The sequence below is a fragment of the Nomascus leucogenys genome, chromosome 5 (genome assembly GCF_006542625.1).
Source record: "Nomascus leucogenys isolate Asia chromosome 5, Asia_NLE_v1, whole genome shotgun sequence".
NCBI lineage: Eukaryota > Metazoa > Chordata > Mammalia > Primates > Hylobatidae > Nomascus > Nomascus leucogenys.
Window position 1 is genome coordinate 111417619 of NC_044385.1, and position 72089 is coordinate 111489707.

The following is a 72089-nucleotide window of genomic DNA, read 5'->3' on the forward strand; positions in this document are numbered from 1 at the left end:
AAGAGAAAAACTGTTCCTGGAGTTATTTATAAACAGAACTTGTCTCTAATCCTTTTGTTAACAGAAATGTAGATGATGACCGGTATTTAATTTTTTTTTCCATGTGGTAAGTTTCAAAGCGAGGAACAACATAAAACAGAACATCACATGCTGCACAAAAATATTGCATTTCTCTCCGATCTTCTTGCCATCCTTGTCGTTGTGTGGGCAGAAAACTTTGCAGGGACCAATTGGATTCCGCTTCCCTGACTTTGGTGGTGTGCTCTCAGAGAAATGTCTTCCAAAGAGGCGAAGAGCTGTGACATTGTCAGAGCATGGATGACCTCGAAGACATCGATGTCCTGGCTTGTGATGCTTTCCCAGCATACTTTCAGTCAACATCAGTCTGAATTTTACTTGGCTCATTGTGTGCTCAGGATTGTCCTATTTGAACAGGATGTAGGAGTTCAGCACTGTCATATTTAGAAGGTGGCAAAATAATTTCTTATATCAAATCTTGTGTGTTATCTCAGGGTAAACGCTGCCACTGCAAGTGCTACTGGTGACTGTTCTCTAGGCAAATGAAAATGGATTGAAAAGTTAACAGAGTTTAACTTAGACCCATTCCTAGATACATACCCAGGAGAAATAAAGAACAACACACGATACTTTGTGCACGAATGCTCATAGCAGCATTATTCCTTATAACCAAAGCGTGGAAGCAACTCAAATGCCCATCAACAGATAAATACATTTAAAAAATGTGGTATATTATTCAGCCACACACACATGAATAAAATATTGATATATGCTACAATATGGATGAACTTTCAAAATATTATGGGAAGTGGAAAAAATTGACACAAGAGGAAAAATATTGTATGATCCAATTTATATAAAGTGTCCAGAGTAGGCAAATTCCTGGAGAAGGTAGTAGACAGAAGTAGACAGGAGTTGTAGCCAGGGGCTGGACGTTGACAGAATGGGGAATGATTCCTAAAAGATATAGGGTTTCTTTTGGGACTGCTGAAAATGTCCCAGAACTAGGTAATGGTGATGGCTGCACAAATTTGTGAATTATCCAAAGCCGCTGAATTTTATACAATAGAAAGTTGAATTTTATAGGATGTGAATTATATCATAAGAATGATTAAAATGCAATAAAAATGAAATAAAATATTTGTGTAATTATTTAAACCAACCTAGGTATAGGCTTATATAATTTTGTACCTTCTTCTGAAATTGTTTAAGTTCATTTATTTCACTAGTACAGTTTTTCTCTGGAGCTGAAACACAATGTCTGTGCAGGTCCAGATTCCCCAAGGCAGCACAGTGGAGCCCAGTTAATAAAGCTACTTAAAGAACAGGGAAGACTGTTTGGAATAATTTAGAACATTTCACGTTTCTGGATTATTGAAACCAGTATTACATATTGTCAATTCTTTTGAAATTAATATATGATTTACATGTAAATATGAATAGGGGAATTGATAATGACATCTAACTAGAGGTGTAACATGCTAGATTGGCAAATAAATTTGCAAAAAAAAAAAAAGGAAAAGGAGAAGGGGAAGGGCTAAGCTTACAGATATAAAAATTAAGTGTTTGAACACATGAAAAAAACAGAACTAAAAGCTGGGAATAAATAAATATATGTGAATCTAGAAATAAAAATACCTAATTTTTTAATTTAACGTACCAGAGACTATCTTATATATTTTTATATATTAACTAAATTATATAAATAGCACTGACAAGAGTTATTTCTTGTACTTTTAATATTTTGATGAGGAAAGAGAAGCACAGAAAAGCTAAATAACCAACCAAATTGACTTAGCATATATGTACCAACGTTTGAGCCTAGGGAACCTGGCTTCAGAATTTGAGCCTATAACCATTGCACTCTATCATCTAGATATAGTGTGTATATATATACATAGTGTGTTAATATATGTATACGTATATATGTACAATGAAGATTACATTTTTTATTGTTAGGAAAATAACAGAATACTTAACAAATGGTTTGGAAGTACTGTTTAGTCAGTTTTACTAAACCAGAAATAAAAATTGTTAACAAAATGAAATTAAAAACAGGCTACATTTCTGCTTCAATCATTACCTAATAAAATTTATATGAACTAAAAAGATCAATGTAAAAGCCATTAGAAATTTATTCAGCAAAATAATTTCATAACTTTATAATCTTAAAATTTTAAATTGGGTAAGGAATGTTCTATGCAAAGCATAACATTTAAAGCTTTAAGTGACTTAAATTCCTAGGACATAGTAGGTAGTTAATGCTAATTTGTTCAATGACAGTATAATGAATGAATGAATGGATGAATGAATGAATGAAATAGGATGCTTGCTATGTGACTTTCTACATATGTTCCTATGGCAGGATGTATTATCTTTTTCTTCATATATGTTCTAATCCTGTTCTAAATGAGGTCACTAGTAACTAAATCTTTCTCTGCACATAATCCTGGGGATAAAATAGGAGAGAGATATTATTTGTTCACAGGATTAGACATTATATTTTGGCTAAGCAAGATAGAGCAGGTGATATTCTTAAGTCATAATGTCAGTAGATTAGAAGGGCATCCTACATGTTCAATATGGCTAGGAAAAACAAGATTTTGATATGGAGAGTCGATTTTCTTCTCAGAATGATTCCAAGTGTAAAGGAGACTCTGAGACTCTTCATAGGGCTTATAAGTATGGTGGCATCCATTTAGGATATGATTTTGTTGGTAACTAAATTGTAAATTCTTGTGAGGAGAATTATAGTTTAAACTTATGCCATCTATTGACCTACAGTGTATACAAAGGCTGTCAAGGCAGATGCATTAAGGAGAATATATGAGGAACTGTTTATTCTGAAGGAATTGTTTAGAATACTCTGAAGATTAGAGGCTGCCTATTAACTTTACATAAATTCTTCACCTATTATAAGTACCTATAAGTGCATTTCAGTGAATCCTTTAAGTGTATTCCATAGGCCAAATGACAAAATACTAGGCACAGATCTTTGCAATAATTAAAAAAAATCTTTGACTTAGTTGTAATTTTTCACACACACACACACACACTCACACACACACACCTCTAAACTCTGAGACATAGAAGGTTTTATCTCAATTGATCATATTTTAACATTGTACAAGAAAAATACCATAATGAATATGGGAAAATAAAAGCAGGATCAATATAAGTAGTCCACTTGAAATAATTTCCTTTATATCATAACATTATATAACCTAAAAAGTCTCTACAAAATAATCTTTAAAATAAATTTCCAGTGACATTCTTATTTTGTTTTTTCTTATTGTAAAAACTACAAATAGAATATTTTTCTAATATAGTCATCTAGTTTTTCAACAAATGCTGATGTTGAAACACCCCTCAATTATACAATTAGTGAGATTTTACAATTAGTTATTATTTTGGAAGAACAGATACTCAGAATCCTATAACTTCCTTTTCTTCTTTTCACCTTGTGCTAGTTGTCAGGAGAGGAGCATCATTTTATTATTCTACATTGCTTTTTTACTAATTGTTCACCAGCAGCTTTTATAAACCCAGTTCTTTAGGTATATAATTTACTGTCATGTGTTTAAGAATATACTACTGTCTCTCCCCATGGCACTTATGTCTAGATGATTTAAAATACTGTCTTCAGGATTTTCAAATCATATTAAGCATTATAAAACAAGCTCCTAATCTTTACTTCACATCTTTTTCTGTGTTCAACATTATAATCTCTAAAACAAAAAGCCTTTCAGCTATTCTTGCCTTAAGGAGACTCTCTTAGATGGAATACTTGTGAAATAGAGGAAATTATAGATATCATAAAAAAGGCAAAAAGCAAAATTAAAGTGTGAATAGAATTCAGTTTTACTTTATCTGGCATATTTCTTTTTATAACCACTAGAAATTTTGGATATCCATAATGTGTAATATATTTCCATAAAGAAAAGTGGTAGATATATTCCCCATTAAGACTGCTACCTCAAAGGATTGGTAAAACTGTTTGTTTTTGGCAGAAAAACAAAAATAATTAAATATTACCATTGACTTTAAGAAGCTTTCTTTCTCTTTTCAGTCCAACTTTCTTGCTGTTGGTTCTTGAAATTTCAGTAAAAGCAACAATGAGGCTATAAGCAAGTATCATTATAAACAATGACATAAACACATATATTGACTAAATAAAACATTGCTGAATTATTTCAATGAATATTTCAATGGAAATATTTTTAAATTACTAAGTTAAAATGAAGACAGTCTGTAGAAGATATAAAATAAGTATTAGCTTTGATGCTTTTTTCTGCAACTTATCTGCAGACTAGTTAGATTACTCCTCTTTCATGAATCTAAAACTAAAAGCAAATAGTTATCTAAAGCATTCTCAAAAATAAAATACACAAGTATGTCTTTAGCACCTTAGTATCCTCACAGTATCTCTGACCCTGTCTGATAAGCTTCAGTTTCTTAGAGACATGCTTTATATGAAATACTGCAGTCATTACTGTCTTTCAAAAACCCATAATATCACTGCACTTTTATTGTGCAGAAGACATTGACATTTTCTTTCACAATGACACTAGAATTACTGACTAATATCACTCCAGGGCTGTCTGAAACTACTTTTCAAAGCAGGTGCTTACCCTTTTCTTATTTTATGTCCTTTACACACTGTCTTCAGTTTAAAAGTTAGTAATTCAAAAATAATTCCATTGAAATATTTATTGGAATAATTCAGCAGTATTTTCAGGATCTAAGACGTCAAGAGTAACATAAGAAAAGCTGTTGGAAGTTTTTGGGTTTTTTTTAAGATGTTACTAAAAGTGACTAATTTTTTTAATGCTAAGTACAGAGGAAACTCTGTTAGATTAAATATATGCCATCAAGTAATATGTGAATCTTAGTACACATATATTTAAAATAATTACAATAAGCATGCATCAAATCTTATCTTCAGCAATTTTATAACATTCTGATATTTTCTTATAGGGAAATTTATCCAAGAAGAGAAAAAATACAACAAATTGGGAAAACACACAGATCTGATATATGACCATATTTCTAGAGTTCAGACTGGATACATGGAATGTGTGTAAATCTAGAAAACTGTGATATGATTTGAAACATACTTGAAAGAGTTATTAGGATTCAGTTAAGCTCTGTTTCTTCAGAATTCAAATAATCTAATTATTCTTGCTCTGGTGAAGGACAGTGTAAAAAGACACTTTCAAATACTTTTTGCCAACGTTATTTCTTCATTTAGTTGGTGAATACTTGTCATTTGTCTGTAGGCTACAGATAAAATGCGCCTCAAAATAAATAAAGTTCTCTTCTCAAAGCTCATAGTACAATGGAGGTAATATTTTTTAAAAAATTCATAAGGTAGAAGAAAAACATCCATTTTTTCAGATTAGCAAAAAGAGAATAAGCTCCGTATTGTGAAATAACCTATTCCAATAGCAAACAATTTCAGCTTCTTGTTTCTTTTAAATGAATATAAATTACGTTGTTCATAAATACCTTTTGCAGTATTATTGTTGGGAAATAATGTGAAGCGTATAGTATAGTGCACATACTTTACACATAGGCCCATCAGATCCCAAGGTCCAAGATTTCAGTTACAATAAACTGATGCAGGTTTGCTAAATTTTAAATCCAATTTACAAGGGATGTGAAGGACCTCTTCAAGGAGAACTATGAACCATTGTTCAATGAAATAAAAGAGGACACAAACAAATGGAAGAACATTACATGTTCATGGATAGGAAGAACAAATATCGTGAATATGGCCATACTGCCCAAGGTAATTTATAGATTCGATGCTATCCCCATCAAGCTACCAATGACTTTCTTCACAGAATTGGAAAAAACTACTTTAAATTTCATATGGAACCAAAAAAGAGCCTGCATTGCCAAGTCAATCCTAAGCTAAAAGAACAAAGCTGGAGGCATCACGCTACCTGACTTCAATCTATACTACAAGGCTACAGTAACCAAAACAGCATGGTACTGGTACCAAAACAGAGATATAGACCAATGGAACAGAACAGAGCCCTCAGAAATAATGCTGCGTATCTGCAACCATCTGATCTTTGGCAAACCTGACAAAAACAAGAAATGGGGAAAGGATTCCCTATTTAATAAACGGTCCTGGGAAAACTGGCTAGCCATATGTAGAAAGCTGAAACTGGATCCCTTCCTTACAAGTTATACAAAAATTTACTCAAGATGGATTAAAGACTTAAATGTTAGATCTAAAACCATAAAAACCCTAGAAGAAAACCTAGGCAATACCATTCAGGACATAGGCGTGGGCAAGGACTTCATGTCTAAAACACCAAAAGCAATGGCAACAAAAGCCAAAATTGACAAATGGGATCTAATTAAACTAAAGAGCTTCTGCACAGCAAAAGAAACTACCATCAGAGTGAACAGGCAACCTACAAAATCGGAGAAAATTTTCGCAATCTACTCATCTGACAAAGGGCCAATATCCAGAATCTACAAAGAACTCAAATTTACAAGAAAAAAACAACCCCATCAACAAGTGGGCAAAGGATATGAACAGACAATTCTCAAAAGAAGAGGTTTATGCAGCCAACAGACACATGAAAAAATGCTCATCATCACTGGCCATCAGAGACATGCAAATCAAAACCACAATGAGATACCATCTCACACCAGTTAGAATGGCGATCCTTAAAAAGTCAGGAAACAACAGGTGCTGGAGAGGATGTGGAGAAATAGGAACACTTTTACACTGTTGGTGGGACTGTAAACTAGTTCAACCATTGTGGAAGTCAGTGTGGCCATTCCTCAGGGATCTAGAACTAGAAATGCCATTTGACCCAGCCATCCCATTACCGGGTATATACCCAAAGGATTATAAATCATGCCGCTATAAAGACACATGCACACATATGTTTATAGCTGCACTATTCACAATAGCAAAGACTTGGAACCAACCCAAATGTCCATCAGTGACAGACTGGATTAAGAAAATGTGGCACATGTACACCATGGAATACTGTGCAGCCAAAAAAATGATGAATTCATATCCTTTGTAGGGACATGGATGAAGCTGGAAACCATCATTCTCAGCAAACTATCACAAGGACTAAAAACCAAACACCGCATGTTCTCACTCATAGCTGGGAAATGAACAATGAGAACACTTGGACGCAGGAAGGGGAACATCATACACCGGGGCCTGTTGTGGGGTGCGAGGAGGGGGGTAGGGATAGCATTAAGAGACATACCTAATGTAAATGACAAGTTAATGGGTGCAGCACACCAACATGGCACATGTATAGATATGTAACAAACCTGCATGTTGTGCACATGTACCCTAGTAGAATTTACAGTATAATAATAAAAAATAATAATAATGGTAAAAAGTGGAACCTTTTTTTTCATTATGTCCCTTCTGGAGGACCCCAGAAGTGTTCTTACTTGTTCATTGCTGACTGATGCTCTTCCATTTGTTCTGGTTATTGCTTTAAATAGAGCAGAGTCACTTAAAATATGCATAAAAATCAAAACCAATATTTATGGAGTTCCTTATAAATACCAGATATTGTGTCAACAATGCTCAATAGATTTTCTACAAGAAAGGTTAATGCTAATTACAGGCTCAGACAGAGGCAGTGGACAACTTTGTTTCATATAAGACAATCGTCAACTTTTTTATTCCCTACTCTAATTTGACTTTCAATTTGTTCTAATCATCTGATTAGGCAGCATTTTCTGGAATAGGTTTTTGGAAGTTTCAAAAAGGCAGTCATAGACACATAAAATTTAGATGGAAGGGATTATTTCAAAGTCACCTGTTTTTAGTACTCTTTTGCTTATCAAAAGACAGCATTTGCTTTGAATAAATATAATTTCAAAAGAATAAAAAGAATGAATTATATCAGTATTCAGAAAATAAAATAAAGCATTTATTAATTCATCAAAGTGTCAGCGAGGCAGATATCTAAATATATTACCATGGCATGTCTGGGAAACAATAGAAATATTAATAGATAAACTGTGTCTCTCTTATCCACATTTCTTTTTTTTTTTTTTTTTGAGACAGAGTCTTGCTGTGTCACCCAGGCTGGAGTGCAGTGGCGCGATCTTGGCTCACTGCAAGCTTCGCTTCCCTGGTTCACACCATTCTCCTGCCTCAGCCTCCCAAGTAGCTGGGACTACAGGAGCCCGCCACCATGCCCAGCTAATTTTTTGTATTTAGTAGAGATGGGGTTTCACCATGTTAGCCAGGGTGGTCTCGATCTCCTGACCTTGTGATCCGCCCGCCTCGGCCTCCCAAAGTGCTGGGATTACAGGCATGAGCCACTGCGCCCGGCTCTTATCCACATTTCTCTTTAACTTCCTCTCCTTTGTAGAGTTTCTTTATAGATGTTTCTTTACCTGGCGTTGATTCATTACCACCAAGTGATTTTACCACATAGTTCAACCTCTATACTTTTCACTGTTACCCAAATTTTTTTCTAAATGTTATTTCCTTCAGTAAAAATTAAATTATGTGAATCTAATTTCCTTTGAACTTGACTATATTCTAGGAATTCAGAAATTTTACTATACTAAGTGGAATAAGAATATTAATGGGTTTATATATTTTCCTACCTTTACTCTTTCTCACTCTTATATTAGAAATTAAGTGACTTCATTTAAATACTTTATTTAAAATAAACTGTACTAATCTAAATTGTTCAGACGATGAGTTTTGGCAAATGTCTGCATCTGGGTATCTACCTGTATTTGCAGATAATGTGTTTGCATCTATGCTGCTTGGGGTTTCCTGAGCTCTCAATTTTGTAGTGGAAGTCCTTCATCACTTTTTGAAGACATTCAGCAATTATCTCTTTATTTCTCCTGTCTAATTTTCTCTCTCCTCTCTTTTATTGCCACACAATAACATAGGAGCTAAGTCATTTAATTTGTTTCTTTTTTCTTTTCTTTCCTTTTTTTTTTTGAGATGAGGTCTCACTCTGTTGTCCAGGCTGGAGTGCAGTGGCTAATTGTGCCTCTTCAGGCACAATTATAGCGTGCCACAGCCTCAAACATTTGTGCTCAAGTGATTCTCCTGCCTCAGCCACCAGAGTAGCTGAGACTGCAGGTGCACCCAGAGTAGCTGAAACTGCAGGTGCACCCAGAGTAGCTGAGACTGCAGGTGCCTGGCTTAGGCCATTTCATTTTTTAAAAATGTTTTGTTTTTTGGTCTTTTTTCACTGTTTTTCAGTATAAATATTTTCTATTGACATCAAGTTCATTGTCTTTTTTTTTTTTTTTTTTTTTTTTGAGATGGAGTCTCGCTCTGTCGCCCAGGCTGGAGTGCAGTGGCGCAATCTCGGCTCACTGCAAGCTCCGCCTCCCGGGTTCACGCCATTCTCCTGCCTCAGCCTCTCCGAGTAGCTGGGACTACAGGCGCCCACCACCACGCCCGGCTAATTTTTTGTATTTTTAGTAGAGACGGGGTTTCACCGTGGTCTCGATCTCCTGACCTCATGATCCGCCCGCCTCGGCCTCCCAAAGTGCTGGGATTTACAAGCGTGAGCCACTGCTCCCGGCCCATTGTCTTTTTTTTTCATTGTTGAGTCCAATCTATTTGGTTTTTTATCAGTGAATTCTTTATGTATGATCTTATGTTTTTAACATTCTGTTCTATTTTATTTTTAAAAAATTGGTTTCTATGTCTCTAGTGGAACTCCTTATATTTTCATACATATTGTTCACAATTTTCAGAAGATATTTACATAGCATTTTTATTGTACTTACTTGAAATTCACTTTCTGATAATTTTAGTATCAGAGACATATTTGTCTGCTTCTATTGATGGTTCTTCTTATGATCATGTGTTATATTTTCTTGCTTATTTATGTGTCTTTTTAAACTGAAGTAATATTGTTAAACTTTTTAAAGAACATGCTCTGTCTTGTGCCAGGTTACTTGAGTGGGAAGCTGAATCAATCTTATCTGTATTTCAGTAGAATCTAGGCATTTTTGAAAGTTTAATTTGATTGTGTTTACCATTGGGTTCAAATGTTTTCACAAATAAGATAAAAAAAATTCTCTTCTGTGAGACTTTGATTCTGAAGAAAGCTGAGACTCCAAAGATCTTTCTGTTCTTTACAGCTGAGCCTTCCCTTTCCAGACTGTAGATCTCTCTGCGCCCTATATCCCACCGTTAGCTTTGTGTTCAGTGGGAAAATATTTTTTTCTCTTTAGTCTTGACCTATGCTTTCTATGCCTATAGAGAGTTATTTGATGGAATATGTAAGAGGTATTTCTCTCAGCACTTCTGTCATCTCCCTTTACCTCCTTCTATGGTGGGTTTGCCTCCTCTCAACAATGCCAGAAATAAGAACAAAACTATCTACTCTTGTCTGAAAAGCTGATGACTTTCTGTAAATGAGTCCACTTCTGTGTCTTTGCATATTGGTTCTCTGACAGTTTCAGAGAAGCTATGATATTTTAGTGGGTCTGTCTTATTATGTGGTTAGTATGAAAGTAACATGTTGCAACTATCTCCAACACAACAGGAACAGAAGTCTCTCTCTCTGTCTTATGAGCAATATATTTTTGCTGGCTTTTTGTTGTTGTTGTTAACTTAAGAAGTTAATTTAACAGCAAGACCTTCCATCTAGTTAACCAAGATGCTTTGAAGCATGATGGCTGACTCACTGTGTATATATAGCTCTTATTGATTCTTTTTAGGCCTGCTTGTTTTGAAATAACCTAGTTTTAATATTTTCAGAAAAAAAATCCATGTTATGATACAGTTATTCAATATTCAATTATCATTGAAATCTGGGCGTTTCTCCTTATGTGACTTTTATTCAGTTAAAGTGTGTTTATTTGTACTTAACTTTTTTCCATATCCTCAAATACCTTTATCAGAATTCTCTTAATCATATCCTATTTAAAATATGCTCAAGAGAAAATTTATAATGGTATTTACATTTCATGTGATTTACTATTCTTTTTAGGTACTTTATATAAAATATTTCTAATTTTTATCCACCACATTTTAAACTTTGATAGAATTTTTCAGGGTTGCAATGAAACCCATTTTCTGTTTGCTATCCAACAAGAAGGAAAACGGGAAGAAAAAGTAAGCTATCAAAGTTCAGAAAAAATCTGATGTCTGGTTATCTGTTATTTTTCTTTTGAGAGTTTCTGTTTTTAAATTATAGAAACAATAATCATTGCGCTTTAAATGCCTGTCAGGTGTACAATCTAGAATCCGTTAACAAACACAACAGGTTTGAACATGTGCACTTATGAGAATAATTTAAAAAATGTTATATAGTTTACAACCATCTCCTCTAAAACCACCAAAATAACCAAAAATTATTTTACCTATTTATGAAAAATAATATAATCATTTTATCCATCATCATTCACACAATTGTATTATCATAATAACTCTTCATTAAGGAAAGTACTTGCTGCTGATTCACATCAGTTTAGAAAATCTTATACTTGCTACTTTTTTCCTTGACATGGTTTAAATAGCACTTAGCTTGGTACTCTGCAATATACTCAGGAGGAATTGCTAAAGTACTAAAATATTCATGTTTTGATGCATTGCACTTATTCCCCAGTGCCTTCTCAGTTTTGTAAGAACAAACCTAAAAGTAGCTATAGAAGTATCAGCAGTATCAGGCCTGTCAAAATAAACTTTATAAATGGAGTATTTAGGAACATTCTGATGAGTTTGCCAAAAAATACACTACTGAAACTAACAAACTTGGTAAATGTCTTAGACTTACAGAACACATAGAAAAATAAAAGGTTATGATTTTAATAGTTGCAGCCACATAGTAATATATATATATTGGGGTACAACATTTGGAAAATTATTTCTACTTATAAGGTTATTGAAATGTAAGTTATTATACTGTATTCAAGCACCATGTCCTTACAACTCTGAAAAACAATATAAATTAACATGAAAATTAATGGGATTTGGATTACATTGTTATTTCTTCAATTAGTATACAGGTTGATAAAACTTCTTAGATGTTTGGTAATTAAATGTATTTTATATCAATATGTTAAAAATTTACAGCCAAAAACATATAGAAATTGTTTAAGTCGTGAGGATACAAATACAATAGTTCTCTATAATTATAACGGTTTAGATAATATTAACCATAAGCTACTATACCTAAATTTCACCTAATCATAGAAAACTTCAAATAGTAGTGTCTTGGAAACTTTTTCAACACAGAAGGGTGATGTTTAAAATTGTTCTAGGAAGTTCTGCTTTAATTCACCTTTTGTAACATAATTGTCAAAAACTTTCAGTATTTTAGCTACTTTGAGAGTATTTATATTTTTAATTAAATACAACACATTCACCCCCACCACACATACAAACACAATTACTCACTGAGCATATTTTAAGTAGGTATAATTTTTCTTTTACCTCATGGTCAGTCACTGAATCTTATAAACATGTGTATTAGTCTGTTCTCAAGCTGCTAATAAAAACATACCTGAGACTGGGTCATTTATAAAAGAAAGAGGTTTAATTGACTCACAGTTCCACATGGCTGGGGAGACCATGCAATCATGGCAGAAGACAAATGAAGAGCAAAGTCACATCTTACATGAAGGCAGGCAAGAGAGAGTGTGCAGGGGAACTCCCCTTATAAAACCATCAGATCCCAGGAGACTTATTCACTTTCACGAGGATAGCCCCTATGAGTCATTACCTCCTACACGGTCCTTCCCATGACATTTGGGAATCATGGGAGCTACAAATCAAAATGAGATTTGTGTGGGGACACAGCCAAACCACATCATTCTTCCCATGGCCCCTCCCAAGTCTCATGTCTTGACATTTCAAAGCAAATCATGCCTTCCCAACATTCCCCCAAAGTCTTAACTAATTTCAGCATTAATTCAAAAGTCCACAGTCCAAAGTTTCATCTGAGAAAAGGCAAATCCCTTCAACCTATGAGCCTATAAAATCAGAAGCAAGTTTGTTACTTCCTAGATACAATGGAGGTACAGGCATTGGGTAGATAAACCTGTTCTAAGTGGGAGAAATTGACCAAAATGAAGGGACTACAGGACCCATGCAATTCCAAAATCCAGTGGGGCAGTCAAATCTTAAAGCTCCAAGATGATCTCCTTTGACTCCATGTCTCTCATCCAGGAACCTGGGTGGAAAGGGGTGGGTCCCTCGTGAAATCCAACCTTCAAGACAGGGATGGCCTGAAGCCCAGGGGCCAGGCTGCCAGCTCTGGGTGGAGCCTGCAGCTGGGAGTGAGAACTTTTGGTGCTTTTTAGGGGCCCACCCATGGGCCAATCAGCATGCATTTCCTCCCTCTGAGCCCATCGAATGGATACAGCCAGACTCAGAAAGATGTCAGGACTACCAGCTGAGGGTGGAACTACCCACTTCTAGTCTCCTTGACTTGTGGGGTGACTTGCCTATGAAAAGGACACCACTGGTCTCCTCTCCATTGAGAGCTGTACACTCATTGGGATGACCTGCCTGCAGAATGGAGCTACCTAAAAAGGAGCTACCCACTTTGGGTCTCCTGAGAGCTGTTCTGTCACTCAATGAAAGCTCCTCTCCACCTTACTCACCTTCCAGTCACCTGCATACCTCATTCTTCCTGGACATGAGACAAGAACTGGGAGACCCCTGAATGGCAGGACTGAAAGAGGCATAACACAAACAGAGCTGAAACACTTCCCCCACTTGTCATGTTGTGGGTGATGAGGAGAGAAGAGCTGTGGCCCTTAGAGAAGCCCAGACCTAGGGAACCTCCAAACCAGGGCTGTGACACCCTCTTTAGGGCTCTGCAGTTCCTGGCCTCTCCAAGCTTCTGGGCACCACCATGTTTCCTCATGCCCACAGTGGAAGACACTTGCGGTACGCCTGGTCCAGCCGCAGCCTCGCACAGGGCTGGCATCTGTATTGGTGCTTGGAGCTGCCTGCCTTGTGGCAGATGGCACGCCTGGCTGTGCACAGTGGCCAGACCCTGTGCTCATTCACACTCGCCTTGCTGCTCTGTGCCTGGCTTGCCCTTCGTAGATGTAGAATCTCTGCAGGTAGCGCGAGCCGAGCACAGCCTGTGGGGCTGAGTGGGTGGAATGAGCCCAGCAAGCCCCAACAAAAGCACCCCTGGCCACAGTTTTCCAGCCAGAAAAGTGACACCCTAAGGATCCTGTGACATCATTGTGAGAGAAAAGTTGTTAAAATATAGTAATTTTGTGTTTTTTTTTTCTCATAAAACAAACCACCACAATAAAAACAGGGCCCCAAATGCAAGAGGAAACTCAAAAACATATTAGTAAACACACTCGTAACTCATGCTGCTGCAGCGGTGGATGAAGAAGGAGATTTGCTTCTCTAGGGACTATATAGATGAGATTTTAACACCTGTGCAATGTCAGGAGATGCAGCTCTCTCCTTATGTAAGTCCTAGAACTGGAAAATACTTCCCTATATAAAAGCAGGGCCACCTTCAAGCTTAGTATACAAACAATAAAAATAGTAAAAGAATATACTGGAAAAAATTAATAATGTCCATGAGAGTTGAGAAAAAGAATTTAAAATTTGTCTGAAAGGGATTTTTAAGAAAAGAGAATATAGAATACACAGAGGTACTGTTTTTCAACCCTTTCCAGAAGTTGATCATGACTGTTTAGTTAATTGGAATGCCATCTTCTCATTGTTGAAGTGAAGAATTTGTAGTCATTTTTAACTTCTCCCTTCCACTCGAATACCTCATCTAATAAGTCAGTAAATCCAGTATGTCAGTATAAAGACTTTACTTTTAAAATATATCCAAGATCTCACCACATTTTACTGCTTCCAACTCTAACACCCCAGAATTAGCTCGTATCATTTGTCACCAGGCAAATAACCTTCATGCTTCTATCCGATCTCCCTGCACTCTCTCCTCAACAAGGTAGTCAAAATCTTACTCCTCTGTTTAAAATACAGTCATATGTCAATTAACAAAGGGACACTTCCTAAGAAATGCATATTTAAGTAATCACCTGAATTCTATAATCATTGTTTGTATGAATATCATAGAGTGTACTGACAGAAAGCTAGATGGGCTAGCCTACTCCATCCCTAGGCTATACTGTATAGCCTATTGCTTCTAGGCTACAAACCTGTACAGAATTTTACTGTACTGAATACAGTGGGAATTATAACACAATGATAAGTATTTGTGTATTTAAACACACATTAGCATAGAATAGGTATAGTAAAAATCTGTTTAAAAAGATTTAAAAATGGTACGCTTACCATGAGTAAAGCTTGCAGAAAATGGAAGTTGCTCATTATGAGTTGGTGAGTGAGTGTCTACGAGTGTGAAGGCTTAGGATATTACGGTGCACTACTGTAGAGTTTATAAACCCTATACCATTCGCTACCCTGAATTTATTTAAAAAGACCTTTCTTTCTTCAATAATCAATTAGCCTTAGCTTATTATAACTTTTTTACTTTATAAGTTAGAAATAAAAAAATTTGACTCTTTGGTAATAATGCAAAACACAAACACATTGTACAGCTGTACAAAATATTTCTTTCTGCATGCCCGTATTCTATAAACATTTTCCTCTTTAGTACAAAGTATTTTAATTAAAAACAAAGACACGAACACAGACATTAGCCTAGGCCTACAAGATCATTAATGCATTGTCTACATTTCCACATCTTGTCTCACTTAAAGGTCTTCAGGGGCAATAACATACATGGTGCTGTCATTTCCATGATAACAGTGCCTTCTCCTGGAATATATCCTGAAGGACCTGCCTGTGGCCGTTTTACAGTTAACATTTTTTTTAATAAGTAGAAGGAATACAATCTAAAATAATGATAAATGGTATAGTAAGTGCATAAACTAGTGACAGTCATTTATTATCATTACCAAGCATTATGTACTGTACAGAATTGTATGTACTATACTTTTCTATGATTGGCAGTGTGATATGTTTGTTTATACCAGTATCACCACAAACATGTGAGTAATGCATTGGGCTACAATGTTAAGACAGCTACGACATCAATAGGCCCTAGGAATTTTTTAGCTTCATGTTAATCTTAAGGGACCACCATCATATGTGCAGTCTCTCTTTTGCCAAAACATTGTATGCAGCATGTTACTGTAATGCAAAGGATCCCCATGGGTCCTCTAAAATTATTTACAATTGCCAGGAAAAGTCCTGACTTGGCTGTTTGTTATTCTGTCTCCATCCTCAGTTGTCCTCCTCCTCATTCAACTCACTTCCTCTGCAATAGATTCTTTTCTCTTTCTATAACACGCAGATATCCTTCTGCCTCAGGGCCTTTGCACCCATTGATACATTAGCATGAGAAAGCTTTTCCTCCAGATGTCCATCTTGCTTTCTTTTTCATGGTTTAATCAGCTTTCTCAAATTTGGCCTTTTCAGGCTACCTGAATGAAAACTTTATTATCTCGACTCCAGGACTCATTATTCTAATTCTCTTTCTCATCTTTTGGCATCTAAATACTTCATCTAAATATGTGAAGTATTTAATTATTTTCTTTATTTCTTGTTTTCCCTCCCTATTAAATGAAATTCTTGTGGGAAAGAGTTTTTGATTTTTCACTAATTTGTGTGCATATGTGTATTTTAAAAACTGCTTGCAGCTCAGACCGGAGCCTGACACAGAGTAGATGCTCAATGAATTGTTGTGAACAATTAGTAATCAGGCATTTTAGAAGTATCTTTACTCTTCTATAAAAAAATTAGGAACCTGGTCAAAAGTAACAGGATAAAATACAGAACAAAATTTCAAAATTTACAGCTCTTCCATTCCTAAATTGAAAGCAAAATTTAGAAATCAATAAAATGTCTTCCACTTCACACTTAGTTTTAAAAATAGCTAAATTGGTATAACTAGACAAATTGGTAAAATATTATAAAACTTTTTCTTTTAGTATATAAAAAATTTACTTTTCAAATAAATAATTGGTATACTTCCCCAAACACTTTAATACTAAAATGCAGCTTAAAATATTGAATCCTTTTGAAAAATAGATCTCATTGCATTTTTATAAACCATGAAAATTTGCTTCAGTGCCTGAGTACAATCTACATACATCACCTATTTTGAAGTTAATGAATTTATTAATCACATATAAGAGTGCAGTATTAGAGAAATACATAATCTCATTTTCTTTCATCTATGGGCAAAATGGTTGCCTTATATATTAGCGTAAGTGGGCACTCAATAAAGTGTCTATATGGATAAATCTTTGTACACAGAAGTTCAGATGACTCCATTTACACATTCCCAAAGTACCATGTTAGCAAGACTAGCAGCATTTGGAGACTTTATTTTTAAAGAGTCTCGTGCATATCCAAGTGCGTTTGACTCTTGGCATGGCAGACAGGGGTCCTCTCTCTGCAGGAAATGAAAACTTTCTGAAATCTTTGTGCTCAGTTGGAATCCTTCTGAGGAGTAATTCAACACATCTTAGAAAATGAGTTAGGTGAACAATCATGATCCCCAAACATATGAGTCACAAAAAGTAATATGAAATATTTAGAAAATATTTTTAAAATATTTGAATCCACAAAATTTCTAACTTTCAGAAATCAGTGAAAAGAACATTTGGAGCCTTCAAATTTGTTGTTACTATAATATTAATTACAATTGGGAGAAATACATCTAATATAGTAGGATAAAATAATTTAAAATTTGACCAACAGAATGAGAAGTAAAATACAGAATGTTACGGTAAGCTTACCAAGAACTTCTATTCTTTAAATCTGGTGTATTTTAATAACATTAAAAATTTGGCATATATTCATTCCATTGCACCAAAAGAATATATTTTGTAGCAGCAATATTATTATTTTTTATAAAGGATATATTTTAACCAGTAATTTGGAAGTTTAAAATTTTGATTCAAGGCCTATGCTCCCTCCCACCCCACAAATGGAGGAAAACAAAAATAGTAATATATATTACAATTTTTTAAAGTTTTGCGATAATTATATATTTTCATAAGTATAATTTAACAAGGTATGTTACAATGATTATTTTTATTCTTTCAACAAATATTGATTGCATACCTACCATTGGAAATAGAATAATGAGCACAATATTTGCTTGAACATAAGATAATAGTCTAATAGGGAGAGAGACTGCTCAAATGTGATACATGCCTATGTAGCCTTATAACCTAAAATACATATATGTTATAAAAGATAGAAATATGATGCTATGAGAGAATACTGTATAACAGAGAAACTTACCTATAGGATGAAATACAAACTTTTATGACTATATTACAACAGGAATCAGATTTGTAGGTTTATACATTAATTTGGATAGGAAGGAGCCAATAGAATTAATAATCTTTCTTGAGATATAATGTGATGCATTGTTTGTTGCAAGAAACAGAAATTCAGCCAGTATGGCTGGAAATCAGAGGTTAAGGGAGAGCATACAAAGAGTCTGAAGGAATTAGAAAACCAAACAGGAACTTCTGGGTCATATTTAAGAATATAGTCTTCTCCTTAATTAAAAGGGAAGAGTCATCAAATCTATAAATTATAATGACAAGGCTACATTAGCGTTTTAAAGTGACCATTCATGATGTGGTTTGGGAAACATGTTGGAGCAGATCAGAGTGGCGTAATAAGTTAGGATGCTTTTGCTGCCTTTGGGTTGATAGTTAACGTTACTTTGGATGACAAGAATGGCAATAAATATATAGATATGTGGTCATATATCAAAATATGTAAGATGTAAATTAATGACATAGTAATCAATTGTATATGGGTTGGGAGAAGCAGGATTGTATCATTAATTTATTCAATTAACAAATACTAATTTGCTACTTCAGTTATTGCTAATGAGAATAAGTGAATAAGACAAAGTCCATTTCCTCCTGCAAGTTACATTATTTAATGATCATTTTTCTGACCTTTGTAACTATAAGCATAAAGATGCCATTCACCCAAAAAGTAATATGGATCTTCTAGGTAAATCTAGGTAAATGTAAATATTTAGTTGAGTTTAGTAGGGAAAATCATGGATCAATTGTGAATTAGAATTGAATTTGAGTTGCCTTTAGAATACTCAAATACATGGGAAGTTTGATACTTCAGGCTATAATGCATAGGAGGCACATTTGCAAGGAGAAACACAATTTTTGGTCAGTGTTATGTAGAAGGCAATTAAAACTGAGGTTGTAAATGACATTTTCTAGAAAGAGTTATAAAAGACAAGAGAAATGAGACAAGGATGTAATCATGAAGTCCCGGAATATATCATTGTCAAATAAATAAAGATACTTTTCTGAAAGGAACTGGGAAATTTCAGATTAGATAAAAGCTCAATGATTGAGACCTCAGAGATGCTTAGTTTGGTGAATATTATTAAGAAAGAGAAAGTTGTCTAGTGGAATGTTAGGCAAGGTGAAGACTGAAAATAAAAATTCTTCGCTGGATTTTTGAACATGGAGATCATTGGATTTATTGGTAAGTACTGTTTTGTTGAACTAATGAACATAAAAGTCAGATTGGAATAAGATAAGAATAGTGGGAGCTGAGAAATGGAGGTTTGTATGAATAGATCTAAGGCACACAGCTCCATACATAGGGTATTCACATTTCACCAGTGAGGAAGTTGAACCACAGAGTTGTTAGATACCTTACACATGACACAAAGAATTGCCAATAATCAGATTGGAGCCTTATGTTCTTTGTAATACATAATGAAAGAAGACGTGTACATAATTTCAATTATTTCCAAATCATGACATCTACTTACTAATTTCTAAAAAATATGTGGCTGATTTATTTCATATTCTATCTCTGGGATAAATAGTAGAACATAATAATTATATATATATGCATATACATATTACGTGTGTGTGTATATGTGTAGGGGTGTGTATGTGTGTGCAAGGTATGTGTATAAGAAATGCGTGTGCCTGTGTGGGTAAGGTAAATGTTTAGAGATGGTAAATCCAAAATAAATCATTTCAGCTTGCATGAGGGGTTGTCAATATTACTAGCAGCAGATGCGAGGGAACTTTGCTGTGTTCTTTTTCCCTACAAGGTAACTACTGTATTCTATTTCCTCGGGCAGAGTATGTCCCCTTTGTCCCATTGATAAAAGTCTTGACCATGTGACTTATATCCATCACTGATGCATAAAACATTGATAGTGGTGTGGAAAGAGACACACTGGGCAAAAGGGAAATAGACCTTCATATTTATTTCCTTTCTTTTCCCCTCCTACCATGTGTTTCTTCCGTTCTTCCTCACTTTCATCTAATTTCTATTGTGTCAAAATTCTTTCCCATATCATGTAACTGCATTATATTAGCATCTTGGAAAAAAACATTGAATAGGATTTATTCTCACCCTTTATGTGAAGAGAAGGAGAAAGTAGTTTTGGAGATAAATAAGAGAAAGCTTCTAATGAATGCATTACCTTCTAATGTAAAGGACAGAGATGAACAAAAGATCATTCAAAATAAAACATTTACTTTCATTTTGAGCAACCAAGAAAAGTGGTGATATTCTAGGAGATTTTTATTATCATCTTCCCCAGGTTCATCATAATTTCAATAACATTAGTATCAGGAAATGCACATATATTTATTTTTATGCTTCAAATAATTATTCACATTAACTATACATTTTATACCAGATACAAATGTCCACCCTACAACAATAGAATAGAAAATTGAAAGAAAGGCCACTAAGATTTTTATCTCACCCATTGTGCTAGTCCCATTTATTCTCTCATCATGTAGGACTGTCTATAAATATGTTCATGGTTGTTAATTCTATTATCCTTGAAGGTAACTTTAGAGTATGAAGGGGAAATTAATTACTTGTAATGTTTATAAGGATGACAGTGAAGTATTCAGTTTATGTCAGTAACAGTTCTTTTGATCCATTAGCTACTTACAAAAAAGGTTTTATAATTTATTAGTGTCATAATAAACAATTTATTCTTTCTAATTTGCAAAAACTAAACAAATGTTAATAACTGATATTTACTGGCACAATTACTTAATAAAACAAAACAAGTGCAGATTTAAAAATTTAAAGGAATTAGATATTTTATCAGCTTAACTGGTTACTTTATCAGTTTAAGTTTTATGATAAATTCACTGATCATGTTGAAAGCTTACCTGGCTACTGTAGAAATATGTTAATCCCATTATTTGCTCTCTAAAGGGCAGCAGGTACAATCCAGTAAATTACTGGGAGTCTGGTAACATCTTCTGACCTTTCAATATATGTCTAATAAGATACAAACTGGTGCAATCAAGTACACTCATGTTTAATGGGAGAGCATTGACTTATACTTCATGGTATTTCTTTTCAATGGTTCTTGTTGTAATTGTGCCCATTTTACATTATATTATGGAGAAAAATACCTTTTTTAAAAGCTTTATGTTTAATCTTTTAAATTTTTCTGTATTTTAAAATTATTAAAAATCTGAAAAGTAAATTTTTATTTGGCTAAAGTATTTTACTACGGATTTTAAAATATTTTTTCGATTGCTCTTAAATTGTATTCCCTCTGTTTACGTGGCTTTGCAAATATAAATCTGAACTTCACAAAATTAATTGATCTCTTGAATAGAATTAATTTTTATTTTGAGTAAAAACAAGTCTTTGTTGTTTCCTTAACCCCTACCACATTCAATCTAATCCCAAAGTCAATTTTGTCTGTTGCCAAAGTATGTTCCAAATCCATCTTTACTATCCTCTATCAACAGCCACCACCTTAGTCCAAATCTCCTAAACTATAAGAGCCTTCATTTGGTCTTCTTGCTTCCAAGTCCGAGCTTCAAAAACACCATTCTCCAAAGCATCAGCCAAGGTGATCTTTCAAAAAATTTGTTGTACTAACCCTCTCCTGCACATTTCCCAATAACTTTTTACTGTAATTAGGATAATAAGAAAGCATTTCATGGCCTTCAAGACCATTTAGCTTTTGCAATTTTTCTCTACTACTACTACATTATACTGTTTTCCTTCTTTTCTCTACACTCTAGACCTTGTAGCTTCTACTTTGTCCTTGAACGTTTTAAGATTAGTTGTATTTTGAGGATTTGGATTTAGAATTTTCTCCCATTGTATATTTACATGCCTATATTATACTCATTCTGTTGCCTACTTGAGTTTCTCTAAAGAGCCTTCCTCTGACGTTCCTGACTATAATAACGATCTCATAACTCTTCTTAGCTCATTGATTTCATAACAGTTATCGCAATTTATCTTAATATATTTGCTAGTTTTTAAATTCTCTTCAAGAGATAAGATCTTTTATATAGCGTTACTGGCTAAAATCTCAGTTACTAGGACAATTCCTGGTATACATTGGGCATTCAAATGATTTTTGACTTTTGATCTTTTAAATTTAAGGAATTAAATCATATGGTATTCAGTTATTAAGCTATTAAATTGTGTAGTATTATTGCAATGTGTGTTGTTTTGTATAGCATCTGTGGAAGTTAGTGTTTATTTTACCGGATATAATTAAATTCTAAGACAGTGACGCCCACACTCCAGCTCCCAAATGGCCCATGCCATTGGATACTCAACTACCCAAGAGAAAGGGCAGGACATGTCTTTATGACAGGATATGACATCCTTGATTAGGTTAGGTGATATGATATGGTAGTGATATGGGGATATTGCAGATGTAAATAAAACTCTAATCTGTTGACTTTTAGTTAATAAAAAGAGCAGACTATCTTGCTGGACCAAATCTAATCAAATGAGTCTTTTTTTAAAAAATTATACTTTAAGTTTTAGGGTACATGTGCACAACCTGCAGGTTAGTTACTTATGTATACATGTGCCATGTTGGTGTGCTGCACCCATTAACTCGTCATTTAACATTAGGTATATCTCCTAATGCTATCCCTCCCCCCTCCCCCCACCCCACAACAGGCCCTAGTGTGTGATGTTCCCCTTCCTGTGTCCATGTGTTCTCATTGATCAATTCCCACCTATGAGTGAGAACATGTGGTGTTTGGTTTTTTGTCCTTGCGATATTTACTGAGAATGATGGTTTCCAGCTTCATCCATGTCCCTACAAAGGACATGAACTCATCATTTTTTATGGCTGCATAGTATTCCATCCTGTATATGTGCCACATTTTCTTAATCCAGTCAATCATTGTTGGACATTTGGCTTGGTTCCAAGTCTTTGCTATTGTGAATAGTGCTGCAATAAACATATGTATGCATGTGTCTTTATAGCAGCATGATTTGTAATCCTTTGGATATAAATCCAAGTAATGGGATGGCTGGGTCAAATGGTATTTCTAGTTCTAGATCCCTGAGGAATGGCCACACTGACTTCAACAATGGTTGAACTAGTTTACAGTCCCACCAACAATGTAAAAGTGTTCCTACTTCTCCACATCCTCTCCAGCACCTGTTGTTTCCTGACATTTTAATGATCGCCATTCTAACTGCTGTGAGATGGTATCTCATTGTGGTTTTGATTTGCATTTCTCTGATGGCCAGTGATGATGAGCATTTTTTCATGTGTCTGTTGGCTGCAGAAATGTCTTCTTTTGAGAAGTGTCTGTTCATATCCTTTGCCCACTTTTTGATGGGGTTGTTTTTTTTTTCTTGTAAATTTGTTTGAGTTCTTTGTAGATTCTGGATATTAGCCCTTTGTCAGATGGGTAGATTGCAAAAATTTTCTCCCGTTCTGTAGGTTGCCTGTTCACTCTGATGATAGTTTCTTTTTCTGTGCAGAAGGTCTTTAGTTTAATTAGATCCCATTTGTCAATTTTGGCTTTTGTTGCCATTGCTTTTGGTGTTTTAGACATGAAGTCCTTGCCCATGCCTATGTCCTGAATGGTATTGCCTAGGTTTTCTTCTAGGGTTTTTATGGTTTTAGGTCTAACATTTAAGTCTTTAATCCATCTTGAATTAATTTTTGTATAAGGTGTAAGGAAGGGATCCAGTTTCAGCTTTTTACATATGGCTAGCCCGTTTTCCCAGCACCATTTATTAAATAGGGAATTGTTACCCCATTTCTTGTTTTTGTCAGGTTTGTCAAAGATCAGATGGTTGTAGATATGCGGCATTAATTCTGAGGCCTCTGTTCTGTTCCATTGGTCTATATCTCTGTTTTGGTACCAGTACCATGCTGTTTTGGTTACTGTAGCTTGTAGTATAGTTTGAAGTCAGGTAGTGTGATGCCTTCAGCTTTGTTCTTTTGGCTTAGGATTGACTTGGCAATGTGGGCTCTTTTTTGGTTCCATATGAACTTTCAAGTAGTTTTTTCCAATTCTGTGAAGAAAGTCATTGGTAGCTTGATGGGGATGGCATTGAATCTATAAATTACCTTGGGCAGTATGGCCATTTTCACGATATTGATTCTTCCTACCCATGAGCATGGGATGTCCTTCCATTTGTTTGTATCCTCTTTTATTTCATTGAGCAGCAATTTTTAGCTCTCCTTGAAGAGGTCCTTCACGTCCCTTGTAAGTTGGATTCCTAGCTGTTTTATTCTCTTTGAAGCAATTGTGAATGGGAGTTCACTCATGATTTGGCTCTCTGTTTGTCTGTTATTGGTGTGTAAGAATGCTTGTGATTTTTGCACATTGATTTTGTATCTTTAAAGAAGACTGAATGCCGTAGTCAAAGAAACTCTCCTGTTGGCCTCATAGAAGCAAGCTGCCCTCTTGTGGAGAGAACTGTGTTGCAGGAAAGGGCTTGTATTCAGGATGTGGACAACTCTGAACCCTCATATGCAGCTGATGGGAATATAAAATGGTTTCGGTCACTTTGAAAGACAGGCTGGCAGTTCTTCATTAGGTTAAGCATTGAGTTACTATATGAGCCAGAACTTCCATTCTGAGTTATATACTGAAGATAATTGAAAACACAAATCCACACAAAAACTTGCACAGAAATGTTCATGGTAGTGTTACTCATAATTTTAAAAAGTGAAAACAACTCAAATGTGTTTCAACTTATAAACGAATAAATAAAACATGTCATATCCTACAATGGAATATTATTTGAAAAGTAAAGGAAATGAAGTAGTGACAAATGCTACAACGTGGAAGAACCTTAAAAACATAAGTGAATGGGCAGGGTCCTTTCCCCATTGTTTGTTTTTATGGATTGTGTTGAAGATCACATGTTGTAGTGGTGCAGCATTGCTGCTGGGATCTCTATTCTGTTCCATTGGATCTATGTGTCTGTTTTGGTACCACTACTATGCTTTGTTGTTGTTGTTACTGTAGCCCTGTGATAGAGTTTGAAGTCGGGTAATGTGATGTTTCTCTAGTTTTGTTCTTTCTGCTTAGGACTGCCTTGACTATTTGAGCTCCATTTTGGTTCTATATGAATAAAACCTACCTATTGCGTAATATGCTCATTACCTGATGATTAAATAATTTGTACACCAAACACCTGCATCAAACAATTTACCTATACTGCAAACCTGCATATATACCCCTGATCCTAAACATTAAAAAAAAAAAGTGAAAGGGTCTAATCACAAAATGCCACAAATTTTAAGATTCTATTTATATGATACAGACAGAAGAGGCTACTCTGTAGAGCCAACGGGTAGAATAGTGTTTTCCTATGGCTAGAGGTGGGGGAAATGTGTGGTGACTGCTAGCAGGTATGAGGTTTCTTTTTGATATGATGAAAATATTTTAAATTTATTGTGGTGATGGTTGCATGAATCTGTGAATATTCTAAAATCATTGAAATATACAGTATAAAGGGATGAATTGTATGGTATACCAATTATCACAATCCATTAAAATAATAAGCCACCAACCAAAATATAGTGGTTTAAAGTGTATTATACCCTATTTCTCTCATGTGAAGTACACGTCTGAGTTTGTGGGGCGGATCTGCTCCACATAGACCTGCTCTGCTGCTCCTTCCAGGACACAGGTTTCTTCTACCTTGTTATTTTACCATCCTCAAGGAAATCGTTATAAGTGTTCAAATTTCATTTATTGCTATAAGAAGTCACTGTTTAAAATAAATGACTTATCTTTTAATATGAAGATGATACAGAAAAAAGAGCAAATAGTAGAAATTATCACATAATCCAGCACCTTTATATACTCAATTAATAAGCTTTAAATGGATAACAAAGTTAATTTCATATAAAGAAATTTTATTCCCTAAGCCGTGTATCACTGTAAATAGCTATGAATACAGAGTATGCATTTAACAAATAAAGCCATATGTTTTTTTGCAAGATGGGAATTTGAGATGAATAAAAAGGCTTACATTTGGGTATAACAACTTTTATTACATTAAACTGTTCTGTTTAGCTATTTGAGTGAAAATCATCTTATTTTAAAGTACTACTTCTTCAAGTCAGTGTTGAATTTAATATTATTTTTTTCTAGACAATGAGTATTAAGGATGTTAAATGTCAGTTATATTACTTAGGATTTTTACTGCACTTTTAATTGTGACATTTTTCAGAGTTTATACAGAGCAGAAATCTTTTTAACCTTAGAAAATTTGAGCAATCACCTAATTAAAGATTGCCAAACATGTCTTATAATTTTACAACCCAACTTCTATTTCAGGAATGTTTAAAAGTTCATTTTTCTTACAAGTTTTAATCCACAGAACAAAATCATTATACTTACCCATAAAATATTTAATTTCCAATACAATAAAAGCTCTTTTCATTTTTCTGTCTTTGGGGAAGCAATATTCTTCCTGATCAGTAGAAATAAGGATAAAAGGGTATAAAATTTGTGTCTGAGTCTTTGGGATAGCAGATTTTTTCCATTCTTCTGTTTTTTGGTGGAATAGGTCTATATGAAATTGTATCTCAATTAATACCAGATTATAAAAATTAGTAACAGATTATAAAATACCAGGTTATAAATTAATACCAGATTATAAAAACAATATATATATATATATATATTTTCTTTTTTAGAGGATGTGACCTTCTTTTTTTTTTTTATTATACTTTAGGTTTTAGGGTACATGTGCACAATGTGCAGGTTTGTTACATATGTATCCATGTGCCATGTTGATTTCCTGCACCCATTAACTCGTCATTTAGCATTAGGTATATCTCCTAATGCTGTCCCTCCCCCCTCCCCCCACCCCACAGCAGTCCCTGGAGTGTGATGTTCCCCTTCCTGTGTCCATGAGTTCTCATTGTTCAATTCCCACCTGTGAGTGAGAACATGCGGTGTTTGGTTTTTTGTCCTTGTGATAGTTTACTGAGAATGATGTTTTCCAGTTTCATCCATGTCCCTACAAAGGACACGAACTCATCATTTTTTATGGCTGCATAGTATTCCATGGTGTATATGTGCCACATTTTCTTAATCCAGTCTGTTGTTGTTGGACATTTGGGTTGGTTCCAAGTCTTTGCTATTGTGAATAGTGCCGCAATAAACATACGTGTGCATGTGTCTTTATAGCAGCATGATTTATAGTCCTTTGGGTATATACCCAGTAATGGGATGGCTGGGTCAAATGGTATTTCTAGTTCTAGATCCCTGAGGAATCGCCACACTGACTTCCACAATGGTTGAACTAGTTTACAGTCCCACCAACAGTATAAAAGTGTTCCTATTTCTCCACATCCTCTCCAGCACCAAAGGGACTTAAACTCCCACACAATAATAATGGGAGATTTTAACACTCCACTGTCAACAGTAGACAGATCAACGAGACAGAAAATTAACAAGGATATCCAGGAATTGAACTCAGCTCTACATAAAGTGGACCTAATAGACATCTACATTACTCTCCACCCCAAATCAACAGAATATACATTTTTTTCAGCACCACACCACACCTATTCCAAAATTGACCACATAGTTGGAAGTAAAGCTCTCCTCAGCAAATGTAAAAGAACAGAAATTATAACAAACTGTCTCTCAGACCACAGTGCAATCAAACTAGAACTCAGGATTAAGAAACTCACTCAAAACCACTCAACTACATGGAAACTGAACAACCTGCTCCTGAATGACTACTGGGTACATAATGAAATGAAGGCAGAAATAAAGATGTTCTTTGAAACCAACGAGAACAAAGACACAACATACCAGAATCTCTGGGACACGTTCAAAGCAGTGTCTAGAGGGAAATTTATAGCACTAAATGCCCACAAGAGAAAGCAGGAAAGATCCAAAATTGACACCCTAACATCACAATTAAAAGAACTAGAAAAGCAAGAGCAAACACATTCAAAAGCTAGCAGAAGGCTAGAAATAACTAAAAACAATATGTTTTTAAGTTAAATATGCATTAGAGCAGAGTCTAGACAATAAAAATGGAAGTAGGAGTTAAAGTAAATTTGGCATTGGGTACAATGTAACTAAACCTTTTCCCTGGATTTTCAGAAGTTTTGTTTTATAATTGGAAAAATGTGAAAATTTGAGACAATATACTCTGTTTCTTTTCTATTTATACTTTAAGAATGTAGTTTTAAATTAAAGTACTTCAACATTAAGTATAATATTCTAAAGCATTGCATGATTTTAGCAATATTTGGCCCACACAATATACCTCTGTCTACACCCCACATCACCTAAGAATTGGTCATTTGAAGGACTTTTCAGATTATGTTCCTTACCAACCCATTGGACTGAGATTTAAATGCTAAATATAAATTATAAATATAATTGCCTCCTACTCAAACATACTAGTGTTTATATCACAAACTTTAGTTTTGTAGTTTGGGGCCCTTTCTAGATAGCTTAGTAAGAAGCTGATTGTTATAAAGAGAATACATTTTGGATGGATCTCACAATATGAATAAGCTTTTTATTTCCTTTACTGTATTATAGTTATTACATAAAACTTATGGGATTCAGCATTATTTTTTCATCGCTAAGTTAAATAGTAGAAAATTAAACCCCAAAGGTATTATTTGCAGTTTCTCATAGCCTTATACCAAGCAAGTAGCAGAATTTTAATTCAAACTCAAATTTTCTGTTATCAAGTTCTATTTCAATAATTGGACTGATATAACTACGGCTCATTATACAACCACAGAAACCTCTTGTAAGAAAGAGTAGAGGAACACAGGCAATACATCTTCCAAAACATTTGCAGATAGGTAGGCTGTGCCAAAAAGCCTTTACAACAAGAGGAATAACTAAAATATTCTGCTTACCTATACAAGGACAGAGAATAAAGATTCTTCACAAGGAATATTAGCTTTAGAAACTTGGCCTTTCAAATCTCTTAAAAAGAGTTGCTTAGGGAGAGGATCTTTAAACTATGTGGATTGTGCTTGACATAGCCAGTTTCTTCTCTCCGCAAAAGCCCTTTTCTCACTACCTCATATATCCCCCTTTGAGTATGGCACCATGTTTGAAAATGGAGCGTACACACATAGTCATTGGATTTACTGGGATTCTCTTTGTGACAAGTAGGAGCCAAGGGATCATGCAGAGAAGGGAACATGCCGGATAAGGATTTCCTTGTTGCCAGAGTGTTTAGCAGCTGAGAAGTATGAAGCTGTTTTGTGAAATTTGCATGTGACTAAGGGAACTCAGAGTTTCTGGTCATAAGAGCTTTATGAAACTTAGAGAGGACTGATGTAGACACAAAGTCACTTTTGGAGCCTGAGGTTTTAAGAGGAACCTCACTTGCACCTGGGTGATCTGGGGCTGAGTATTAGCTCTGGGTGTGTCCACTGTGAATTCATGAGAAACAGCTGTGTCTCTCAATACAGCTAGAAATCACAAACGCCTGGTGCTACTGAGGATCTACCCAGGCATATCACTGGATCTCATGTACCATCAATAACAGTTTCACATAACACCATACCATTAACTTTCTTTCTTTTATTCTTTTTTTTTTTAAGACGGAGTCTCGCTCTGTAGTCAAGGCTGGAGTGCAGTGGCGCGATCTTGGCAGTGGCGCGATCTTGGCTCACTGCAAGCTCTGCCTCCCGGGTTCACGCCATTCTCCTGCCTCAGCCTCCTGAGTAGCTGGGACTACAGGCACCAGCCCCAAGCCCGGCTAATTTTTTGTTTTCGTATTTCTAGTAGAGACGGGGTTTCACAGTGTTAGCCAGGATGGTCTCGATCTCCTGACCTTGTGATCCCCCCACCTCGGCCTCCCAAAGTGCTGGGATTACAGGCGTGAGCCACTACGCCCAGCTACCCTGCTGTTAACTTTCATACATCTCCTCAAATAATTTTCACAAGAATAATCATAGAACTTTTAAAAATATAATAAAACTATTCTGAGATACATGGATAAATCGAAGTTTTTGTTTTGTTTTTTGTTTTGTTTTTTTTTGAGATAGGATTTTACTCTATCACCCAGACTGGAGTGCAGAGACATAGTCATGGGTCATTGCAACCTCAACCGCTCCAGGCTCAAGTAATCCTCACACCTTAGCTTCCCAAGTAGCCGGGACTGCAGGTGTGCACCACTATGCCTGGCTAATTTTGTAGAGATGGAGTTTCACTATGTTGCCCAGGCTGATCTGGAATGCCTGGGCTCGAGTGATCATCCTGCATCAGCCTCCCAAAGTGCTGGGATTATAGGAATGGGCCACTGCCCCTGGCTTCAAGTTCTTAAATACAGAAATTCAGTTTTGTAAACTGTCAATTTAGAAATTAATTTATAATATTAAATTTCATTAAAAATCCGTTATATTGGGAAGATAATTACCTAGTTAATTACAAAATGTTAAAATTCAGCATAGCATCAAAGTTTTGAAAATAAATACAATGCCTGGATAAGTGTACTACTACACACACACACACACACACACTTATACACACATAAACAAACACACACACATACACACACGTATGCACACAAAGGGCTAAAAAAGCAACATTACAAGCCTAAATGCCACTAAACTTTTTGTGGGGCTGGTCATATGAAACATAAATAAAGTCAATCGGAAAGCTTAATATGAAAACAAAATAATGAAAAACTTACAAAATATGAAGCAGTAGTGGGGAGATTACATTACTAGCAGCCATGACATATTTTAAAGCTGCCAGAATAGCATTTCTACTTATAGGAATCATGATGTAGTCTGTTTCAGACAACAATCCCTGCTGTTTGAGACTAGCTGCACTATCATCTATCTTTCTATCTATCTATCTCTCTATCATCTTTCTTTCTTTCTTTCTTTCTTTCTTTCTTTCTTTCTTTCTTTCTTTCTTTCTTTCTTTCCTTCTTTCTTTCTATCATCTATCCACCCATCCTTCTGTCTTTCGATCTATTTATCCAAATCTTTATTTCATCTTTCCCTTTAAGGAATTGCTGACAAAGAAAGGGGTGCTTAAAGAGAAGATGGAAATCTCTGAGATGTAAATTTTAATGAGATTTCAATAATATTATGAGGGGAAATTGCAATTGGAGTTCAGAGCTAGTAAGAAAGAGAAATCTTGGTAAAAACAACCAGTTTCCAGTGAAGTCTGTAGAATAGCAAAATGGTAGAAGTCCCAGTTACTTAGAATACTCTAACAAAATGCTGAAACGAAGCCTCAAAATAGATCACTACCTGACTGGATTTAAGTGATCTGCTCCTAATTACATTGCATGCTGGAAAGCAAATGTAAATATTTTCTAGAGACTTGATTTATTTCCTAAGTTACTCATATTTAAATTTTAGTATGAAAACAAAATATCTGTGCACACCAGGAGAAGATGAAATGTTCAAAGGGGAAAAAAAAAGAGATAATAGACATTAGAAACAGACCCAAATGTGACCCAGATACTGAAATTATGGAATGAATGTTTTTGTATATTTTAGAAAGTCAATGACAACAGGAAAAAGTGGAAATACTAGAGCTAAAAAATATTAAAAATAATTTAATAAATTAGTAGATAGGCTATTAGCATATTAGTCTCTTGAGAAGATGAGGGGATTGAGCTGAAGTATGGGTCAATATTAAAATATAGAAAATATACTACTAATGCAAGTGAAATAAGTATTGAAATACATAAAATTAGAGTTACAGAAAGAGAATGGAGCAAATATTTGAAGACATAATATCAGAGTTTTGAAATTGGTAATGATCATAATGTCAATGACTTAAGATGTTCTATGATCACCAATCTTGTTTCAACCCTTTATATATGAATATTTCCTCTCTGCCATGGCTCAAGGAATCTCAGTCCCTACGTATTGGCAGCCCAGGAGTTGGCAAAATATTCAAGAGGAAATTCCACATAGACTTCTAGGCTTCTGCCACCAATTTCATAGCATCTTTGTAAGTTCTAAACACGGATCTTCTTCCTTCTTTCAGATAGATCTCCTCATGCTTGGGCTTAGCCTCATTGTGCTGAAATTATATCCTACAAAACTAAGCCCAAAGGGAAGTGAGACAGTCCTCACATATCTCCCTTTCTAAAAAATTTCAATCCTGCAGTGGTTCTATCTGCAATTACCATTTTATACATTTTCTTCAGATTTTATATTGTTCTTACCAATTTCTCCATCATGAATGGAATTAGAAAATTAACGCACGTTAAAAAATATTGCTATAGATGTTGTATATGGTATTCCCTGTTTCGGGGAAGACTGAAAGCAGAGAAGACAGCTGGTTCATGTATTTTTCATGCTTTAGATTTAAGTGTCCACAGATAAGATATTACTGTTCATGAACAGTATTTTTCTATGAAGTTTCTTTTCACAGATTTTCTCTTGTGACTCACCTACTAAACTCCATCTGGCTCTTACAAATGCCCTTTCCTGACCATTCTTACACTCTTAACCAACTGCTGAATGTCATTTATTTAGAAAAAAAGTTTATTTCTCAAACTTTTCCCTTCATTTTCTGTCTGTAACCAAAGTTTAAATATCTCCTAAAGGCATTCTCCCTGCATGTTGTTCCAATACAGGATGCTCTTCTAGTCTGCCCCTCTTGTTAGTGGCTGAAATGTGGCAGAGCAAACCTCCATGTTCCTCACTGCCGCTCTTAAATAAATCTCCATTTCTCCTCTCTAAAAATCCCTATCTTTGAAACTCACATCCTTAGACTCTTCTATCCACTAAATTTTTGTTGGAATTATCAGCTGAAAATCATATTAAGACTCATTTTTGAAGACATTCTTTCTTACTTATTATTGTCATTTGTCTCCAACACTGCTCCTCTTGTCATCACTGGTGATTTCAGTATCTACTAATTGACCCTTTCAATAGCCTGGCCTAAATTCCATGATCTCCTCTCTTTAATGATTTCATCTTTCGCCTTACTTCAACTTTGTATTTATGTGTCCTTAAAAAAAGAAGGTATCACCACAATAGTCGCAATGTTATGTATCTTACTCTCCATCTACAAACACTTAATATTTACAGTTTGTTTCCCCCAGTGATACTGAAAATTCTCACACCCCACCAGGACTGATATATCATACATCCTACTACTCTAGTCCACCACTCACATATACACTAACTTATAATCATCATCATTTGTATACATCTTTAACTTATTAAACTCACTCTCTTTTCGATATTCATTTTGTATTACTACAAATCTAGCTAATGAGCTCTCCACCGTGGCACCTATGAGTAGTGTCTACTCCTGTGTAGTTGAAGGGAGTTGGAGGAAAAACATGCTGACCCGTTTCAATCTTCATTTATTAACTAACTTTAAACGAGATTCTTATGGTGTCTAGCAAGCATATTATTCTGTTCTTATCTATTCATTTTCTCACTGCCCTCTATGATTCTTTCAAGCATTCTCATCTCTCTTTAAAGTTTCAAAACCTTCTTCTATTTTCATTCTTGGCTGTAGACATTGACTTGACTTTTTTTTTTCCGCATTGTTGTTAAAATATTTCACCATCCTAAACATTTTTAAATGCACAGTTCATTAGCGTTAAGTATGTTTACATTGTTGTGTAACAGGTCTGCAGAGCTTTTGACATAGACTTTTATATTATCCAGGCAAGAGAAGTAAGTCGAAGTGAACACTCACCAGCACCACAGTACAACCAGCAAATATTCTCAGATACCTGCATCTTGACCATATACTTAGTTTGTTCACTATGCATGGGCTACTCAAACTCATGCAACTAGCTAACACTCTCACTTGTATATTATTGTTCCCTACTCTCTTATTCAAGAGCATTAGATCAGCAGTTGTCCTCTCTTGCTCCCTCTGCACTTGATCTTTCGCATCAACATATAGACTTTTTTTTTCACATGTTAGATATGACTTTCTTGATCATACTTTCTCTCTCTAACTACTCTATTACTCTTCTCCTAGAAGGACTGTACATTTTCTTCCTCCAGTCTTTTCCTTCCTACTCTCTCATGGATTACTAGCAGCGTTTCATGCTAACACTATGCAGGAACTATTTTTGCAATATCACCGATGTTGCTGAATTAAAAACGTGTATCTCAGTACTTACTTCTGTTAACCTTTCTGGAGCATTTGCTACAGTTCATGAATCTCTCCTCCTAGACTTACGTCGTTTATTGGTTTCCAGAACCCTATGCCTTCTAAAGTTCTTTCTTATTGATTTCCCTTGTCAGTCTATATTGCTAGTTACTCCTAATCTTCCAAATTACTTCAAACTGAGTGCCTTTGGACTCAGTTCTGATTATCACCTATGAACTCAAGACATTATTTATCTACCTAATTGATCTTTATATTTTTGGATATCTAATAGGTATTTTAAAATTTATATGACTAAAGACAAATTTATAACCTAAAGACAAATTTATAACCTAATGCCCTATCCTCAATCTGTTCCTCTATTGTCTTCCCAATTTCAGTTTATAGCAACTCCATTCTCCCTTTACCTTAAGCCAAAACTTGGAGTTTTGCTTGACAACCATCTCGTCTCATGCCTATAAACAATGCGTCACATATTCTGTATTCAGATTATATTTTGAATCTCATCACTAGCTCACTTCACCATTGTCCCCTTGGTCTCTCTAATAGCACTAGCTAATAAAAGTTCCATCAGTCATGAAAATGTCCTGTATTTGTATCGCCTATAGCATAGCCTCTAGCCACATATGGCTATTGAACACTTGAAATGTGCTAATGTCATTGAGAAAACTAATTAATTGTATTTAATTTAAATAGTAACATGACTAAAGGGCACTATATTATACAAGGCAGTTCTATACCTCTATGCTAGATAATCCTCAGTCTTTTTATTTTATATTTTTTGAGATGGAGTTTCACTGTTGTCGCCCAGGCTGGTGTGCAGTGGTGAGATCTCTGTTCACTGCAACCTCCTTCTCCCAGGTTCAAGTGATTCTCCCGCCTCAGCCTTCCTAGTAGCTGGGATTACAGGCATGTGCCACCACGTCTGGCTAATTTTTGTATTTTTAATAGAGACCATGTTGGCCAGGCTGGTCTTGAACTCCTGACCTCAGGTGATCTGCCCCCAAAGTGCTGGGATTACAGGCGTGAGCCACCACGCCTGGACCTCAGGCTTTTTTAAAACACAACTTCCCTGATATACTTTATATATAATGAAATTCATTTGTTTCAAGTGTGCAGTTCACTTTTTCTAAATGGTAACTCTATCATCGTAAATGACTTTTAGAACATTTTCATTTTCTAATAAGATACCCGCAATGAGTATCCCTCATTCCCATTGAGAATTACTCCCTATTCCCAACCCAGCCCCAGGAAACCACTAATCTACTTTCTGTGTCTGTAATTTTGCCTTTTCTGGGCATTTCATTTAAAATAAGATTGCACCATACCGACTTTTGTGCCTTACTTTTTTCACTTTGCATACGATTTTTGAGGTTCTTCCATGAAATATTATTCATCGGTAGCTCATCCCTTTTCCTAAACAGTACTCCATTGTATGCATATATCACACTTTTTCTGTTAATTCAACAATTGGTGAACAGTAAGTTTCTTTCCACGTTTTGGCTACTATAAATACTACTCCTATGAACATCCATGTACACATTGTGTGGACATATGCTTTTTTTTCCTCTTAGCTTCACACCTAGAATTGGAACTGCTGGGTTGTATAGTAGTTTTATGTTTAACTCTTTAAGAAACTGAATGTTACAGAAAGTGGCTGCATCGTTTTACATTCCTATCAGCAATGGATGAGGATTCCTTTTTCTTTATATCCATACAATGTTTTTTCTGTGTGTCTTATAGCCATTCTAGAGTGTGTAAAATGGCGTCTTACTGTCGTTTTGATTTCTAGTTCCCTGTTGACTAATGATATTGGGTATCTTTTCATGTCATTATTATTTGTATAAGTTCATTTGTGAGATGTCCCTTTATGTCATTTGCCTATATTTGATTGTACTGTTTATCTTCTTACTGAGGTGTAAGAGGTTTCTATAAGATATGTTTTATAAATATTTTCTCATGATCTTTTTTTTTTTTTTTTTGCGTGTTTGATTTTCATTTTATCTTCTAAGTGAGGCTTTCCTTGGCTATGTTATTTAAAATTGCAGTCACCCTTGTAGTGGCTGTTACCATCTGCTTTTACAATTTTCATTCATACCTTATGTCATCATCTAACATAATACAGGTCTTAATTAGTTTAATGTTTTCGTCTCCCCACCGGCATGTAAAGTCTATGAGAAAACAGTTTTCACGTGTGTGTGTTTTTTTATCTCTCTTATTTACATTCTAGACCTTATAGACAAACATAATTATTTGTCATTTGAATGAAGGGATACTTTAATATATTAATGTGAACTAAATCTCATTATTATCACTAGCTATTCACTTTTATCTATTGTGAAATAATATTATCAGTTCTTCATTATTCATTGGAGGTTTTTAAAACTCTTTCCACTGAGTATTCTAATTAAAATATATAATGTCAAATTTTAAATAAGTATGATGGATTTATAGAAATTTGAAATTTAAAACAATCCATAAGGTCATATTGTTTATCTGGAAAATGATTTCAGTAGTCCAAGTAATGTTAATACATTGCTGCTTTTTAAATTGTCTTTTCACAAATAGATAAAAATTGATCAGTATTCAGGAATGTACAAAAGTCCTATGACCTTTTGCTAAGCTTTAGAAAAATTAGTATTATTTTCTTGTTTTTATCTTGCAGTTAGTTCTACAGCTGAATCAATCTTGAGTTTGTTTTTAGCTTTCTGCCTGCTTACATTTAGAACCAATCTATTACGAGCTGTCTGAGGTTCTTTTTTTTTTTATCTTAAAGTCATCTCATCCCTAACACTTTCATACAGTATCTGCTTATTCTTCACAGATTGGAAAGAATAACCGTACTTTACTTTTCTAATAATGTTTCTTAGATAAGGATTTTAATTAAGACAGAAATTGGACTATATCATTCAGGTATACCAGAAGTACAACTAAAGAGTTTGGCTTGTATAAAAATTAAATATTTTTTGAATTGCTAATTTTATTTAATGGATAAAAACATATATTCCAAAATATGCTTGTAACAAAAATATGAGAGAAATAACTCATTATTTTCTCTGGGGAGAAGTTAAAGAAAGTAAATGGGATTTTCTTTTCTAAATATATATTTTTAACATCTGATAAATGTGAATATGTCACTGAGACTTGTGTATTAGTCTTTGCACCTAAAAAAATGAGGATATTGGGAAACATATTATTGGAGAAATAAAATGAGTAATGTATGCTAGGTTTGTTATAAGTTGTAAAGTGTTGAGCAAATGTATGTTGTATATTGATCCATATTTATATACAAATGTACATTACAGCATATATTTTGCATACTACACACAGGTTAAAACGTATGCTGTCATATGTATTTAGTCATACTAAATCATACTAAATTAGTAAAATATTCAATATATATGTTTATAATAGATTAGCGAAATTGTCTAAATTTATTATTTTATTGACCTATTATAAATATTAATTTAAAATGATGGTTTTATGTTATAAATATTTTTCGAACACAAATATCTATTTCAATTCTGAAAAGCATAATTTAAAAATATCTAATTTTTTTCTCTGTTTTTGTTTGTGTTTATTTATTCATTTCTAGAAAAGAATAGCTAGCATGATGTATTTCAAGTTTCTGGCATGTCATTTTCACTGAGACGTCTGAAGACCAGAAGGACTTTGTAGAATTTCAAAACACTTATTAGATGGTTTTGAGACTAGCAGATTAATACACATTTGGTTTTTCAATGTACAGCCGTAAATGGACATGGAATGATCAAAAAAGCTGCATTAAGCTTCATGGAGACCATTCAGTTTTCCAACAGTAGTGTTTGGTGTATACAGTAAAGAAGACAGAAGGAGAGGAAGCTAGTGAGAGGGAGGGGGAGAAAAGAGGGACTTTACTGGGTTGCATAATGATAGTCAAAATAGTTAAAGGAAAGCAACATTTTATAATAAATTAATACATTTACCCTTTTTTATTTCTCTTAAGATTTTTGTTTGGACCCAGAATAAATTTTGTATTGTATAAATACAAATTTATACAATACCTTTATTTATTGTATAAATAAAAATTGTATTTCTCAATGTTGACATAAGGTACAAATTCATTAAATTTTTACCTTTGCCAGAGTTACTCTTTTTACCTTTATACACCAATAAAAGGATGATAAAATTTAAGTTTAAAGAGTTTACATTTAGGCCAGGCACACTGGCTCATGCCTGTAATCCCAGCACTTTGGGAGGCTGAGGCGGGCAGATTACTTGAGGACAAGAGTTCAAGATCAGCCTGGCCAACATGGCGAAACCTGTCTCTACTAAAAATTAGCTGGTGTTGGTGCACTTGCCTTTCATCCCAGCTACTCGGGAGGCTGAGGCATGAGAATGGCTTGAACTCGGGAGCCAGAGGTTACTGTGTGCTTAGATCGCGCCACTGTATTCCAGCCTGGGCAACAGTGACACTGTCTGATAAACAAACAAAAAGTTTACATTTAAATTTGTATATATTTATACCTGTTTCTCTTTATTTTACCAACTTCTAAATATAATTTCTCTAATTTATTTGGGTAGATAAGATTAATAATTCAAGACTTGATTCTAGAAAACAAAATCAAATTTGTTAAGTAGCCTGAATGCGGATTTTTGTCACTCAAATCTCTTTTCCTTAATGTGTGTCGTAAATGCTTAACATGACATTATTACTAACAAATGTAAAATACTCCACATATCATGAAGCTGAACACACAATTCATTGAATTAGTAAAAAATCCATGTTAATTTTATAAATGTTCATATAGACAACACACATTTCACTATAGATCTGCAAGTACATTATCTTATATTTTTTGCTGGCTAATTAATTAATATTATTTTTTCTATAATATTATAGAAGAGGCTGATGGCAATAATCAACCAGTCTCCTAAATCTATGATTTCCTTTTTATACTTTGTGGATAAAATTTATTGAATAATTGATATCTCTCATAATCAGTTTAAAGGATGGTAAAATGCTTTTTCACAATATTTATTCAAAAGTTGCAAAGTGATCAAATTAAGTTTCTTGAAGTTGAAACTATATATTAACATTAAAAAGTTATCTTAATCAAAATGATCCAAAATTAAACCTAGACCTTAAAAGAGTAATTTATAACTGAATTAAATATGCTACTATATAATTAAATTAAGTATTGTTCTATAAGTTGGCATTTTAAAAGGCATAAAATGAAATTATTTACCCTTAAATACTTCATAGCTTACTGGAATAAAATCCTTTTGTGAAATTAGCTCATTTGGTTTTTACTCAATACTGTGTCCCTCAAGCCTTTGGACCAATATATGTTCATTTTAAACAATGAACATATAATATATATTTACTCTGATGCCAAAAGTATTTAAATAATTTTATATGTTTTCCAAAAACTTTGTCAGAAAATATATCAAGGTATAATTTTAATAATTTACATACATAACATATCTAGCTTATATAATAAAAACTCCATATTAATTTCTATATATCACACTATTAATGATTCACTCAATTCATTCTGATTTTTTCTCAAAAAAGACCTTTGTTTAATGTCTTATATTAAATAAAAGAAAATATTTTAGTTTGCTAATAACAAAATCATTAGAAAAACATTTAAAGTAATAAATTGATTTGTATTCATATAGAATTTAAAAAAATTAAAGTTCTGTTTATAATTATGAGACTATGTTCAAAGTAGAAAATTATCTGTTGTATATAGAAACACAAACATGTTTTTTAAAACTGATTTCTAGTGAAAATGTTTTGAGATCATCTTTAGAGGGCAGCATCTAACTAGGGAAAGAGGTATTTCAGGCTAATATGTTTGAGTATACATTACAATGGTTATATCTGGTTGTTGGAAGTTGATAGCCTATTAAAACATCATCGATTCATAATTCCAATATCAGAAGACACTAAATAACAGCATCTGACAGTAGGCGCCGTGAATAATCCAGTTGAACGTGCACCTCATTAAATGTCACCTGTTCTTAAAGGCATGTGTATTTTTATAGTACATATTACAGTATCTCAGAACACATTTATTTTTACTCAAAGCATGGTAATACATAGCAATAGCAATCTAGGCTTTAATCAATCTGTATTATAAAAATAAGAGTGGAAGAATGAATTTCCAATATATTTTTTAATCGTATCATAGCACAAATATTTTTTTAAATGCTGCAAAGGAAGAAGTAAAATAAATGAGGCTACATATTTTTGTAATCAAATGAGACTAGGACTTTAAAACATGGGTCTAGAGAGTATCTTATTCCATATCCTTTGCCTTAAAATTAGAAAACATAAATGTTACTTAAAAGTTACTGTGAAATATATGAACTAATTAGCTTATTAAACATACATTAATGAAACAATTGTTCATTGTTCTATGATTTTATATGGGAAAATTCTATATGTGCACACAATCACTACTTCTGGAAATCCTTGATATAACAATGCTTTTTAACCCTTCTATAGCTAATGACAATCATTTTGTAGAATAAAGCTTTGAAAACTATTAAGGACCAATTAATGTATTTCAGTAATAGCATAAATTGAACTCAAATTACTTAACATAAGAAACTGAGTATGCTGTCACTTGTTTCTTTGAAAATGAATAATTTACACATATAATTAATCAATTAAGCACCTCAGCAGTGCATTATCAAAACCACCATTCAGAGCAAGCCCTTCAGTCATTTATTCACTCAACAAATATTTATTGAACATATCTTTGTGCTAAGCATTCTAAGGAGCTAGGGAGTACATTTATACCAGAAACTATGCAATGTAGCCTTTTTCCCTCATGTGACTTTAATTGTCCTTATTATTTGACTTTTACCTACGATGTGTGTGAATGTATGTTGAGGGCTGGTGATAAATGGGTACAAAAAGCAGTCGATCTGAAGGATTTTTAACCCCATCAAAACACAAAATTAATGTTTCTTTATAACAATCAGATCAACTATACTCATGTAGTCTCCTCTAATCTCTAATATTTTAATTAATTTGGGGTAGGTGGAAGAAAAGTTGCTTCTACTTTCTATTCCCCATGATATTATCCATAGAACCATCTAAAAGAACTTAGTGTTTAAAAATTCGAGTGGATTAAAAAGCTATAAATATGTTGATATGATTTGGCTCTGTGTCCCTACCCAAATCTCATCTCAAATTGTAATCCCCATGTGTCAAGGGAGTGACCTAGTGGGAAGTGATTGGATCATGGGGGTAGTTTTCTCCACCCTCTTCTTGTGATAGTGAGTGAGTTCTCATGTGATCTGATGGTTTAAAAGTGTGGCACTTCCCTTTCCTCTCTCTTTCTCTCTCTCTCCTGCTGCCATGTAAGATGTGCCTTGCTTCCTCTTTGCCTTCCACCATGATTGTAAGTTTCTTGAGGTCTCCCAAGCCATGTGCAACTGTGAGTCAATGAAACCTCTTCTCTTCATAAATTACCCAGTCTCAGGTAGAATCTTTATAGCAGTGTGAAAACAGACTAATACATAAGTTGGCATGATTCTAAACACAAATCTAACTACAGTTAACCTTTGAACAATGCAGGAGTTGGGGTGCCAATTCCCCACATAGTAGAAAATTTATGTATAACTTCTGATGCCCTCAAAACTTAACTACTAATGGCCTATTGTTAATCATAAGCCTTACTGATAACATAGTTGATAAGATATTTTGTGTGTTATCTCTATTATATGCTGTGTTCTTTTAGTAAATTAAGCTAGAGAAAAGAAAATATTATTGGGAAAATCATGAAGGAGAGAAAATACATTTACTGAACTGTATGGTATTTATCAATACTGTAGGTTTATTTCATCTATTTATAAAATATATGTTCTATCTGAAATGGTGGGCAAAAGCAGCTGCAGACCTCAGTCTACAGTACACATTAAGCAATTCAACTATTTTTGTGCTTTTTGAGAGCACTTCCAGAATCATTAATGGCATTTTGTCCCATGGTGTTATTCAAGGTTCATGGTATTACACTAAAAATAGTGAAAAAGACTTGAAACTGTGAGAGATTGCATTTTACTGCCATACCCAATTTACGGAGGACATGAACTGCTCAAGTGGAGATGGTGAGATTCACACAGCATTTTAAGCAGATATTTGAAATGCTTGAGTTCACCACCATAGCAACAGGAAGTAGCTATGAAATTATTACAGTAGCACAATACATACTAGAGTTACTTTCATGCAGTTATAATGTAATACAGAGTTTTTACCTCTGTTTAAATTTCTCTTGCCTGAGAATGGTGCCAAGTACAGTCGGTAAGTGTTTGTGTGCATAAGTTTTGATAAATTTTAACTTTTAATGATAGATTTGTATATGTTTCATTGTAGTAAATCATGAAATAGACTGGAATCTATATATATTATATGGATTAATAACTACCTTTTGTTGTTTTAATATTTTACGTTACATTGTTCAACTGTGAGTTTTTTCCAATTTTTGCAAATCTTCAAAAACTTTTCAAATGTATTTATTGAAAAAACTCCATGTGTAAATGGACCCATACAGTTCAAACTCATGTTGTTCAAAGTCAACTGTATTATATACTTTACTCTTACAATAAAGTAAGCTAAGAAGGGAAAATGTTATTAAGAAAATCATAAGGAAGAAAAAATATATTTACTAGTCATTAAATAGAAAGGTACCATCATAAAGATCTCCATCCTTATATCCTCACATTTAGAAGGCTGATAAGGAGGAGGAAGAGAAGGGGTTGGTCTTGCTCTGTCAGGGGTGGCAAAGACAGAAGAAAATTTATGTGTAATTGGAACCATGCAGTTCAATCCTGTATTTTTCCAGGGTCAATTATTTATTTTATTTGGGTGTTACAGCTTATTAATAAACTGAAGATATACAATTAGCACAATGAATTTAAAGACATCTACATGTAACTCACTATTAATTTTGTTTAGTTCTTTAATTTTTAAATTTAAATCTATAGTTTCTAGAGCATTATCTAATTATTACTAGTTACAGCAATTAGCAGAGTATCAAGAATTAGAAAATCAGACTTTATAGATGCAGTTAAATAATGCAGTTTATATAATGCAGAACTTTGCATTCAAACGGAGTATCAGGCATACATGTAAAATGAAGATGAAGGTGCAAGGGAGTTTTATTAAGACATTTATCTCCCTAAGAAAGGCAAAATCTTGGCCTTGGCAGGTTCTCAAATTTTTATTGAGACTGTAAAATGTGGACAAGATTTTATGTTGTCAAAATATCAATTTTAATGCTTTGCATGGAAGTTCCACTGTAAAGCTTAAATTTGAATTGCATGATCTTCTATCAAATTATTTAAAAAGAGCTAGATATCCTTCAGGTGTATCTGACCATTATGTTTGATAAATATCTCCCCAAATTTTAACGTAGTTTTTGTTTTGGAGGACATACAATAAAATTTCAATCATTTTTGTGTCCTTATGCTTGTCTGCAAAGACAATTTATTTATTGCTATCATATTATTAAATTACAGCAATTACTTTGATTTATTTTGTTATTAAATTTTGAATTGCACCATTTATATTTTTAGAATCATTTTCTAAAAATTGGTAAATCTTGTTGTAAAATAGCATTTACATAGGGTGAAAAACAAACAAGCTTTTATTTGTTGAAATTAAAATATAAAAGCTATAAATTTATCATATGACTGTATATTTGTCTTATTTTAAATTTATTCCCATTAGTTTGTTAGTTTTGTGAAGTGCTGGTTTTGTTCCATACTCTGTGTGTGTTATGCCCAGGTAATCAATTCTATCTTAAAGAATATATGTTCAAGGAAGGGTAGGGTCATGAATAATGGAGATAATATTGAAAATATTAAACCCTAGAATTTTGATTTTCATCTTTCTCCCATATCTTCTTTCTTTATTTCTTTTTTCTTTTTAGCAACAATTTTATCATTTGAGGTGTAGAAAAAGTAGAAGAGTAGATGTTAACTCCTGAAAAAGAAAGATAAAGGACAACCTTTACGGGAAGGGATAGTGAAAGAAGCCATTTTCTTGAGCAGTAGGGGTAAAAAAGAACAGAGGAGGTCAAGGGTTATGGAAGCAACCAGTGAGATAGATACATATCCTTCCACTCCTGTAATCTACAAAGCACATTTTTAAAAAATTTAAAAAACAGAAATAAAACAACAGCACAAAACAAATCCCTTCAGCTGGTTAGCTATACACCCTTAAGCATTAGCATTCTGATGAAATTGGCACAAAAGCTTGCAATGTTGGTTGGATAAGCCTTGGTAGGTTCCCTATCTTTTCTAGTCTTCCTTGAATGTTATTTTTATTTTACAAATATTAAAACAAAAACCAAAGATAATTCTTAGGCTTTCTCTTTATTTTTAATCACTTGCTTCTTAGCTCCTCCCCACTCACCTTGGGATAACTCCTGTTCTAATAACTGAAGAAATTTCTCCCAGTCTCCTAAATCCTTTCTCTGGTTTTGAAGTCCCAAAGTTAGGTAGGAAGATGTTTTGGTCTATCTACCAAATAGTGCTATTAGTATTCATTATAATTCAATCTCTTCTTCCTTCTTAATCCAGAATGAAATATTGGAACTTTGTTTGAATGAGAGAGTTAAGTACAGGGATTTTTAAAGAAGAGGTTGTGGGTTCAAGTACAGACTCACGGGATATGAATATATGTTATCATAGTTAGCACTTCCAAGCCCATAGTAAATGTATATTTATCCTTTCTCAAATATTTGGTTGCACTTTTTGAAAAGTTTATGTGGTTATACCTATAAAAAATCAGGGTAACTTACTTGAGAGTAACTAAAATGATTTCTAATTATATTCCTGTTTAGCTTGAATGTTAAAATGTCATAGTCAATTCTATTCAAGATAAAAGAAAATTGAGAGAGTCATTACCATTTTGAAAAAAGATCAGGACATAGATTTATAGTGGAAAAGAAAACCATTAAGTAGATGAGATCAATAGATGTCAAGCGCATGAGGGATTCTTGTGACACCTTAAGAAAAGAAGAGCCTTTAACTATAGACATAAGGATTTATAAATGTAATCTAAAAGGCTTCTCATTTAATTGACAAAGAAAATCTAAAAGCCTGGAAAGAGATAAGTATTAGATCATGAATTGCAAAATGCCATATGCTATCTTAAAAAGTGTCTAATTCATAAGTATATTCTTGATTAAACTGAAACTGAATGTCTCTCCAAAAATAGATTATGGTTGTCTTAAAAACTTTCTTCAATTACTTATTCCCTATATAATGTCAGAAAACAGTTGCATATTCAATCCTATTTGGGACTATGTGTAAGTTTATATAATATATCCTCATAATTAAATTCTTGAAGTAATCTTTAAATATTAACTTAATATTTCTTCCTGATTTTCAGCCTGTTTAAATTTGCCTACGTGATGCCAATCCTTTAACCTTTGACTTTGTTTTAAAGTCATTAATTTCTAGTGTGATAAGTTTTAAGAAAATTTAATAATTAATATGATCCATTGAATATTAACTAATGTATTCACCCTCTCTAACTTCAATGTCCTAATTAATAAAATGAGGGAGGTGATCTAGATTATACTTAAATTCCTTCTGTTCCTAAGATTATTAAAGTTCGTAAAATGTGCTTGTTTTGAAAAGTTATAAATCAGCAAGGAATTGATTAGATCCTTTTTTTCCAGCTCTCTCAATATTCATTGAAAATTAGACCTTAAAAATTATAAAATTTTTAAAACATGAGACGTGTTTTGAAATAATTTTCAGTTTATATTTTAGAGAGGTAATAAACAGTAGTTTAATAGAATAATAGTAATTTATAAAATGAACTGATATAAAGAAGGATGTTCTCAAATGCGGGTTTATTTTTTTATTTATTTATTTTTTTTGAGACGGAGTCTTGCTCTGTCGCCCAGGCTGGAGTGCAGTGGCACAATCTCGGCTCACTGCAAGCTCCGCCTCCCGGGTTCACGCCATTCTCCTGCCTCAGCCTCTCCGAGTAGCTGGGACTACAGGCACTCGCCACCACGCCTGGCTAATTTTTTTTGTATTTTTAGTAGAGACGGAGTTTCACCGTGGTCTCGATCTCCTGACCTTGTGATCTGCCCACTTCGGCCTCCCAAAGTGCTGGGATTACAAGCGTGAGCCACTGCGCCCGGCCAAATGCTGGTTTATTAAATATGATACAAAATAAACAGTAAGCAAAGAGGCAAATTCCCTATTCCACTCTAATATTGCTGTTAGAGTGAGCTTGTATAGGGAAAAGGAAATTGATCAATGAAGATTGCTCTTGTGGTCATTTGGAGACTTTGAACTGTACAAAGACAGATTCTCAGGTATACAGGTTGAAAGACTTAAGATAATATGTATCTCATAATTGGATATGTTCATATGTGCCTGTTTACACTGATGAGTTTCACTTGTGACTCATACACCAGTAAATGATAGAAGGGTAATTGTGTAAATTGGATCTTGACTCAATTTATTTCTCTGACTCTACTGATTTCTTTTTTAAAAAAAATTTGGGGCTGGGCGTGGTGACTCACGCCTATAATCTCAGCACTTTGGGAGGCCGAGGCGGGTGGATCACAGGGTCAGAAGATCGAGACCATCCTGGTTAACATGGTGAAAACCCATCTCTACTAAAAAAAAACACAAAAAATTAGCCAATCGTGGTGGCGAGCGCCTGTAGTCCCAGCTACTCAGGAGGCTGTGGCAGGAGAATGGTGTGAACCCAGGAGGCGGAGCTTGCAGTGAGCCGAGATTGTGCCACTGCACTCCAGCCTGAGCGACAAAGCAAGCTCCCTCTCAAAAAAAAAAAAAAAAAATTTGGTTTGTATTTTCTCCCATCCCCTCACCTTTACTGATGCATAATTGACAAACAAATATTGTATATATTTAAGGTATATTTCATAATAATTTCATGTATGTGTATGTTGTGAAGTGATTACCACAATCAAGTTAATTAACACTTCATCGCCTCACATAGTTACCATTTTTTTCTTGTGTTGTAGAGACACTAAAGACCTGCTCTCAGCAAATTTCAGGTTACAATAGAGTTTCGTTAACTATAGTCACCAGGTTGTACATTAAATCGTCAGAACTTACTCATCATGTAACAGAAAGTTGTATCCTTTGACAAACATCTATCCATTTTCTCCATCCCACAATCTTTGATCACCACCATTCTATTCTCTGCTTCTATGAGTCTGACATTTTTAGATTCCACATATAACTGAGATAGTGTGGTATTTGTCTTTCTGTGCTTGGTTTATTTCACTTAGCATAAAGTCCTCCTGTTCATTGATGTTGTTACAAATGTCATGATTCTCTTCTTTTTTATGGCTGAATGATATACTATTTGTGTGTGTGTGTGTGTGTGTGTGTGTGTAACATTTTCTTTATCCATTCATCCATTGATGGACACTTAGATTAATGCCATATCTTGGCTACTGTGAATAATGCTACAATAAATATGGGAGTGCAATTATCTCTTTGAGATTCTGTTTTCAATTAGTTTGGATAAATATCCAGAAGTAGGATCGCTAGATCATTTAGCAGTTCTATTTCTAAATTTTGAGAAACTCTTATATTGTTTTTCATAGTGTCTAGTTATTTTTCACATTAAGTATGCATTTTACAATTCTTGTTTATTTCATATTTTTCTGCCACAATTTTAGTCATACGTGTAGTTTCAAAATCTCCCAGTTTTATGTCTCTTGTCATTTCAGTGATAATACACTTTATTTCACAGGTCATCCAAAGAATGACTGTTTGATTGAGTAGCAATTGTTGCTAGCTAATTTTAAGTATTTTTAATCTATGTGTACCTTTAATTTTTAAAAATATATTATCCCACTTGCTTCTATGTGGTTTAATTTTAAAGACACATGTATTTCTCAAATAAAAACCTACTTGGTAGTCCATTTCTTAATATCAGAAATTCTACCTAAATTTTTAAAAATGGTGTATTAAATGATTTTTAAGCCACTAAGTGATTAAGTAAAATACTAAACAATCTGAGCCAAAACAAGTGTAGAATACTTTTATTTATAACTTCAGGCAGAAATTGATCTATTGACAAGTAAATTCTCCAAATAGTACTTGAGTTCATAATGGCCATATATAAGAACTTTATAATATAAAGAAAAATGTCTGTTTTTGATGAAATATTTTTAAGAGACTGATTATGGCTCAGACCTCTCCTTCCAATGGGTAATTCTGATCAGGATAAGATTTAATTGATAGGCATGTATTTTGAAGAGCTGATAATCATTATCGATACATCCTGTATTTGTAAACTTTCCTACTTGCTAAAAGTTATTTCTAACCCTAATACTAATAATTAGGGCACTTCAAAATCATTCACAGACATTCACAGAACTGCCAAAAATTTGAGTTACTTAACATGAATCTTCATAGTTCAGGTAGAACAATGTGGCATTCTGACTTCTGCTTCAACCCCCATGCTATATACAAGTGGTTCTTTATGGTTCATTTAGTTTCTCACTATGCACATTGTTCTTCTTTTTGTTGGTTATTTCACTCTTCACAATGACCGTCCAGCATGGTGTTGAAGAGCTGTCTAATGTTTCTAAGGTATCTCACAAGAATGCTGTGAGATATCTTATGGAAAATAAAAGTGTGCTAGATAACATTTGTTCAGGCATGACTTATGCTGTGTTTCAGTTCAGTATTACGAACCAACAATAGAAAACATTCATAAAAAGGAAAAGTTGTCAATCTGTACATGAGGCTGTTCTGTAAAGTCTGAAGTCACATGTATAATATGTTTTGAAGCTATGTAAAAACTGAAGAAATTGCTACATTTGTGGGTTCATGAGAATGATAACTTTTTTTTTTTTTAAAGTATAGTAAGACCAAAAGCCAAAGACATTTGTAGTAATGAGACCTGGAGTCATGAAAAAATGTTGAACACTTTTGAAAGCTGGCTGGCTCACACATCTGGAAAGGTAATAGGGCACACACAAAAAAGTTAGACTTGCAGGTGCAGATAACTAGGCTGGGGAGGAATTTTAAAATACTCGCTAAGTGCTATACAGGAAAAATGTATGGAGCAGCAGGTTTTCCACACTGATGAGACTGGCTTGTTTTAAAAACATATTGGCAATCAAACATATCCTAATGCAAATAGCATTTTGTTTGACAAAATGTGACCAGAGCCTTGCAGGGGCCTAATCTTGTATTTTCTCAAGATGAAACAGCTCAGTATTCACAAATTCAGTGTTTGTAGTGATTTTATAAAACATAACTGCTGCAAATAATGAGAATTAGCTATACACAGCATTACTTTATTCCATAGTAATGAGTAGTAGCCTTTCAATATAAATATCTACTATTGCTCTTGGATAAGTATTTTCTCATATTTATTAATATATCAGAGACATAATAAGGATATAAATGCACTAGACTTTGAATGACATACATAAAAAATTAAAATATAATAATACATATATCTTAGATTGCCATAAAATCAAAACTGTACATATCTTCCCAAAGCAGACATTTTTTATTACTATTTCAGGTAGAATTTCTGTAAAAAATTAATGTAGCAATTGATTTTGGAAAGTATATTTGTTTTATATATATATATACATTATCACATCTTTGAATCAGTAATTGGATAAAGATTGTGGGGATTTACTTAACATTATTTAACCAGATTTTCAAACATACGACCAAGAAAACTGTTTTGAAACAACATCTACCGAAGAGCAGTAGAAGTCATGTATGTAAAAAAGGAGCAAATCAAAACAATTTTGGGAAAAACAGATTCAATTTTCTTTAACATATAAATTGAGGCATTTGAAACCCTCTCGTTAAATCATCCGTTGCATAATGATTTCTTCATACTGATTATCAATGTATTCTAATTAGTTTTAAGTAAATATTTTTCTCTAAATGTTACCAAAGCAAACATTTTGTTTATTTTGGGTTTTTAACTTCTGTGTAGAATTTTTAAATTTTTATTTTAATTTTCTCTATGCATAATTATTTTTCAAGTCTTCAGATTTTATAACATTTGTATTTAAATTCTAAAATTATTTCCAGTTATTAGCTATTTAGTTATTAAAGAAATCAGCACTCTAGTTATTAAAGAAATCAGCACAGTAGTACTGTGGGTAGAAGCCTTATTCAGTTATGTATTATAATGCTTGCTGTACAATTACAATAAAGAAACCAATAATAAAATTTTAAATTCTTGACCTAGTGGATATTTTATACTGTTTTCTATTCTAATGCTAAATGTGGCTCTGCTAAATAGATATATAATATATTCCCTAAGAGGTTAAGCATTTGGCTAATCCAGCTATCTCTTTCAGTTTTATGTTTTAAATTGATGCATTGTCCTTTTGACATGAGTGAATTAAAACATGCCATTCAAATGCTTGTCTAGAGTTCAAGCTATAATTATGATCAGCATTAAGTGTTTCATACATGTGATGACTTTACATTTGAAGTATGCTTTATTTTCCATATTTGTTGGCTGTGATATCTGTAGGATTTTTTGGAGATGTATTTATGATTATCTCAATTTGGGCAATGAAATAAAGCAATCAAATGACAGCATGAAAGTAATGTCAAATGATAAAATATTCAACAGATGAATTTCTTTTTTAAAGTATTTGTAAACTCTATTTTCATAGAGCAGTTCTATTGAAAACAAAAATTGAAAGGTAAAGAGATAGCCCATTTACCCTGTGCTTCTCATGAGCACATTCCCTCATTAATAACACACCCCACATAGTGGCACATTGTTGTAATTGAAGAACCTACGTTGACAAATCATTATCACCCAAAGTTCATAGTTTACATTACGGTTCATTCTTGTTGATGCACACTCTATGGGTTTGGAGAAATGAATAATGATATGTATCATCCATGATAGTATCACATAGAATGTTTTACATATCATAAAAATAGTCTGTGCTCTGCCTACTCCCCCTTGCCACAATTCCTGGCAAACATTGATTTTTTTTTTTTTTTTTTTTACCATCTTTGAAGTTTTGTCTTTTCCAGAATGTCATATAGTTTAAATAATACAGCATTCAGCCTTTTTCAGATTAGCTACTTTCACTTAGTACTATGTATTTAAGGTTTCTCCATGTCTTTTCATGGTTTGATAGCTTATTTATTTTTAGCACTGAATGATATTCCATTGTCTAGATGTACTAGAGTTTATTCATTCACCTACTGAAAGAGATCTGTTTGCTTCCAAGTTTTAGCAGTTATGAATAAGGCTCCATAACAATCTGTGAGAATAATTTTTATGTAAAAATTTTCAACTTCTTTGGGTAAACATTGTGGGGTATAATTGATGTATTGTATGGTAAGAATATGTTTGGTTTTGTAAGAAATTGCAAAACTGTTTTACTAAAGTGGCTGTATCATTTTACAATCCCAACAGCAATAAGTGAGAATTCCTGGTGCTCCACATCCTTGCCAGCGTCTGGAGTTCTCAGTGTTTTAAATTTTGCCCATTCTAATTGGTGTGTAAATGGTATCTCATTCTTGGTTAGATTCTCATTTCCTTGATGACATATGATATGAAGCAACTTTTTGTATGCTTATTCAATATTTGTAAATCTTTGGTGAACTGTCCGTTAGTGTTCTGGGCCCATTTTTTTAAATCAGGTTTTTTTGTTGTTGTTTTCTTTTTGTTTAGTATTAAGAGTTCTTTGTATATTTTGAATAAGAGCCCTTCATGTGTCTTTTGCAAATATATTCTCCAAGTTTGTGGCTTTTTCTTCTCATTCTAGTTATTAATTTTTACAGAGAAGATTTTAATTTCAATAAAGTCCTGCTTATCAATTATTTCTTTCATTGATCAAAGTTTTGTTGTATTTTATACAGTCATTGTTGTACCCAAGGTCAACACATTTTTCTCCTTTATAATATTCTAAGAGTTTTAAAGTTTTATATTTTACATTTAGATCTATGATTCATTTTGAGTAAATCCTGGGTAGGCAAAAATAACAAATGTCCACTTCACCTAGACAAAAGAATATGGCCCAAGTTACTCAATAATTAAATTATCTAAAATTTTAAATGCTAAGCAGAGTAATTCAGAATCAAGAGGAAAACTGTTCAATAAAAAAAGTATAAAAAATACTAGCAAACAATACATTTTGCCTGAAACAGAAGCTACACTAGTTTCTGAACTATTTCTAAAATTTATTAACCTGTTCCCAGAAAATGTTGCATGCAGCCACTGGGTAACTCTCACAATACATTGTTTTTTGCTTAACTATACATAGTTTATTTTGGTGTCTATAACTCAAGAACTAATTAATTATTTTGTGATATGCTGCCTGATATGATTAGGCTTTTTGTCCCCATTCAAATCTCATCTTGAAATGTAATTCCCAGGTGTTTATGGAGAGAGCTGGTGGGAAGTGACTGGATTATTGGGGCAGTTTTCCCCATGCTGTTCTCATGATAGTGAATGAATTCTCAGGAGATTTGATGATTTTATTAATAGTAGTTTTTCCTGCTCTCTCTCACCCCCACCATGTAAGACGTGCCTCTTCCCCTTCTGCCATAATTCTAAGTTTCCTGAGGCCTCCCCAGCCATGTGGAACTGTGAGTCAATTAAACCTCCTTTCTTCATAAACTACTCAGTCTTGAGCAGTTTTTTATAGCAGTGTGAAAACCGACTAATACAGTAAATTGGTACCACAGAGAGTGGGTCACTGCTAAGATACTTGAAAATGTTGAAGCAACTTTGGAATTGAGTAATGGGCAGAGGTTAGAACAGTTTAGAGGGCTCAGGATAAGATAGGAAGATGGGAAAGCTTGGAACTTTCCAGAGTTATGTTAGTTTTGACCAAAATGCTGATAGTGATGTGAACAATGAAGTCCAGCCTGAGGGGGTCTCAGAGGGAGATGAGGAACTTACTGGGAACTGGAGTAAAGGTCACTCATGCTATTCTTTAACAAAGAGACTGGTGGCATTTTTGCCCTTGCCCTAGAAATCTGTGGAACATCGACCTTGAGAGAGATGATTTAGGGTATCTGGTGAAAGAAATTTCTAAGCAGCAAAGGATTTACCAGGTGACCTGGTTGATTTTCAAAGTATTCAGTCTTATGCATTCACAAAGAAATGCGTTGAAACTGGAACTTATGTTTAAAAGGGAAACAGAGCATGTAAGTTAGGAAAATTTGCAGCCTGACCATGTAGTAGAAAAGAAAAATGCATTTTCTGGGGAGGAATGCAAGCTAGCTGCAGAAATTTTTTTGAGTAATGTGCAGCTGAATGTTAACAGCCAAGACAATGGGAAAAATGTCTCCAGGGCATGTTAAAAACTTTGACGACAGCACCTCCCATCACAAGCCCAAAAGTCTAGGAGGAAAAAATGGTTTCTCGGGCCGGGCCCGGAGCCTCACTACTGCTCTGTGCAGCCTTGGGACTTGGCACCCTGCATCCCAGCCCTGGCTAAAAGGGGCCAGCACAGAACTCAGGCTGTTGCTTCAGAGGGTGTGAACCCCAATCCCCGGTGGCTTCCATGTGGTGGTGTGCCTGTGGGTGCACAGAAGTCAAGAATTGAGGTTTGGGAACCTCTGCCTGGATTTCAGAGAATGTATGAAAATGCCTAGATATCCGGGCAGAAATTTGCTGCAGGATAGAGCCCTCATGGAGAATCTCTGCTAGGACAGTGCAGAAGGAAAATGCAGGGTCAGAGTTCCCACACAGAGTCCCCACTGGGGCACTGCCTAGTGGAGCTATGAGAAGAGGGCCAGCATCCTCCAGACCCCAGAATGATAGGTTCAACAACAGCTTGCATGTGCTCCCAGAAAAGCCGCAGACACTCAGTGCCAGACTGTGAAAGCAGCTGAGAGGGAGACTGTACCCTGCAAAGCCATAGGAGTGCAGCTGTGCAAGGGTGTGGGAGCCTACCCTTTGCATCAGCATGACCTGCATATGAGACATGGAATCAAAGGTGATTATTTTGGAACTTCCAGATTTTAATGTAACCCCTTTTCTTTGACTGACTTATTTTATTTGGAATGGGAGCATTTATCCAATTCCTGTACCATCATTGTATCTTGGAAGTAACTAACTTGTTTTTGATTTTATAGGCTCACAGGCGAAAGGGACTTGCCTTGTCTCAGATGAGACATTGGAGTTTGAAATTAACGCTGAAACTAGTTGACATGGGAGGACCGTTGGGAAGGCATGATTGATTTTGAAATATGAGGACATGAGGTTTGGAGGGGCCAGGAGTGGAATGATATGGTTATGCTTTGTTTCCCCACCCAAAACTCAACTTGAATTGTAACACCCAAGGGTTTAGGAAGAGACCTGGTGGGAAGAGACTGGATTATGGGGGCAGTTTCCCCCATCCCGTTCTCATGATAGTAAGTGAATTCTCACAAGATATAATGGTTTTATAAATGGTAGCTTTTCCTGTGTTTGCACTTGCTCTCGCTTGCCTGCTGCCATGAAAAACATGACTCTTCCTCTTCTGCCATGATTGTATGTTTCCTTAGGCATCCCCAGCCATGCAGAACTGTGATTCAATTAAACTTCTTTTCCTTATAAATTACCCACTCTTGGGTAGTTCTTTATAACGATATGAGAATGAACTAATACACTCTCTTATCCTTTACTTGTTAATTTATAATTTACTTATTTTGATTTTGCATTATGCTAGATTTTTCTAAGATGTTTGGGCTATGATGTGGACAAATCATTTTAAACAAAGATAAATATTTATTTCCATGAGAAATCTCAGAGTCTTAGAAAAGGTTGTTTGTATGTACATCTTTAAAATATACCTATCTCATATTACACAAAATGAGTAATTTTACTTTTTGGCTGTGGAAAACCTATTCATCTTTTAGAATTCCAGAACACACCAGAATAAATCTTGGATAAAGATGTCTAAACAAAAATGTGCTAATGTGTAGATGAGATCTGATGCATTCAGGGTGGAATAGCCATAGACAGAGGTGCTAATGTTTCAAATGAGATCTTAATTATTATTTTAGTGTTGCATTTTAAAATGACTATAGAGACAGATTTCTTACTACTGATTCACATCTAGATGCAAGTAATAATTCTATACCGGCATATTCTTTCAAAAGAAGAAATAAATCCTTTTTGGAAACAAAAAAATCTGATGAAGCCTGACATATCTACAGTTTGGTTGAACAAAAACCTCCATTTTTGGTTTTTTTTACTAAAGAATCTTTATAATGTAAAATAAGACAACAAAGAAAATGACAAGTCTTCCTATACTGTACCACTCCTATGTTCATGCATTTTATTTTCATAGATAAAGACAGCCTTAAAGAGTGTAGGTAACAATTTAAAATATGGAGAATTAAAATTTACCCAATAGCTTTTTGCTGTATATAAATCTTTAATATTTTAAAAATTATTCTAAATAAACTTGTAGAGAACATCTGTATATTTATGTTAACATATAGTGGTCAAAATTGGAATCTATAATAATGTGCCATTTTCTATAATTCTTTTAAGTGTTTTAATTAGTTTATACATAATTCATTCTATGTACACAATTCTCCTTTTAAGTTTGTTAATGTTTATAATACCTGATTTTAAACACGACATTTAAAGCCTTTGAGCATTTGTGTTCTGTCCTAAATTGGCGATATCTTCCGGAATTGTTTTGTTTATGAGAGCACAGCATATGTTTAATTTTCTCCCAGTATTTTATGTAAACCAGAAGCAAACGTCTATGAGTACCACTATTTAATTATTGTAATATTTATACTAACTTTTTGCTTTTGAATGCACTGGATGACTTAAAATGTTTTCCTAATAAAATTTTATAATAATAAAATAATTTACTAACTTTTGCTCCATAATATTTAATTCAAGTAAAAAAATGGAGAAAAGTAAGATGAAACCTTGGATTACTATTTTACTGCTATCCTTAGTTAACATAATGCCTTAGTTGTAATTACAAGGACGAAAATTTTATTATATAAAAGATATTCCCTTAAAACAAGCTGAGAATGAAAATATTTATTAACAAAATAAAATATTAAAATATTAATTTTTTTCAAGATGGCAGATTAGATGCTTTCCATGTGCCTCAGCCACTTGGAAATACAGCACATAGAAATCAAGAAAGCACATAGAAAGATAGCACATAGAAATCAACTCTGTGAAGTTTAATTTGAGAAGGAAAATGGGAATCAACCAGAATTGTGAAGGGTTCCCCAGATCCCAGGGAGAATGTTAACAAACAGCCCCAGTAATGACATCTGGCTGATAAAAGTGAATAAAACCTTAGGATGTGAGCAAGGCTAAGAGCCTCCCTCTGTGACTATGGTGGTTAATATTGAATGTTAACTTGATTGGATTGAAGGATGCAAAGTATTTTTCCTGGTTGCATCTGTGAAGGTGTTGCCAAAGGAGATTAACATTTGAGTCAGTGGACTGGGAGAGGCAGACCCACCCTCAATCTTGATGGGTACCATCTAATCAGCTGCCAACATGGCTAGGATAAAAGCAGACAGAGGAATGTGGAAAGAGTAGAATGGCTGATTCTTTTGGCCTTCATCTTTCTCCTGTGCTGGGTTCTTCCTGCCCTTGAATGTCAGAGTTCAAGTTCTTCAGCTTTTGAACTCTTAAAATTGTACCAGTGGTTTGCCAGGGGCTCTCAGGCCTTTGGCTGAAGACTGAAAGCTGCACTGTTGGCTTCCCTATTTTTGAGGTTTTGGGACTAGGCCTGGCCTCCTTGTTCCTCAGCTTGCAGATGGCCTATTGTAGGACTTCACCTTTGTGATTGTGTGAGTCAATACTCCTTAATAAACTCCCTTTCATATATACATCTATCCTGTTAGTTTTGTCCCTCTAGAGAACCTGACTAATACAACAACTCACCTTTTCACTGAGCATCTGAGCAACCCAGGCCGGGGGAGAGCGCTTTGTTTATCCCAAGCCCAGGAACTAACCAGAGAAGAGGCTTTGAGACACTGTGATGAAAATAAACCTGCAGCAAATGCAAATGCAGACCCAGGACTGAGAGCAGGATACCATTTTAATTCCAAATGCATGTAAGTTCAGTCATTCCTTTGCAAGCCAGAGTTTTGAGTGCTTGCTCTGGAGAGGGTTATAGGACTCTGCAGGCAGAACTGTGGAAACCACCTCAGCAACAGGGGCTGGAATTGTGCTATCCCCCTTCACAAGCCTGGGGCAGAAGAAGAGCTCCTACAAGTACAGTTTCTCCTGTGGTGAGATGTGCAGCCATGGCCAGCTTGGTAACCTGGAACTGATCTGTATGTGACATTCCTGGGTGCCAAATTCTGCTCCCTTGAAATCATGATGCAGTGAGGCCTTCTCTGTTCCACCCTGAGGCAGACATCCAGGCACTCAGCAACTGTTTACTGATTCAGCAGCCTGAGCTGCCCAACCTTTCCTGGACATAGACTGTGGTGCAGCCAGACTGTCTCTGCTCCACACCCAGGCAGATCTCCAGGCATTTGGAGCACCTGCTTGCCTGGTACAACAGCTTGAGTCACCCCAGCCCTCCTTTGCAGAGACCTTGGTTGGGAGGGCCCTCTTTGCTCTATGCTCAGGCAGATCTCCAGGCATTTGGAGCACTGCTCACCTGGATCAGAAGCCTGAGTCATTCCACCCTTCATGTGCTGAGATCCTGGTGCAGAAGGGCCCTCTCTGCTACATTTCCAAGCAGATCTCCAGGCATTCAGAGAACCTGCTTGCCTGGTTCAGCAGTCTCAGTTACCCCACTTCCACTTCTTAGTGCAGGAGGATCTTCTCTACTAAATGCCCAGGCAGATCTCCAGGCTTCTGGAGATTCCATTCTCTTAAATTAGAAGTTTAGGTCACCCCTATCCCTGTGCAGAGAACTTAGAGCTGAGGTTTCCCAGCTCCATATCTAGGCAAGTATCTGGGGGCTTAGTGGCGCATACTGGATTCTCCCTTGGTGCTGGTGCCTGTGCCTGCCATCCGGGACATGTAGGTGGAGCTGCCCAATTAGGCACCACCCTTTATGGCCCCACACAACCTGGGACTTAGCAGGGAGCTCAGACAACTGTGTGTTCCATGAAGAAGCCCATTACCTGAGGCAACTGAGAGGTTTTGCTAGTTAAAAAGGATGAAGTTTATAACCAGCCACATTGGCTGGAGTAGTCCCCTACCAATTAAATGCCATTTACTGGCTTGTAGGTCAAACCGCAGTCAAATATAAAACCTGCCAGAAGAAGTGCATAGGACTATAGAGGAAAAGCCAAGGCATTACCCAACATTTGCTGCAGTTGCACCCACTAGGGAAGATAAAAGGGATAAATAAAGAAAATAATCATAAAATTATAAGGAAGGAAGTAAAAACAAAAAAAAAATCTACTCGAAAATAATTTTTAAAAAATTCCAAATGCCAGCATCTCCAGATGAGAAGGAACCAGTACAAATATTCTGAGACCATGAAAAATCTGAATGTAGTGACACCATCAAAGGATCACACTAGCCCTCCAACAATAGTCCCTAACCAAAATGGAAATTTAGAAATGACATTAAAAAATCAAAAATGAATTGCAAGGAAGCTTAACAAGATCCCAAACAAGGTTGAAAATCAAGAGGAAGAAACTTCTAAAGCAATCCAGAAAATAACGGAAGAGATAAATATCTTAAATTATAGTCAATCAGAACTTCTGGAGTTGAAAAATTCACTTAAGTAATTTCAAAATACAATTGAATGGCTCATCAGTAGACTGGACCAAGCAAAACAAAGAAGTTCAGACTTTGTAAACTAGTGTTTTGAATCAATACACTCAGACAGAAACAATAAAAATAGAATTTTAAAAAATAAAGTTTTTCAAAAAATATGGGATAGTGTACAGTGACCAAACCTACAAATTATTGGCATTCCTGATCAGAAAAAGAAAAAGTGAACAACCTGAAAAATATATTTGAGATAATTATCCAAAAAGCTTCTCTAACCTTGCTAGAGAGGTAGACGTCCAGGAACAAGAAATCCAAAGAACACTTGTGAGATACAATAAAAAATGAACATCACCAAAGAGTATAGTCACCAGACTGACCAAGGTCACTGCTATTTAAAAAAAAAAGTCAGCCAGAGAAAAAGAACAGATTACATACAAAGGGAACCTCTTCAGGCTAACAGTAGACTTCTCAACAGAAGCCTTACAATCCAAGTGAGATTCAGGGCCCATTTTCGGAATTATTAAAGAAATTCCAACCAAGAATTTCATGTCCAGCCAAACTAAGCTTTATAATCAAGGGGAAAATAAAATATTTTCCAGACAAATAAGTACTAAAAAAATTTGTTACCACTGGACCAGCCTTACAAGAGCACCTTAAGGGAGTTCTAAACATGGAAACAAAAGAATGATACCTGCTACCACAAAACACAGTTAAATACATAGTCTGGAGACTCTGAAGCAACCACACAATAGAAACTACAGAGAAACCATCTAATAACTCCATGATAGAACCAAAACCTCACCTATCAATATTGACATTGAGTGTAAATGGTCTAAATGCCCACTTAAACAGTTCACAGTGGCATGTAGAATAAGAAAAAAAAAAGACCCATCCATCTGCTATCCTTAAGAAATCCAGCTTACACATAACAACACCCATTGGCTCAAAGTAAACGGTTGAGGAAATATCTATCATGAAAAGAGAAAAACAAAAAAGGGCAGGAGTCACTATTTTTATACCAGATAAAACAAACTTTAACCCAACAGCAGTAAAAAAGGACAAGAGAAGATCATTTCATAATGATAAAGGATTCAATTCAACAAGAGGACATCACTATCCTAAATATATATGCACTCAATGTTGGAGTACCCAGATTCATAAAACAAATACTTCTAGACCTACAAAAAGGCATAGACAGCCACACAATTACAGTGGGAGGCTTCGAAACCCCATTTACAACAATAGACAGATCATCAAGACAGAAAATTAACAAATAAATTCTGGACTTAAACTCAACACTTCACAAATTGGACCTAGGAGACATCAATGGAATACTCCATCCACCAACCACAGAATATACATTCTTCTCATCTGTACTTGGAACATACTCCAAGATTGACCACATACTTGATCATAAAGCAGGTCGCAATAAATTTTAATACACTGAAATTATACCAACTACGCTTTCAGACCACAGTGGAATAAAAATAGAAATCAATACCAAGAAGATCTCTCAAAACCACACAATTACATGGAAATTAAACAACGTATTACTGAAAGACTTTAGGATAAAGAAATTAAAGGCAGAAAACAAATAATTCTTTGAAATAGATGAAAACAGATACACAATTTTCAAAAATCTCTCAGATGAAGCAAAAGCGATGTTAAGAGAAAAGTTTATAGCACTAAATGCCTACTCAAAAAGTTACATGACCTCAAATTAACATCACACCTAGAGGAATTAGAAAAACAAATACAAACCAAGCACAAACCTACCAGAAGAAAATAAATACCAAAATCAGAAAGGAACTGAATAAAATTGAGACCCCAAAATTCATACAATCAATGAAAAAAAAAGTTAGGTTTTGAAAGGACACATAAGATTAATAGATCAGTAACCAGATTAACAAGGTAAAAAAAAAAAAAGAGTGAAGATCTAAATAAGCACAATCAGAAATGACAAAAGTGACAATACAACCAATTCCACAGAAATTCAAAATATTTTCAGAGACCATTATGGACACCTTTATGCAAACAAAGTAGAAAATCTAGAGAAAATGAATAAATTCCTGGAAACACACTATCTCCCAAGATTGAATCAGGAAGAAATTGAAACATTGAATAGACCAATAATAAGATTCAAAGGTGAATTAATAATAAAAAACCTACCACCACCACCAACAACAAAAAGATCCAGACCAGATGGATTCTACCAGACATACAAAGAAAAACTGGTACCAATGCTAATGAAACTATTCCAAATAAATTGAGGAGCACAGACTTCTCTGTGTTAGGGACGAGTTTCTGCTCCTTAATTTTTTGAAATAGTTTCTCCCTGTATCCTGTAAAACCAAAGTAACCTTGATACACAAACTTGGCAAAGAAACAATTAAAATATAAATTACAAACCAATATCTCTGATGAACACAGACACAGAAATCGTCAACCAAATACTATCAAACTGAATTCAAAATGTTAATATTGCTAGCACATCAAAATGTTAATTTGTTATGACCAAATAGGCTTCATTCCTGGGAAGCAAGTTTGGTTAAACATATACTAATAGATAAATGTGATTCAGCACATAAACATAATTAAAAACAAAAGCCATATGATGATCTCAATAGGTGGTGGAAAAAAATTATTTTAGACTTTATGTGATCGATTGAAAAAAAAGTATGCCTTACGCATCATTAAAAAGAATAACCCCTGAAAATTAGACCGTGTTTTTCATGAATTGCAAAATGCATTAAGATTTTAGAAGTGTTAAAATATGAGGTAATTTAGATATTATATCCATGAGATAAGGTATTTCACTTATTTTGTTATACGTATTATCTTTCACAATGGTCTTCTTCCTAACAAATTCTCTCTTTCAAAATTCTGTGAGTGGACTTTTAACTGTGACTCTTAATACAGTGCCTCTGGTACATTTCGTACTAGCATATGAGGTAATATTAGTGTAAGTCCTAAAGTCACACACTACCTTGGCAGAGATCCCCACTCACCACTTCTCAGTTATATGGCCTTGGCAAATTACCTAATATCCATAAGCTATTGTTTCTTTATCTGTGAATATGGACATAATATTATCTATTTACAGAACTGTTCTGAGGATGAAAAAATGATTGCTAGCTTCAACATGAGACATATTTGCTCCTCTGATACATGAAAAACTTTTAAATAAGTTTTTGAGTATAGGAAGTATTATTAAATAAATTTCTACAACTTCAAATTCCATATACTCATTCCTAATAGTTATCTGCCAGAGATGCTCCTGTGGGTTCCCCTTTCAAAACTCAGTTGTTGTAAATTGCAGCCTCTACCTGACTTTACTCTCATAGAATTTCTCTCATCTCAGTATGCTGACCTGCTCTGTGGAATTAAACTAAAAGAACTATCAAAATTATTATGTAGATACAGAGAAAAAAAACACACTCATGATTGGGTAACAGATTATCTCATAAAAGTTGGGTGGTTTCATTTATTGTTTGTTTCAACACAATTGAATGCATCCTTATTTTGGGTTGTTAATAGGTCAAGAGGCATACACTCTAATAATAAATTACTATATCATTTTTGGTATGTAACTTTGGAGTTCAAAGACTGAATGATATGGCTATGCTCAAACTTCTTCTGTTTCTATTCACTTATGTAAATAAGTTTTGCCAGTACTTACACTTAGAAAAATGCAAACTAAGAAGAGTATTAATGCTAAACCATGTTTAACTTTAGAGATAAGTAATGTCCATCTTACTATTCACAAACTAACCAAAAAAGTTCCATTGTTATTATTTCTAATACTTTACTTTTTATGACTAATATTTATAAAATTTGTAATATATGTAGTTTTGAGCTACTTTTGCTTATAAGGAATATAGTGATAACTCATATTTAAAAATATTTTTATAGTTTCCAAATCCTTTCTGGAGTCAGATGTGCTACCATTGCGCCACAGGGCCCTACAAAATCCTTTCTAACTGTTGCAATAAATTATGTGGGTGTTTATTTGAGCACAAAACACATATACATTAGGAAAAAACTTTTTGAGGCTAGTGAAATTGAAATATTATACTAAGGGAATAAAGTGACAGGAAATATTTAAGAAAGTTAAAGAAGAGCTTGTTTATTGTTCTAATGATAATGGAGAGTATCAAATTGCTTGGCATTTTATTAACATTACATACCCTTAGTCTACATTTTTAAAATTTGTAATTCTACCATTTCTAATATGCCAGAAGTTTAAATTTTTTTCTCTATTCACATATATGATAAAAATTTAGATGCCAATTTAAAAAACTAACAAAAAGGAAATATTTTAATAATTTTTTTGAAGTGTATATCAACAAAAATGTAAAGACCACTAAGGAAATATTTTAATAATTTTTTTGAAGTGTATATCAACAAAAATGTAAAGACCACTAATGTAGATAATAATACCTAACATCTGTTGCATGATTTTTTTTCAGTTATTAATTTCAAAAATGTAAATTTTAGGCCAGGCATGGTGGCTCATGCCTATAATCCCAGCACTTTGGGAGGCTGAGGCAGGAGGATCCCAGCACTTTGGGAGGCTGAGGTCAGGAGCTAGAGACCACCATGAACAACATGGCGAAACCCCGTCTCTACTAAAAATGCAAACATCAGCCAGACATGGTGGTGGGCGCCTGTAATCCCAGCTGCTTGAGAGGTTGAGGCAGGAGAATCGCTCGAATCGGGGAGGCGGAGGTTGCAGTGGGCTGAGACTGTGCCACTGCACTCCAGCCTGGGCAACAAGAGTGAAACTCCATCTCAAAAAAAAAAGAAATGTAAACGTTTTATCTCCTTTATTTCTTGAAAGAATTTTGTCATTCTCATTTAATAGATGACAAAAGACAGGGGTGAGAAGTGAAGTAAGTTGCCCAAGCCTGTACAGCTAATAAAATGCATGTATGAATCCAGTACTGGGATTGACTTCAGAGTACTCAGCCTTTGTGATGACGATCAACCCTTATGATCCTCAACATTTATGATGCACTTCCTTCCAGAGGATTTAATTTAGTAAGTACTAAGTAAAAGCCATTCACTATTTCAATTATCACTAATAATAATGATAGTTGAGTGGAAGTGTGATCAATAAAAACTGTTAATTGTAAGATTAATCTTGACTCAGTGCAGTGTCTCATGCCTGTTATCCCAACACTTTGAGGGGCCAAGGAGGAAGAATCACTTGAGCCCAGGAGTTCGAGGCCAGCCTGGGCAACATAGTGACATGTGAATTCTACCAAAAAAAGCCAGGCATGTTGGTGCAGGTCTGTTGTCCCAGAACTTTGGGAGACAAGGCAGGTAAATCGCTTGAGCACATGAGTATGAGACCAGTCTGGGCAACATGGTAAAACCCATCTCTACAGAAAATACAAAAAACTAACCAGGCATCGTGGCGCATGCCTGTAGTCCCAGCTACTTGGGAGGCTGAGGTCGGAGGATCACTGAGCCCAGAAGGTTCAGGGGCTGCAGTTAGTTGTGATGGTGCCACTATACTCCAGCTGTGGTGAACAAACCTTTCTGGCGTTTAATTTTGTATCTATATCTACAGATATATATATATGTAGATATAGATATGAATATATATGTAGATATGTATATATAGATATGTATATATGTAGATATGTATATATAGATATGTATATATGTATATATCTCTCATATATATATCATTGCAGATGTTATATATATAGAAAATCATGATTATATATATATAATATATATATAATATATATATATTTATATATTATATATATATATATAAAAAAAATTGTAGAAGTCTGGGCAATAACAGATAACCCAAACAAATTTATTAGATAAATAATTGAATGGATGAATGCCTTAATAAATAAACAACTCTTAACATATGTTTTCATTATTATATATCATTTTCCTTTGTATGGTCACAATATGTGCCTTGCATTCAGGTTACCTTTTTTCACTATCGCTTAGATATATGCAAGGGCTGAATGATACAATTTATCCTGCCATCTTTGAAAGTGAGACATGATACAATATATTTAATGTGCTTTTTAGGAAAAAATAACCTCGGATTTATTTTTTGTCATTACACTGATGCCTTTTTTTCTACTGGTTCTTTATATTGTCCCATATTCCTTCTGGTATCTAGATACTCAATGAGTATCTTGCTTGGCTTTGCATAATATCTGTGGCTGTAGCTTTGGCAAAGTTAAGGCATAGAGGACAATTCTCCTGACAGTGCTTTATATCTTTTTCCCAGTACTTACTAAAATATTTTCTAAAATTACAAAACTAATGCATATTGTTTTATTAAGATGTTAATTTTTTTCATTAAGAGAACAAAGGAAGTTTTGTTTTAATCCAAACCTCCAGTATGTTTGGAAACTGCATGACCCTGTGTGAATAACAATATATGTGTGTTGGCAATTGAAGAGCTCAGACAATTCCTGTAATAAAGATATGTACTTAAATGTTCTTAAACTGTGTTTCTCAAATTTACTTGATTATACATCACCACTTAGAATTAATCTAATGGGCCGGGCTTGGTGGCTCACGCCTGTAATCCCAGCACTTTGGGAGGCCGAGGCGGGTGGGATCACAAGATCAGGAGATCGAGACCATCCTGGCTAACATGGTGAAACCCCGTCTCTACTAAAAATGCAAAAAAATTAGCCGAGCATGGTGGTGGGTGCCTGTAGTCCCAGCTACTCTGGAGGCTGAGGCAGGAGAATGGTGTGAACTCAGGAGGTGGAGCTTGCAGTGAGTGGAGATAGCACCACCACACTCCAGCCTGGGTGACAAAGCGAGACTCCATCTCAAAAAAAAAAAAAAAAAAAAAAAAAAAAAGAATCTAATGGACAGAAATTCAGACAAAAATTTTATATTGCTACAAGCAATATAAGAATTTGGAAACTAATTAGACCTAGCAACCCCATTACTAGGTTTATTTCCAAAGGAATATAAATTGTTCTATCATAAAGTCACATGCATCCATATGTTACATCACTGTTCACAATAGAAAAGACATAGAGTCAACTTCTATGCCCACTAATTGTATAACGGATAAATAAAATGTGCACATACACTGTGGAATACAACACAGCCATAACAAATAATGAGACTGTGTCTTTTGCAGCATCATGGATGGAGCTGGAGGCCATGATTGTAAATGAACTAACTAATGCAGGAAAAGAAAACCAAATACCACATGTTCCACTTAGTGGGTGCTAAACAAACATTGAGAACACATGGACACAAAGAAGGGCACAAAAGACACCAGAGCATAATTCAAGGTGGAGAGTAGGAAGAGGGAGATGATTGAAAAAAACTACTTGTCAATGCTATGCTTAGTATCTGGGAGATGAAATAATGTGTACAGCCAACTCCTGTTATATGCAATTTACCTGTATAACGAGCCTGGACATGTACCACTTAACCTTAAATAAAAGTTAGAAAAACCGAAATAAAAATAAACATTCCTAAAAATCACCAAATAAAGCTTTTTGGTACATAGAAAAAAAAAGTAATTTGTCTTTATATGTAAATCATGCAAATAGCAAATCCCTACTGATCATTTGCTATTTGCCAGAGGACTTATCTAGTTTCTGGAGGTCCAGCAATGAACAAACAAATAAAAATTACTATCTAAAAAACGTTTTAAAAAGGTAAACAGTCCAGGCCCAGTGGCTCACGCCTGTAATCCCAGCACTTTGTGAGGCTGAGGCGGGCAGATCACTTGGGGTCAGGAATTCGAGACTAGCCTGGCCAACATGGTGAAACCCCCATCTCTACTAAAAATACAAAAATTAGCCGGGCGTGGTGGTGGGCACCTGTAGTCCCAGCTACTCGCGAGGCTGAGGCAGGAGAATCGCTTGAACCTGAGAGGTGGAGGTTGCAGTGAGCTAAGATGGCCCCACTGCACTCCAGCCTGGGCAACGGAGGGAGGCTCTGTCTCAAAAAACAAACCAAAACAAAACAAAACAAAATGGTAAGCAATCCAGCCAGGGAGCTTCAAAGATGTAAGTCATGAATGATGTTCTTTTTCACAAGGAAATAAAATGATATTTTATTACAAGTCACATGTGTTGTTCTGTGACCTTTAGCAGCTTCATTAGCATCTCTAGCCTTTGCTTCTACCTCGAAGAGGTGTGCAGCAGAGTAAATGCCAGAATACATAAAAAGAACAGAGAAAAGTGCCCTGCACATTGTGAGCCTAAGGAAGTTTTACTATGATGATGATGATTACTGAATTCTGAAAAATAATTATCTCTTTTATGTTCTTTTGGAAGCTTGAAGGCACAAAGAACTTATTTAATCCCACGACAATTTGTATTTTAAAACATATTCTCTTTTTTGTGGAATGTTGCTTCAGCAACAGTGTTTGATATGTGTGGAGTAGATGAATTAAAATTTTTATAAAGTTTAAAAATGCATCTTTGTAACACTGTGCCTGCATGGATATATATTACTTTGCATCTATCTATCTATCTATCTATCTGTCTATCTATCATTTATCTATTTATACATAGATATATGTATGTATATATCTATCTACCTATCATTAATCTATCCCTATCTATTTGTATGATATAGCCGAGTAAGCCAACTTAAGAATATAGTTCAGTATGCTTGTTGAAACCCTTTTTGAAGATTCAAGAGAACTATGTGAATTCTCTTTTCTTTGTGTCTGTTCATATTTTAAAATCTGTGAGCTTTTACTTGTTTTTCTGTCATGGAGCTAAATAATAAGCTAGAGATTGCTGTTGTGGGAAACATAATGTCTGCTGAGCCATTTAGCAAGGTAAGGAAATCACCTGTGGCTAGTCTGAAGTTTGTTCCTGAAATAGATTGGGATCTGTCATCACCTGCCTGATGTGATAGAGGCCCAACAAATCCTTTTATCTCATCTGTGCTAGTGAGCAAGCCTTTGTTTAACCATGATGAGAAAAGGTCCCATGGTAAAAGGGAAATGGGTTTCCTGCAGAATCAAAACATCCAAATGACCATAAAAAGTGTATGCAGGTAAACAGCATTTTTACAATATTGCTTTATAGCAGATTATAGGGCTCACCTTGTGTGCCATAGACTACATGAGGGAATTAGAAAGAAACAGTTTCGACTTCCAAGGAAGTCCTATCGGAATAACACAGCTAAAACTGTTGCTAGAAGTAATCCCTGAACAGAGCTTGAAATCACATTGCTTTAAAGAACAACAACAAATATAAACCAGTAAAAAAAAATTGGCACAATTTTCTCCAATGTCTTTATTTTAGATGATAAAAAATACCTATTTTATATTCCAAGTATGTCTGTATTATCACACTGTGTTTCTTCAAGGGAATGATAAATCAATTTACTTTTAACAATAGCACATATTAAGGTAACATCTTAAGAATAAAAATAGAGATGCTAGGTATTTGAGTAACAGTTTTAAACAATCATATTTTACTTATTATGAGATTTATTTTTCATGATTTAACATCACTCTGTTATTAGAGTGTTGACAATTAAAATTTCTGTGTGTGCGTGTGTGTGTATTTCTAGACTTACAGAGAGTAAAGCCAATAGGTGACAGTCAAAATCAAAATTAACAAAAGGGCTTAAATTATGCAGATAAGAAAAAAGTTGCAATATTATGGTAACAGAATAAGAAAGTTAGCACAAGTCATTACATTACGATGTTAGTGTAATTCTAATTAATGAAAATATGCTGTCTTTCTTAGACTTTCTCTTTTTTTATGTCTTGTATTACTTATTGTTTCCTCCACAATTATTATGCAAATAAAGTAATCATTTAATAATATCATCATAGTCACATGTAGACTGAAAAATTAGGCCAGGCATGGTGGCTTGCACCTGTAATCCCAGCACTTTGGGAGCTGAGTTAGGTGGATCACTTGAACCCAGGAGTTTGAGACCAGTCTGGGCAACATGGCAAGACTCTATCTCTTCAAAAAACACAAAATTAGCAAGCTATGGTGATGTAGACCTGTAGTCCCAGCTATTCGAGAGGCTGAGGTGGGAGGATAGCTTGATCCCAGGAGATTAGGCTGCAGTGAGCTATGATCATACCATTGCACTCCAGCCTGGGCTACGGAGTGAGATCCTATTTCAAAACGAAAAAAAAAAGAAAAGAAAAGAAAAAGTTAACATAAAAGAGTTTCCAAAGGAAAGGATACTGTAACAGTTTTTTAATGTATAATTTTTAGCAGCTCATAAGGTAATTAGGATTAAATCTTTTACAATATTTGATTTCATAGAAATAGAATTATATTTGCTATCTATAGTGCAAAATATAAATTTATAGAAAAAACAATCTTATTTGGAAAATGAGATATAATTCAATTGTAAAGACGATTTTCTTTGCAATAAAACAAATATGATCAGTAATTAAAATATATTATCAATAAAATTGAATGAAATGAAAACATGCTTTTCTGAAAGTCAAAACATAAGACTGACCTTCTCTATAGTTGTCCTAAGCCAACCTACAGTTGTCCTAAAGTTGACTTAGGTCAACTACAGAGAAATAATGATTCAAGTAATATGCAATTAATAAATTATGAACATGTTATTATTTTTATTTATCTTATTTGTTTTCTCAAAGATCTGTTTCTTAAAATTAAAGGCTGTGTTGGAGCATATGTTCATGAATGGGTCTTGACAAGTGACACATCTTCTTCAGGGCATGAGGCATGGAAACAGCTATTTGTGATACGATATTCATGCAAAAAATTAAAGATTTGTTTTGTTCTATTGAACCGATACCCACAAAAAGGAGTCATTTTCAATATTTATCTTCTTTTTGCAAAACTAGGGGTAAAAAATAGATCCTGCTAGTTGCTCTGATGTTATCAATTAGGGTTTAACTAGAGAAGCAGAATTTATTTATACATAAAATATTCATAAAATGTATATTTTAAAATATGCTCTTACATTGATTCTATATATGTTATATTAGTTAAAAACAAGTTACAGATTATGCCTACACTGAAGGGGAAGAAACTGTTGAAGTGGCTTCCTAGAGTGTGTCCACAATATCTGATTACAATATTTGAAAGATGAAGTAACAACTGAAAAATTGACAGGCATAATTTCTCCTACATCTTAATAGCTACATCTTCAATGAATGATTCATCTCCTCCAAGGTTCTCACTACCACACTACATAATTCAGACCTCCCAACTTACAATCTCCCATGAGTTTTTAATCGATGATATTTCCACATTAATAACATTCTTCTTGTTTTTCATCCATTTTGTTCCAATATCTAGGTTTTGTGAACTTACTATTCTATTCTCTTTTTTTCGATTTTTAATCTGTACATTTTATTACATAACGTTTATAACATTTAGATGTGCCCCCTTTGTGGAATTCACATTTACCAGAAATATGGTACTCGTTGAAAATGGTGAATAAAATCAGAAAAGATACATCTAACGCATTATTGTCTCTTTCTTGTTCTTCCTCTCTTCTCTCTATTCCCCTTTCTCTCCCCCTTCTCTCCCCCTTCTCTCCCCATCTCTGTCACTGTCTTTTCTCTTTTTACTCCCTCTTTCACTCTCTTTAAAATCAGAAGCATCCAGGCGCAGTCGCTCACACCTGTAATCCCAGCACTTTGAGAGGCTGAGGTGGTGGAAAACCTGAGGTCTGGCATTTGAGACTGGCCTGGCAACCCTGTCTCTACTGAAAATACACAAATTAGCCAGGTGTGGTGGTGAGCACCTGTAATCCCAGCTATTCGGGAGGCTGAGGTAAGAGAATCGCTTGAACCTGGGAGGCAGAGTTTGCAGTAAGCCCAGATCGTGCCACTGCACTCAGCCTGGGTGGCAGAGCGAAACTCCATCTCAAAAATAAATAAATAAATAAATTAATTAATTAATTAATAAAAAATATACAAAAAAATCAAAAGCAACATTTTAAACAAGGAAATCTGCAAAGTAAATTTTGGATATTTGTATTATACATATATATAGACTCTAAATAAATAAATATATATATATGAAAAGATAGCCATTGATCTACAAACCAAATTATGTAATAATGTTGAAATAATCAATTCTGAGCATTATATCCAAATAGCTATTTAGTTATTTCAGGTCAAATATTAATAATCCTAAGTTTCAATATAAAAAGTTTCTTCTGCCAAAAACTTTTCCACCTGGAACAGAATTACCTATCTTGATAAATGTTAACATGGTTTATTGCTGAAACACTAGGAATCTGTACTAGTTCCCATTGCTCACAGCACAGAAAGTCAATCAGTGCGACAGAAAGAGGGTCAGGGAAGAAGGCTTTATTTGGATGCCGCAGCCAAAGAGAACAGATTCGGTTCAAATTTGTCTCATCAACTGACTAAAATTTGGGGTTTACATATAATAGCAAAGAAGAAATGTAACTTTGTGTGAGAAAACAGGAATTAGGGAGGAGTAGGGAAGAGAAGTTGGTCCATAGGAAGCAGGTGATCAGTTAGGCAGTCATAACAGGTGAGGGATCTGGCATCTCATTGTATAGATGAAGTATCTGTTACGTTTCACTTCCTTGATACTATCTGAGAGGCCTGATGATTGATTTCCAGAGAAAGGAACTCGGATAACACAAATGTAAGTTTCTCAAGTTTTAAGACTGGGAAGGTCAATTTCTATGTTCATTTAACAAACTGCGCACATCAATTGTGTGGAACAATTGGCCCAGTTTCAAATTGGCAGACTGCTTTTCCTATAACACAAATATAAGCATTCCAGCATCTTGTGTAAATTTGTTTAATAGCTCCCACTGCCATTGACTTGAAGTTCAAGTCTCTTAATGAGCACCATAACACCCCTTTTGATCCAACTCCTACCTTCATTTACATAGCTGAAGCTCCCTTCCTTTCCAATGTACACAAAATATTAAATCCTTTGTTGCTTTCTCTTGCCTCTGGGTTCATAGGCTTGTGATGCATTTTAACAGGAACGGGCTGACTCTCCATATATCCTTGAAAATATTCATGACCCTAACCCATATAGCTTTTAGAACTCTGCCATAGAACAGTTGATGA